Source organism: Drosophila bipectinata, chromosome 2L (assembly GCF_030179905.1).
Source record: "Drosophila bipectinata strain 14024-0381.07 chromosome 2L, DbipHiC1v2, whole genome shotgun sequence".
In the NCBI taxonomy this organism is placed as follows: domain Eukaryota; kingdom Metazoa; phylum Arthropoda; class Insecta; order Diptera; family Drosophilidae; genus Drosophila; species Drosophila bipectinata.
The window spans coordinates 18672366-18730829 of record NC_091736.1 but is presented as its reverse complement, the minus strand read 5'-3'; the positions used below and the strand labels follow the sequence as shown (position 1 = coordinate 18730829).

The 58464-nt window shown below is 45.3% G+C and overlaps 5 protein-coding genes and 1 long non-coding RNA gene across 13 annotated transcripts; 3 read left to right on the top strand and 3 right to left on the bottom strand.

Moving 5' to 3' along the window:
- Positions 1-9551: 9551 nt before the first annotated feature.
- Positions 9552-10646, bottom strand: Prosbeta5R2 (Proteasome beta5 subunit-related 2). Its single transcript, XM_017251594.3, has one exon. The coding sequence runs from the start codon at positions 10550-10552 to the stop codon at positions 9620-9622; it is 933 nt and encodes a 310-aa protein (XP_017107083.2). The 5' UTR covers positions 10553-10646; the 3' UTR covers positions 9552-9619.
- Positions 10647-18759: 8113 nt separating this feature from the next.
- LOC108132351 (dynein cytoplasmic heavy chain beethoven) lies at positions 18760-23572 on the top strand. Its single transcript, XM_017251739.3, has 9 exons — positions 18760-18796; positions 18855-19177; positions 19420-19504; positions 19569-19698; positions 19754-20214; positions 20277-20805; positions 20867-21290; positions 21369-23278; positions 23335-23572. The coding sequence occupies exons 1-9, from the start codon at positions 18760-18762 to the stop codon at positions 23570-23572; spliced, it is 4137 nt and encodes a 1378-aa protein (XP_017107228.3).
- LOC138925764 (cytoplasmic dynein 2 heavy chain 1-like) lies at positions 23545-26026 on the top strand. The gene is made up of 4 exons (XM_070277057.1): positions 23545-23861; positions 23917-24603; positions 24801-24983; positions 25130-26026. The coding sequence occupies exons 1-4, from the start codon at positions 23586-23588 to the stop codon at positions 26024-26026; spliced, it is 2043 nt and encodes a 680-aa protein (XP_070133158.1). The 5' UTR covers positions 23545-23585.
- Positions 26027-26042: 16 nt separating this feature from the next.
- Positions 26043-36532, bottom strand: LOC108132352 (putative uncharacterized protein DDB_G0291608). 6 transcript variants are annotated; one of them, XM_017251740.3, is made up of 4 exons: positions 36316-36532; positions 30537-30794; positions 28238-28384; positions 26043-27986 (listed from the first exon to the last, which is right to left on the bottom strand). In XM_017251740.3, the coding sequence occupies exons 1-4, from the start codon at positions 36436-36438 to the stop codon at positions 26811-26813; spliced, it is 1704 nt and encodes a 567-aa protein (XP_017107229.1). In that variant the 5' UTR covers positions 36439-36532; the 3' UTR covers positions 26043-26810. The 6 variants fall into 6 exon arrangements, with proteins under 6 accessions (XP_017107229.1, XP_017107230.1, XP_017107231.1 ...); XM_017251741.3 differs by having other exon boundaries at positions 28253-28384; XM_017251742.3 differs by having other exon boundaries at positions 30648-30794.
- On the top strand, positions 28662-30530 carry LOC138925720 (cytoplasmic dynein 2 heavy chain 1-like). The gene is made up of 6 exons (XM_070276856.1): positions 28662-28666; positions 28722-28859; positions 28916-29852; positions 29933-30049; positions 30145-30258; positions 30316-30530. The coding sequence occupies exons 1-6, from the start codon at positions 28662-28664 to the stop codon at positions 30442-30444; spliced, it is 1440 nt and encodes a 479-aa protein (XP_070132957.1). The 3' UTR covers positions 30445-30530.
- An 8790-nt stretch (positions 36533-45322) lies between the features above and the next one.
- On the bottom strand, positions 45323-46305 carry LOC138925730 (uncharacterized). 3 transcript variants are annotated; one of them, XR_011441942.1, is made up of 3 exons: positions 46199-46305; positions 45646-45993; positions 45323-45456 (listed from the first exon to the last, which is right to left on the bottom strand). It is a non-coding gene; the product is annotated as an uncharacterized lncRNA (long non-coding RNA). The 3 variants fall into 3 exon arrangements; XR_011441941.1 differs by having other exon boundaries at positions 45387-45516; XR_011441940.1 differs by having other exon boundaries at positions 45422-45559.
- Between the last annotated feature and the right edge of the window lie 12159 nt (positions 46306-58464).

Here is a 58464-nt window from a genome sequence, read left to right as displayed (position 1 = left end):
CTGAGAGGGTTGCAAAAAAGGAAGCGTGAAAACTGTGCGTCTGACACTTTGGGGCAACACTTAAACGCCTCCCTTTTATGGGCACTTTTGAGCTGATTAATTACCGGCTTCGACTTAATGCCTAATTAGCGTTTGTTTGTGCAAAGATCACACTCGCACTTTATGATTGGTGGGAAAGTTCACACTTCCGTAATTACCGAGCGAGAGAGAGAGCCACTTAATTAATCCTTGCCGCCCGACAAAGAAGAAGCCCATCGGATGCAGGAGCTGGCCAATAATATTTTATCATTGCACCAGTAAACATCGTTTTTCGCATTCGTAACGGCGGATTAAGCCCGCGCCAGGACTTCCTTAAGCCTCCTTGATCGCGTATACGCCATGTTGCTGCGGCTTATTAAATGACTTCGCTGGACACATTTAATTAACAGACACGAACAACTTATAATTGCCACTCACACGAGGTAATTGTTTCTGTCCGAGACTGAGTGAATGGCTTCGCGTTCTGTGTTGTGTTCCGAGTCCGTGGCGTGCGAGTATAAATATTTTTCAGGCTCGCATATTAATTACCACAACATGCGAATTCTCCCATTGAAAGGACAGAGGCATTAAGAGTTTCTTTCTGCCAGCAAGTGCGGAAAACCCAGCGAGTGCCCTCGAGAGGAAATGCACTTCCAAAGACATGTCGAGGAATAATTAAGTAACCTGAGCAACAGACTTGACCTTTGCAAATCGTCTGTCGTTTCATGTATTCTTTAAAAGTAATTTAAGCTATAGAGGCCCTTCTGCCCCACTAACCAACAAAAGCTATTTATGTGTGCAGATTTTCCAGGTCAAGGGCGAGCTTGCTCCGAGCACAGGCTGCCAAAAACCAAAAAATTGCAACTATGCCTCGAGTGCTGGAAAAGTTTAGCCAGACAATGCCACCCATATCCGTTTTAGAAAATTGCCGAATAAATGTCAGAAGTTTCAGCAAAAGAGTAAACAAAAATAACATATTTATTAAAAAAATGTTTGACTTGCGCTTCAGTGCCCAGCCATTATTATTTATGGCTCAATCCCCCATACGATGGCCTTTGTGGACGACAATTTCGTGGCATATTTTTGAGAGTCTTTGACCGTGGAAACCCCTAGTATTTGCAGTTGAAATTTAATTATATGCAACCCCTCGCCGCAGTGCAATCTCCGTATTTGTTTTAATATTTTAATTAACAAGAAAGGAAAGCTAACTTCGGGCGGAGCCGAAGTTTATATACCCTTGCAGTTAAAACCGGATATATATCGCAAACATCGGATATAGTTGGCCGATCCTTATGAATACATCATAAAAAAAATCTAAAAAAAGTCCCAAGCTTCTATCTTCAAAAATAAGAAAGTTGATATTTCTACCAAGTACCATTTCCGATCGTTCAGTTATATGGCATCTATAGGATATAGTCGGCCGATCCTAATGAACGATCCTAATTTGGTAGGTTGGATAAACTGTTCAAAAATATAATCTGTACCAAGTTTCAGCTTTCTATCTTCAAAAACACGAAAGTTGGGGCATTTCCGATCGTTCAGTTATATGGCAGCTATAAGATATAGTCGGCCGATCCTTATGAAATTTGGCATGTCGTAATGGTTTGCTTAAAATAGCTCTCGTGTCACATTTGAACTCTGTAACTCTAAAAACACCGCAGTTATACCATTTCCGATCAATCAGTTATATGGCAGCTATAGGATATAGTCGGCCGATCCGGGCCGTTCCGACTTATATACTGCGTGCAAAGGAAAGAAGGGTGTGTGCAAAGTTTCAAGACGATAGCTTCAAAACTGAGAGACTAGTTCGCGTAGAAACGGACAGACAGACAGACGGACAGACGGACAGACGGACATGCTCATATCAACTCAGGAGGTGATCCTGATCAAGAATATATATACTTTATAGGGTCGGAGATGTCTCCTTCACTGCGTTGCACACTTTTGACCAAAATTATAATACCCTCTGCAAGGGTATAAAAAGAGAGCTCGTCTGCAAATAGGTGGGCAGATCAAAAGGACCGCAATCAAATGGCCAAGTGGCCGATTCGCGGCTCATTGCCATGCAAAGCAGCCTGTCCACCGGCTGATTGGAGACTGGCGGAATCAAAATCGAATCTAATTACGCCCGCCCCTCAAACCCTGCAAAATATACATGTGGAAAGGTGTGTTCGGGACTGGCCGGAAAGCTAATGAAGCGTTCCCGTTGATTATAAAAAGGGAACTTTGTTTGCCGAGCACCAAAGTAGAAAACACACACGCAGTTTAGGTCAAATGCAAGTATTTAATTAAAGGCTTCAGCTAATTAGCATGCGGTTAAGTTACTAATTAAGTGGCAAATGTATTCAACTCATCAAGAGACTAAAGCATGGTTTTCGATTAAAATAAAAAGAAAAAGAGAGTCCCACATAAAAATGTGAAGACTTCAATATGAGATTAAAGTTATGATTCCATAGGTCGCTTAAAAACTGAAAGAAACCTCAAAGAATTAAGGTCCAAATCCATGTCCTTAAGGTTCATGGAGAATAATCAAGGGAGCTCAAAAATGCAGCTTTAATGCAGACTGGCAGAAATCGATTCACAATAAGATCAAGGAACTCCGCTTAAGGATTCGACACGAATTGGCAGAGATAAAGCCCTCTCTGTGGGCTTTGACAACATTTAGGATGAAAGGTTTTAATAAAGAATAATGGAGAATTGATGTACAATTCGTTTATGGTATTCAAAGGATCGAGTATAAATTGGCTCAGATATATATTTCGCTGCGGGCTTCAAGGGAGTTGAAATAAAAAATTGAAAAAAAGTCAGAAAAACTTTTGTTTTCCCATTCAATTGTAATAGGATAAATAGTTTCTGGCCACTCATTTCATTTGTGAACTACCAAAACACTTTTCGATGTTAATACTTTAATTTTTATTCACGCCTATAATTCAATAACAAAAATTGTGCCGTGGAACTGACCTATGTTTGGTCCATATTCGGGCCAGTCCAGACCAGACCAGGCCAAGCCCAGACCAGACCAGGCCCATGTCAATGCCAATTTCCCTTTCATGCACAACTTGGCAGAGCTTATTGCTTTTCACTCTTCATTGCGCATAAATTCAGCATGTACCATACCCAGGGGTCCGAGGACTTATGGTTCCCCTCCCAGTTCCCAGATCCTGATCCCCATACAGATTCTGTATTTTTTTGCGATTCTTCATGCCATTTTTTGCTCTCATTAGAGACCTCAAACTCCGGCCCCAAGTGCAGGTAATCTGCATACAAAGCGCCAGCTCAGCTGCATTGCATACTTTCTGGCGCAGAACACGTTTCGTCGTGGAAGATATGACCGTAATAGAGACAGAGAGGAAAAATAAGGGAAAATGAATGGAAGTGGGGTGTGGGTTGTTGGAGGAAACTGTAACAGCGTTTAAGGCAAACTAAATGAGCGCCACGTAGCAGCAGTGAGCATGAAATTATGCATATGTGCGGGGCTTTCGTCCTCTCCCTACCCCCGGAGCACTCCTTTCCCAATTTTCCAACGCTTTTCAGCTCTTCCTCTACGGGAAGGCAGAACATTGCAAACGGAAATAATTCAAGTGCAATGCAAATCATGGCCCAGCCACGCTCAGGTAATTGTGTGTTTACCAAATGAGGAACAGGAAGAAGTCAGTGGCAATGCCAATGCCAGGAGAACAGCAATCCACTCGGGAAATGCCAACAGGACGAAGGACTCCGGCAGGAGAAAGTGTTTAACCGAAAAGAGCAAACACATTTCCGGCCACACGTAAGTGGTTAAAAGAGTGAGCCAGTTCCTGATTTGTTCGCCTGCAACTCATTAATTAAGTCGCAATTTTCATTAATTACAAGACTTTAATTTCAATTATGCAGTTTCTCCATCAAAGTATTTTATACACACTCCACAGGCTTATTGATTTTCAACCAAAAGATACATCCTTTTGTGAAGCATAAAACATTAAACTGGCTGCGTTCACTCCATTGGCTTCTTATAAAATATGGTGGAAAAAACTGAATGCGTCGCTCAAATATTGGGGCAATATATAGCAGTATATGCAATAGCAGTATATGCAATCCCCTTTGGCACACAGTCTGCCTCCTCCGGGCGCCCAGCCTTATCTCAGCGCTGCAGTCGAGGGCAAGCAAACTTTGTTCAATTTAATTCAATTCAATCCTTGAAGAGTTCGACGAGAGCGGGTCGGGCAAAGGAGCGGGGAAAACGATGAAGGAGCCGTCCGTAGCCTGAGCATTTATTTGAAAATAAATAAATAGACACGGAGCGGAGATAGTGATGTATAAACAAACCGACAGTCGGACAAACAAACTTTGCCAAGCGCATGAAAATGCTCCCAAGGAAATTCGAAATGCGTCACATGTGCCCACCCGGAACATCTATCAAATTTGGCGTTTATTTTCACCCAGGATGGGAAGTGAGGAGTGGGTCTTCAACGAGATAAAACTATTGCGAGCATGAAAAATGTTTTGGGAATATTTAAGGTGTAGTGGAAATCTTATTACCATGTCCGGGTATCCTTTGGCTACCATTGTTAAGTGGATTTCAAAGGAAATCTGGCCATCCTCAGTCTGACCTTTGGATGCTAGAATTTGATTTCCCCGAAAATGTCATAGGTGGGCAGTAATAAAAGCTCAGCCGTCCGAATAAGTTGACTTTTTTGCATATCATTTCAACGACTTCCTCCGCCGAGTCCCCATTTCATTCCAAATAATTTCCTACCCGGGCCCATCATTTACAATAATGTCTACGTAAAATTAACATAAATTTGCGATTTTCCCCGCAGCTTAGACGAGGAGTTCGCAACAAAAACAAGAGTCAAAGAAAAACAAATAAAACGAGGAAAAGCTGCTGGAAAAGCTAGGAAAAAGCAAAAAAAAGCGTGAATCGCGCCTTGAAATATGCTAAAGTTGACAGCTTAAGGCCTTTTGCGAAAAAATAAGCGGCTACAAACTCAAGCTGTTAGGATTTATGTGCTTAAGGTGAAGTGACCTTAGAGGACTAGATATTGAAATTGAAATCTGGAAACCATGGCTGGAGGGTGTTAATGACAGAAGCAGTTTAAAGCCGTTCTCTAAGAATGGAAGCCAATTTCTTAGCCCTTGACTCCCGTCTCAAAGCCTATTTTCACCTAAAAACACACATTGAATCGAATTCGAATTGAGAATTTGACAAAATTGATGATTTAGCTTGGAAAATGACACATTTGTTTACGCCTAACTTGCTCGAAATGGCTCGAAATTACAAGCCCAATGCTCATATCAAATTGTTTGCCGAAGCCTAACTTTAAGTGCTTTGCAGCAAGCTCAATAAATTTCGCAACTTACACCACAAAGAAGTTTTCCCAAGAACTCGAAACTTGTTTTTCCTGTGGCCGGAGTCGGACTCGGAGCCGGAGCCGAAGCGAAGGGAAAATAATTTCAAGTGAGCCAGAGAACGGAATTACCAAATTTGCTTTTCCGACAAACAAACGAAAAACGTGAGGATCCCTGGCAATCTCTCTATAGATACGAATACCCAAACCCATGTATCCATATGTGTAACTACAATGTAACTACTTCTGCTACTGGAAATCCCCCTACGTACCATAATCTTCATGTCTGTTTGCAACTGTTTGCACTGACAGCTCGGGTGGGTTGTATTTTTTATGCTTTTTGTCTGGTTTCGGGACTGTGTCAGAGCTAGGTTAGCCATCCCCAGGCCCCCACTTCACTTGCAGTGTGAAAATTACAGAAGATTGCATGTGCTGCCGCTCGGAAAATATTTATATATTTTATAATATTTTTTTTTTTTTGTAGCTGTCATTGGGTCGTGTTTTTTGGGTTTCATTTTTGGGGGTAACACAAATTACGGTTTGCGAATGGCTGTTGAGTGGCGGCATCGCCTGCGGTTGGCACTGGCTAATAAATCAAAATAATATAAAATTCCCTGTGAAGCCTATCAAGAGAAAACTAGGGCAGTGGGTGGATAGTTCTAATTGGGGTTGGCCAAAAACCGCACAATCATGCAGCGATACTCCGCCTTAAAACACGTTTTTAGATGTGCCTTTAAAAAGGTAGCTTATATCTTTAAAGGAAGGACCTTTTCAATCTTCTATTAACAGAGAATTCAATACCAATAACCGTTCAATCATCGCGGCTAATCAAGTGTTTCAAACGGGGAGCGAATGTGTCCGCCAATGGCAAATGGAAATGGCGGTGCCCCCCGCTTCTGTAAGCCAGCCTTTGACTTCCAGCTCTAGCCTTTATGCATAAGGTCCCATAAATCACTTGCAAATTACCAGAAACAGCGGGAGTGTGGCGGGGGCCATTCCACGGGCCTATAATAAGCAAGCCGAATGCGAATGTGGCTATGACTGTGACTGCGAATGCACAATTATGGCCGGTTCGTTGCTCGTAAAACAAGGAAGGACCCGTTGTCCTCTGCCGCCTGCTGCCTCCCGCCACTGGCCACCCACTGATGACTTTGTCATGGTTTCCTCGGGCTCGAAAGCCAAGGCAGCGGTAGCGACATCAATAAAATAAACACTGACAGCGGTTCGCGGGGCGCGGGGGAGTTGGTAATTCATGGGCGGCAAAAGGGGGTGCTGGAAGCCAGGAAAGAGGAGGCTGGGCCTGCACAATTGAACACGCGACATTTGGCCAATGTTTGCTGTTTGTTATCCACGGAGTTGTCTTCGCTGTCTGTCGTCTCCACTTTGACTTTTATCTATTGACATAATATTTTTTTATGCCCTTCTAGCCAAAGGCGCTTCCTTTCAGTGGGCGTGTCAGTACCACACTGAAGAAAAACCTATGTAACCTAGATTATTTCTTAGAAAGAGTCTTGGGAAAGATGATTTTAAAGCATTATTTTTCACATCTTCATAAAATATTTACCTTGAAAGTTTTCCAAAAGTTTTTACCCAACATTATAACTCTCCCTACAAATAAATAAATAAATGCTTTTACTCCAGAAGTCAGAGGTACTTTTAAACATCTTACTTCTCCATTTTTCCTTGTGTCTGGCTTTGGCTTTCCACTCCAGCCAGAGAGTCCCTCAACGACTCTTTCTATCCAATGGCTTAGTGTTGACGGCTTTCTCAGATTTAAGGGATCCATTTGCAGCTCTGCAGACGAGAAGATTCAATGTCATTAGGACTGGGAACAAAATAGATTGAAACGGAACAGAATAAAGGGAATCGAAATTGAAAATCAGTTGAGTACAATTTTAGCATGAAGAACTTCTAAAAACGCTCCTGAAAACACACTCGCCCTGCTCTCGAGTTTAACAATATTTTTATACCCTTGCAGAGGGTATTATAATTTTGTCCAAAAGTGTGCAACGCAGTGAAGGAGACATCTCCGACCCTATAAAGTATATATATTCTTGATCAGGATCACCTCCTGAGTTGATATGAGCATGTCCGTCTGTCCGTCTGTCCGTCTGTCTGTCTGTCTGTCCGTTTCTACGCGAACTAGTCTCTCAGTTTTAAAGCTATCGACTTGAAACTTTGCACACACCCTTCTTTCCTTTGCACGCAGTATATAAGTCGGAACGACCGGGATCGGTCGACTATATCCTATAGCTGCCATATAACTGATTGATCGGAAATGGTATAACTTTGGTGTTTTTAGAGTTAGAAAGTTCTAATTTAACATGAGAGCTATTTTTGGCAAAACAATACGACGTGCCAAATTTCATAAGGATCGGCCGACTATATCCTATAGCTGTCATATAACTGAACGATCGGAAATGACCCAACTTTCGTGTTTTTGAAGATAGAATGCTGGAATTCCATACAGATTCTATTTTTGGTCAGTTGATCCAACCTACCAAATTTCATAAGGATCGGCCGACTATATCTTATAGCTGCCATATAACTGAACGATCAGAAATGGTATTTGGTGTTTAGTAAAAATAACAACTTTGTTTTTTTTGACGATAGAAGCTTGGGACTTTTTTTTAGATTTTGTAATTTAATTAATTGGTTTTATTATAATGTAATCATAAGGATCGGCCAACTAAATCCGATGTTTGCGATATATATCCGGTTTTAACTGCAAGGGTATATCAACTTCGGCTCCGCCCGAAGTTAGCTTTCCTTTCTTGTTTTTTTTTGCTTCAGCTATCTCCAACGGCTATTCGTTTTTAGCATCCCACAAATTTCTATTGTTCCAACCTTTTTTAAGACTTGAGTGCCGGTTCCTGGACCCGTTTTGATTGCCTTCCATAGAAATAACGAGGTGTGCACGTGTTCCCATTCGCCCGTGCCCTCGCCATTCATTCATCTGCGAGGATGCTGCACTTTTTATGTCCCCGCCACACAAGCCCGCGGAGTGAAAGGATGTATCCGGCCATGTCAGTTTATGCAAGTGTTAAATAAAGTATCCGCTGGCCATTGTAGTTTATGCCCAGTTCAGCCGAGGCGCTGACATTTATTGCCTGCTTCAAAACGGCTTAGAAAAGGACCAAAACAACCAAATGGCCCGGCAATGGGAACATTTATTACGGCTAGGACACATATAACAAGAGCGGCGGACTAATAGTTGTTGGCCATACAAATGGAAGGTGAAAACATGTACTACTAACAGCCCAGTCCTTCAACAACCTTGACTAATATTTCCATACAACCATAACTATGATTCCAATTAAAATACCTAAACTAAAACTTTAAAAGCTCACCTATAAGTTATTTAAATTTTGTTGTTATTTTTTTAGTCTTTCATGCACAGAACTTTCGCAAATAAAGCATTTTATTGTGCCCGTGGGATTGGTAATCCACACAAGCGTTATAAGTACTCCCACACCTTTTGCGATCCCAGGCCCAATCCCTGGGAAATCACTTAAAAAAGGAGCTCCTACGGGGTTTCAGAGGGGGAAGGGAAGGAGGATCCAAAAAGAATAAAGAGTTTCAGGTACTTTTGGTCCAGTCCTCGCAGCATTTCAAATTAAAAGCATTCGCCGCGTTTTATTGCTGTGCCTGCATTTTTCCCTTATACTTTTCCGCAGCCGACTACTTCCTCTTGTAGGACATACAAATTTTTATGTCCATTTGGCTTTATTTCACACTTTCTTGTTTATTATTGCCGTTGTGCTCCTGGGCCAGGACGGGCCGGAAAAAACTCAAGTATTTGACCTTTTTCGCTCATGCCCTTCCACTTCTATGCCCAAAATAATGCTGTTGCCATTGATTTATGCAGAACGAGACTTTCGTGCTAACCCTTTTGCCACTCTGTCTTCTCCGTTGTCTGGCGTTGTCCTTTATTCGACTTAAATGCTAACTTAATTGTTGTGCCAGTGTCCAGAAAAGAGGCAATTTACTTATTTTATGTGTCCTCCTGAGCCAGCGAATCCCGACCCTCCCAGGCAGCATTAAAAAAGTGTGGCAAATCAGGACCTTCCATTAGAACACTTAATTTAGCGCAAAATGATTAGCGACTAGCCATTTTCGAGAAAAGCCGCGAAGCGTGCCCTGATTGAGTGAAAACGTAAGTAAACAGAGTCCGCACTAATCAAAAACATGTAAGCAAATTAGATAATAAACGAAACAATTTACTGAGCATTATGATGCGCTTTCAAAATTAGAAAATTTGTAAACAAGTTACTTCAATCAGTCCGCCTCCTTTTCGGCCTAGGAGATACCTGCTCGTCATCATCCATGCCCGCATAGCGTTTACCAAAATTATAAATAGTATCAGTAGTATCAGTACCAGTATTTGAAGGACTGCCCAAGGCTTCGCGTAGCTCCTCGCTGTCTTTCGAGGCCACAAGCTTCCATTTTTTCTTATTCAAGTGGTAGCAGTTTACCACGCCGCCGGTGTACGAGTCCCGCGACGAGGAGTGATAGATCGCGCGAAAGGCCAGATCGTAGGCTTCCTCGTCGCTCATCTCGTATCTATGCTCGGAGTCCAGGAGCCCCAGAGCACACTTGCTGCCACTGCCCGCGGCGAAGAGCTTCCCTACTACGCTCAGCCCATTGGAGTCCACGTAAGCCAGGCTGGGGCCATCATCCGTCCAACCTGCCAAAATAATGTTCATAGAAAGGCCCATTCCCCGGTACTGGTAGCCGATGTTCCCCAAAAATCTTGCGGCCGACCTCACTGACATCCGCTGCTTGTGCCGCAGCTCGTAGAGGCGGACCTCGCGGGTGAGGACACGATCCCAGTAGGTGCAGTCCGCTGCTCCCCCGGCTATGGTGCTCAGCATGTAGTCACTTATCGGCACCACCTTCTTCATGCCATGTGATCCAATGTAGCCCCCGGCCGTGGCCCGTGAGTCCACGCACATCACGATGCCGCCTTGGTAGATGAATGCTAGAGTGGTGGTGCCATGATGGAAGTCCATGTCCACCTTGCCGATGGCCGCCAAATGCTTGAGTGTCTCCTCGGGTCTGTCGAAAGGTGGAGCCATCAGGGTGAGGGGGTTTGCCATGTTGCACGAAGCTCTTTTGATCTCATCGCGAGCCTTTTCCAGGACTAGGGCTCCGCGGCTCTTCATAAACGGCCACTTGTTCATGCCACTAATTTGCTCCAAAGCCATATTTAAAACTATTTTGAATTTTTATGTGTTGATATTTTTAAGCAATACTGTTGATTGCTTGAGGTGTGTTTTTATACTGAGTCGGTAGAACATGTTCCAAAGCAAATACTTTTCTAATCCTTTGAAATAAAAGGCATAGCTACATGTCCTTAATTTTCATTTCTTCTGTTATTTCAAATAAATGTACGCAGAAATAGCTTTAGTTATTTATGTGATGGCATTTTAAAAATGTGACAAAGTGTGCATCCCCAAATCCGCCTAAGCGGAACTCAATAAAATGTATGCAATTTTGTATTTACAAAATTCTTGTAAAACATCCATGGAGCCGGCTCTCAGGCTTTCGTGCTCCGCCATGTTATTCATTTTTGGCAGCACTTCCCCATGTGCAGATTAAAATATGTTTGCGTTGGGTTTTATGAGTTTTTCCGTATTTTATGAGGTGCCCAGGACTTGGGCCCAAAACGAGAGCCGAAAATTGAATATTAAATAACCTCAAGCAGTAAACAGAATTACAATGTCGGAGTGTTTGTGGGAGGGCTGGGTAGTTGGTTGTGTAAATTGTTTATGATATTAATATCCGTTTGTTTGTGCAATCATTTAAAAAGGATTACACGATTAGCATCGTACGACGACAATTGAGAAAAGCCTAAGGCGAGGCGGAAATTGTCATTTGTATTAATTTTCTCCACAACTGTCACTTCTTGTTTGGTTCGAAATACGCTTCAATGAAAAGCCATCAAATTTACGGGATCTCCGCTTTTTGTGCCGAATTGAATACTCAAACTCCCCAGTTTGAACATGAACCTCCTTATTTCACAAATTAGGCCCAACATCCTTTGCCATTAACAATCTATTAGCCAAATTGCTGGGGTAATCAGTTTTAATGTTAGAATCGAAGGTTGGCTCGGAAATTGGTAACATTCGAAATGCTAACTGCCTGTCAAAGGTTAAAGCGTTGTTATATTGCCAAATTTGCTCTTGACCAACGACGAAGGCGACAAAAGTGGGCGGCTCCGAGCAGGACCACATTGTCAATCAGGAAATTCCTTGAACACAGCTATGGTTTGCCCTCTGCCCTGTTTCCCTTGTCCAGTTCCCTGGGCTATTTGCCAAAGTCGAAAACGGCAAACACTTGGCCGGGCCTACGATTTGGGTTTTGGATTTGTGTTTGGGTTTGCCACCTGACCTAAGCCTGCTGCTGCTGCTTCCAAATTTATGCATTGCAGTTGACTTATTAGGGTCCTGCCCACCGCTTGTATCCTTTCGACCCCCTGCCTCGTCACTCCAGCCCATTGTGCTGTTGATTCGCTTTGATTTGCCCGGGATGCCCCTGAGCTGGCCAACTGTGTATGTCAGACTGGCGCTTTGCAGTCGGTTCTGGCCCTCAAGGGTAGAGCTCTGGTTAATAGTTGCTAATTATGTTTAATTATTCAAGAGGGTAGCATAGGGACTTTACTGTCTAACAAGATGGTGAATACCATTCACCAGGAAAACGAAAAGAATAACAAATAGAAACAAGTTTTATTTAACATCCAATTTTAACAATTTTCAATTAACAATTTTTTAACAGTTGACGCTCCAAATCAAAAGTTTAAGTACAATTTAACAGCTAATATGAACATTTTTTAATAGAGAAATAGTTTGCATGATATCGGTATCCTCTCTAGAATCTGTGTCTTGGCATTCTTTGGCATCATAGTAGACTGTCTCATTTCCAGTCGTATTGAGAGTTTCATTAATAGTCTCATTAATTGTCTCATTAAGTGTTTCATTTAGTGTCTCATTAAGTGTTTCATGAAGTGTCTCACGGTAAACATTAACATTAATAACTTTCGAATTTAAAAAGCCTTCTTGTTTGCCATTGTGATCACTGTTTTCAGCTTTTACAGAGTTTGGGAACGTTCTTCCACCCGTTTTCTTTTCACACGAATTATTCTCTTCTAGGTTTTCTTGGGGTGCACTATATTCAGTTTTTTTTAAGCTAGGAAACTTAGCTAAAAGATCTTTTATTTCCGTTCGAAGATCATTGATCTTACTGTAGTTGACTGTTTTATTCTCAATGACATAACCATACCCCAATTTCGGTTTATCTTCACACGGATTGTATACTCCTTGATTGCCCTTGGATTCGGGTTCACGATCCTGCAATATAGGTTCATCTTCAAACGGATTCTTATCTACTCCTTGGTTTCCTTTGACATAACAATATTCAGTTGTTCTATGGAATTTAAGAAAAATGTCCCTTATATCCCTTCGAAGATCATTCATGCTGTTGATTTCATTCATTTTAATGATATTCCAATAATCAGCATTATCTGCACACGGATTCTCAACTCCTTGATTGCCCTTGGATTCGGGTTCACGATCCTGCAGTATAGGTTCATCTTCAAACGGATTCTTATCTACTCCTTGGTCTTCTTTGAATTCACAATATTCAGTTGGTTTATAGTTGGGAAAGTCATGAAAAATGTTCCTTATTTCCCTTCGAAGATTATTGTACCTGATGTTGTTGATTTCATTCATTTTAATGATATGCTCTAGTTTAGGATTATTTCGACGCCGATTCTCAATTCCTTGATTGCCCTTGGATTCGGGTTCACGATCCTGCCATATCGATTCATCTTCACTCAGATTCATTTTCAATTCTTGATGAGCGTAGGGCTCCCTATTTTCAGTTTTATTCGAGTTAGGCAATTCAACTAAAAGCTTAATTTTTTCGTCTTGAAAATTGGAATTGGAATTATGATCCCGCAAAATTGCATTATCTTCACACGGGTACTTATCGACTGTTTGAGTTTTTTTTGGTTCACGATCGTGCAACATAGGTTCATCTTTACATGGGTTTTCTTTGGGTTTACGATACTCATTTATTATCTTAAAAGAATCTTCCCTTACTTGCTTTGATATATCAGTGATATCATTGTAAGTTTCACTGCTATCACGATACACCACTTCAGGTTTATCTTCATACGGATTCTCAACTGATTGATTGCCTTTGGGTTCATGATCCCGCAAAATCGATTCATCTTCACACAAATTCTTCTCCACTCCTTGATTTCCTGTTGGCTCTCTATTTTCAAATTTATTTGAGTTAGGGAAAAGTTTAATTTTTTCCTCTTGAAAATTATTGTTCTCACTATTGTTGATGACTTTCTCTTCAATGTAATTATGATCCCGCAAAATTGCATTATCTTCACACGGGTACTTCTCGACTGTTTGAGTTTCTTCAGGTTCACGATCCTGCAACATAGGTAAACCTTTACACAGATTCATCTCCAATTCTTGATTTTCTTTTGGATCTCTATTTTCAGTTTTATTTGAGTTAGGGAACTCAACTAAAAGCTCAATGGTTTCCTTTTGAAGAACATTGACCTCACTGTTGTTAATGACTTTCTCTTCCATTGAATTATGATCTTGCAAAATCGCTTCATCTTCACACTTATCGACTGTTTGAGTTTCTTTAGGTTCACAATCCTGCAATATCGGTTCATCTTCACACGGATACTTATCTACTCCTTGATTGCCTCGGGATTCACTATTTTCTGTTTGATTTTCGTTAGGAAACTTAACTAAAAGATAATTTATTTCCTCCGGAAGATCAATAATCTCCCTGTCTTTGCCATAGGACTTCATGCTGGAATCCTGATGTGATATAGTAGACTTAATTTTTGTTATGTGTTTTGTGTCATCTTCTAAGTTCTCAATTATCTTATATTCGCTGTTATCTAACTTCTGCTCTATGGGTTCAGGCTTTTTGTCTAATTGTCTAATTGTTTTCAACTTTTCCTCCATGCATTTCTCCAACATGAAGATATGTGCTTTTTGCTCTTCAATGTATTCCCGATCTTGCTCCATCGTTTTTAGCGAGTTGTTTATTGCAACGATTTTCTTTTCGATCCAGACCTTTGCTTTTGGCAGGGGGACGTTTTCAAGTCCCTCTTTTAGATCCACATTTACAAATAGAGTGTCCTTCAGTTCTCGGGTCAACTTAATGTACATTTCGCAACCGCCATCGGAGATTTCTACCTTCAGCTTATTTTCCTCCAACATGGTGTCAATCATTGCCAGGGCCCTTTCCCAGACATCCAATTCAGCATTCAGCTTATTCCTTATTCCCCCTAAAATTGCCAACCAGTGGTCGTAATCGGTTCGCATATTGTTTATTCCTTGGCGAATCTGGTTACATTCGCTTATTTTGAAAACTTTGGTTTTGATCTGCAGCTTAAAAGCTTTTAAGTCTTTGAAAATGGCCTCCACCAGTGGAAGACATTTTTCGAATTCCATTTTAAATTTTTTTTGACGATTTTCTTTTTACTGCCTTATACTGACTCAGAATGCTCTTTACAATTCTAATGATGAACAATTGCTTTCACAAAACACACGAGCTACTTGGATCTCTCAAGGCACATTCAATTCTCACAGAAATATTTCCGCTCAGTCAAAAGCGTTCATTAAAGTTAAGGGAGCAGTTTTATATAAGAGGGCACTCTCCGGGCAGACTAAACTTGAAACACGGCCCACCTTAAAGGACGACAGTTGCTCCCAAGGAGCCCCAAAGTATCCTGCAACAATTCATCGCTGGGACAAGGCTTTTAATCAAGCCAAGGACTGCTTCACCCACACACTTGCAGACATTATAAGTGCGCCCGTGCACTTGTATGTGTTTATATACGTGGGTGCATAATAATGTAAGTTATGCACATGTGTGAACGCCCAGGCATTCCCCGGTGGCACAGACAACATAATCACATGCGTTGCTGCAATTTCCGTTGCCTATTTACTGGCGCTGTCTCCTTGGACCGCCCGATGATATATCGCTGCGATTCGCAGGCTGTAAATTCAGACGTTCAATGCGAGTAGAAGCCGGGAATTTGACATTTACTAATTGCCAGATTATGCAACACACACTGAGCAGTTGCAGATTCTGAGACCAGATACAGTATCTGCTGCCATTCGATGAGCTGAGCCAAAAAAAATGCTCTTCTTATGCATGTAGCCTGCTTTGCAAACATTTGAAATTGGAACGGGTTAAGCTGCTCTTAACTTTCGAGGAGCCGGAGACTTTTTCCGCTCCCAGGAGGAGGACTCCTGCAGTTGTCATCCGCCTATCGACGGCATTAATTAATCAAAGTTGAGCTCTTCAATCGAGGAGAATTCCATTCGAAGGGCTTCCTATCTTTCAGCAGTTGATTTTTTGCTTCTGCCAGCTGGAATATCACTTTGGCAAATTGAAGTTGCATTGCTGTCTGCCGGTCTGTTGTCTAGTTGTGGCATATACGACATGCTCATGGCAAGTCATGCATATTCATTGTTTACAATCACAGAAACACCCACCCACAATCCATTGGAACAACTTTACCTACTTTTTCTGAGATTCCCATCTCCCCCACCTGTTTTCAAAATCAATGATGCTTCATAGATAGTTGTCATGGTATTGTGCTTCCTTTTCCTAGTTTTCCGCAGAAGCCGCCTGAAGTTATTTGTTTTTGGCAAATTACTCGTTTATGTTTTTAAGCAATTAGTTTGTATGTACACTCTGTAAAACAAAAATTTCATGAATACCACAATCTAAACTTTTTACAATAAAGAACAAAATGTATAAACTTGTTAAGTCTTTCTCGCCATTCTTGAAACATACAGTCCCAGTCCCGAACATCTGTCTATTCATGGCCCTTGAGTATCTCGAGGATTACACACATTTATTGGCAATTACCAGATACAAGGATATTTGCATATCCGTCTGAAACACAACCTGTGACTGCTGCTCTGTTTTCAATTTATATTTATCTATTGGCCTGGACATCAATAAATTCCTTGTCGTAGAACCCATAACAATCATAATCTTCGATATAATTTCCACTTTATGGTCTCTCTGCTCGAGGGCGATAAAAATTTACACATTGATGTATTTTTATGGATAAAAACAGAAAGGGAGAGTAAACAAATAAACAATGAGCAGGACATCAAAGAGCAATTTGAATGCAAAATGCCCAGGCTCACATGCTAACCATTTTTGGCATTTTCTCGTTTGTAATGCAAACGCCTTGAATGTGTTGACAATTCATTGTCCCCCCTGGCCCACAAAGACAAAAGATTGTCCCCGAAAACACAGAAGACGCAAAAGCTACAGAAAAGATACAAGAATAACATGTAATTTGACAAAATCCATAAACCATAAATTGTTGGCCTAGCCAGCACTAAAAATACCCTCCCATTGTCTTGCCTCTGGATCTGTTTCCCCCGAGAAAACTGTCTCGTAATCGAAGGCAATAAAAAGAAAACCAGAAGCGCATAAAATATTATCGATGCCAGTGCGAGTAGTTGACAACTCCGGCAGCCGCATAAAAATCGCATGAGCCCATAAATCGCCATCAGCCGCCGGCAATCAGGACTATTATGTTAAATCAACCCAAAAGGACACCAGCCAAATCAGTGTTTAATATGTTAGTATCTACTTTTAGGCATTTGTCATGAAATATACGAGGATCTGTTTTCCTAAATGGCCAATTAGTGATCCCAGAAGCAAACTTCTAGAACTAAAAGCGCAAATGAGCTGCAAATCATAAATTCCAGCGGAATATATCACAATTACTTTAGGCCAAAGGGGGGTTTTACTGAACACACTGGAAACCCCTTAACCCAAAAAGGACACCCTTTCTCAGCCTTTGTTACTAGGACTGCAGATGAAAAGAAAGCAGGAGACAGGAAGAAAGCAATGCTGCAGAATTTAATTACACAGTTAATTTGCTTAAATGGTTGACGGCTGGCACAGCAATTCGAGTGTTGACAGTTCCCGGAGTTGAAGCACTCACTCCGGCATACTCCTCCGAAAAAAGGATGAAAAGGAAAACACCGCACTTTTTTAGGGGGCTAAGGGAATCCCTAGTTTTTGCCGGGAAACTTTGTTTGATTCCAAACACTAGGCAAGGGGAAAGGCAAACATTTCGGTTTTGGCTGCATCAAACACATGCAGACAGCTTGGGCGTTGGGCTCCGGCTTTGGCTTTTCTCGAAGCCACCCACTGAAACCACTCAAGCACCCGGCCTGCACCGGTTATTAAATTCTGTGAGCAGCTCCCTCGTGTCCTTTATGGGGATATGCGGTAGCCTAGCTCATAGTTTACCGACTAACTTGGCCTAACTAAATTTCGGAGAAACTTGGGGCGCAACTTGAATCCCAGGGCTCAACGAAAATGCGATTAGAAGTCACTGAAGTTCTGGCAAAGTCAGGGAGGGATATGTAAAATGAATGGTTAACAATTGAATAGGCAATGCAAATATCAAGGTAGCTAGAATACCTTTTGTTTAAAGAAGAAGCTATGATATATCCAACGCTTTAAAGCCTTTTTGGCTTTAAAGGAATCTCTTCAGACCCATTTAACCCCCAAGAAGTGTTTTAAAAACTGAATCTAATCCCAACGAGCACGTCAGAGTAGCAGCTGCCCCTCCAATATTGAGTTGTTACAGCTTTGGCAAAGTCATAAACCTGAATCCTGTCACTCCGTGTCGTGTCCTGTCTTCCGTGTGCTAAGTTTTCGGTTCCCGGTGTGTCCTTTGAGTCATCCCTCGTGTTCGTCGCACCTGTCCGGCAAAAGACACTATTTGTGCACGCCAGCACAATTCAATTAATGGACATTCAAATGATATAAACCTGCTGAGGCATTTTTAGTGCAGTCTCCCAGTCGAGTGCTCCGTTTCATTAGCACGAGCTGAGAGTGAACTGATGTAGTGCCAGGGGATGCATGAAAACTGGACAAAAGCAAACACAAGCCCCCTACAATCATACCCCACCCATTGCCACGTACAAGCCATGGCAACTGGAACACGTGTCAGTGGCCGAAAGGCAAACAACAGGTGCAAGGAAAAAAATAACACCCAACACAACAACCGACTTAGTAACAGAAACTAACTCACACCTAGAGAATAAAAGGGGTTGCTTTATTTTTAGATTTTAGTTATGGAAACAAAGTAATATTATTTGTAGAATCAGAGAAATCAGTTCCTAACTAAGAGTACTTATTTCACCCTAAACTAACCAACTATCCTTTTGCTGTGTAGAAATCCACCCCTGTAGGGCAACCTTGTACTTTGGTTGTCCCTGGCAACCTAAAAGGACAACAAATAGTTTGCTTCTCGAAAAAGTGAAAGAGTTTGCTTAAAACTGAAAGTTTACCAGAAGTGAAGTGGCTTGAAAAAACCTGAAACAAGATGACCCAGCGTACAAAATTCATAATAAATACCTCGGGTAAGGATTAAACTTCCTATCAAGTCCTAATGTATCAAGAACTTCACTATCCTATTAGTGGAATACTTCTCGGCCCGTTTGCCGGGCGCCGAGCTGGACGAACAGACGGCCATGATTTTGGAGTTCCTGGAACAGGAGGAACACACCGTCATATCGGCGGTGCACAGCAAATCGGATGGCAAAATCCGATTCCACCACCGCATACCCAATGAGGAGCTCTCCCTGCTTTTCTACAAGGTGCCTCAGGTGGGGCATCACAATCGGGAGGACGGAATGGCCTCGGAGCCCCTGCTTGGCATTTTAACCCTGGAAGGCGGAATGGTCAAGTCGATTTACAATTCCGTTTCCCGGGTATTCTCGCCCTCTGCAAATTCTGCCCGGGTAAGTTTGAAGCTGCATGTGTGAAGTCCAGTACCTGCGTAATTCCCTTACCCGCCTTAAAGTCCTTACGGGCTTCTCGCCGTTACACTGAGTGCAGTTTTAATCGCATTTGCGCATAATTCAATCCAGTCTGCAATTTCATTTTGTCAATTACACTTTCCCTCGCAAATTGGATGGTTTTTTTCAATATATTCATGTTGCTACCTAGGAATTTTTCTAACTACTTCTAACTCCACTTATAGAGAAACGAATATGGACCGGAGCTGAGTATGATTCTGGATAACCTGCATCAGAACTTGGGTTCCAGCTTGGGCTTGCCTCAGAGCGGTGGGTTTTCAGCTCATGTTTTCTTAATTAAATAGTATCCTACAAATCACTTTTTATTTTTAAGGAATCACAAGTCTGCGGGATGAAATAAAGTACTGGAAGCAGAAACTTGGCCAAAAGTCGAGCTCCCGTTTGGACCGCGAGGCGGCACAGGTATTCATTGGAGTCCTGGAGAACATCGAGAAGCAGATTAGGTAAGGAAACCATTCCTGTGTTTAACAATGGCCATATACTTACGATTTTCGACAGCACCATTGACGGAGCCAGTCCGAGCGGCACCATTGAGGAGTTCCTCGACCACGCCCACAGCAACCTGGACGAGCTTTGGCGGCTGCCCTACAACTATCCACAGCAAAGGATGACAGACCTCCTGGATATAATTGGAAAGACGCTTCTCGAAGTCTGCCTCGCGCAGTTGCTGGCCGAGGACATTTGGAGCCTGAACTCTAGCCACGTAAACAACCTGATGAGCCAGAGTATCGACACTGTGGATGCCTGGGTCCAGCTTTGCGACTCCTTGACACGGCTGTTCTGGCCGAACTACCTAAAGCATCCTTGGCTGGGAGATCCACACATCCCCAAGCGAGGCCAGCTGTTCAAGGAGCGTCTCAGTGAGATTCGTGGTATTAAGCAGTTGTATAAGCAGATAGCTACTCTGCTGGACGATGACGAGCTGCAGGAGATGTTTCAGGAACAGGCTCCGTTTACGGGTAACTGTCTATTCTGAAAATTTAAAGACATCATCAACCTTTTACCTTGCTTTCTTTTATAGACTTTAACATTTTCGACACATCCTCATTGGGTCAGTCCAAATGGCACAAGGCTCTGCAGCACTTTGAGCAGGTCCTGCAGCCAATTGACGAAAGAATCGCCGCCGCTCTCAAGGCCCAGTTGCACCATCACCTGAGCAACCCACGGCAGGTTATCTACATCTTCTCCAAGTACGAAACCCTCATCCAACGCCCGGCTGTTCTGGAGCTGCTCACCATCGAGCGAGAGCAGTTTCTTCAGTCGCTGCACATCCTGCTGCAGGACTTGCGCCAGGCCATGGTGGACTCCAATATGGAGCCGGATACAGGCCATCTCTCGGTTATTTGCAATGAGTGTCGCTGGCTGAAGGTTGTGCAGCACCAGATCCAGGAGATAGAGAAGGTGAGTCACCTGATCAGTGGCCGGGAAGGATTCGACAAGATCAACAAGGCGGTGCAGGAGATCAAGGAGGAGACAGAGTCGCTGCTGCGAACTAACTTTGAGATCTGGTCGGGTCAATGTCTGACGGCTGTGAAAAGTGGAGAACTAAGGTAAGAAGAAGCCTCTAAATATTACTTATACGTATAATAATTTACCCAACTTACATGACAGACTTCGCGACGACCAGGCGGTAGTAAAATTCGAAAAAGAAGGCCGCCAGCTAATGCGCGTGACCTTCAATCCAAAGCTTGTGACCTTTTGCCAGGATGTGCGAGAGTTTGAGAATTTGGGATATAACGTTCCTCTGGAACTGCGTTCCGCTGCCACCCATGCGGCCAAGTACATGTGCTACGCACGACGACTACAACAAATCGCGACATTTCACAACACCATAGGAGACAGGATGATTCCCTGCCAGCGTCCGATCATGCTGAAAAACGCCCTGGAACTGCAGCGACTAGTACAGAGCGAGACTGTGGCCTGGCAGGACGAGACCTCCGTCCAGCGCTACGTCGACATCCTGCAGGCGGCAGTCTCCAAGCTATCGGCGGACAACACACTTTTGGGCGGATATCACGAGCAGGCCAAGAGAACGGTGAGAAAACAATAGCTACAATTACACTTTTTAGAGTAACAGTTTTCATATAAATATATCCTCTTTTTTATCTTCCAGGTGGTTAAGCTTATGTCCACCGATCTGTTCACACAAAACCAGATCTGGAAGGACGAACTGCGGCATTTGCGCGAACTAGTGGCTACCCTGGAGCGCCAGGGATACACCCACCTGGATGCCTTTAAGCTCCACTGGGATCACCAGCTTTACAAGGTCCTGGAGTACCAGTATATACTGGGCCTCCTCGACATGAACAATAAGCTGCCGGACATACATGTAAAACTAATACTGCGACAACGCGAACTCGTCTACAGTCCTCCCGTAGAGGAGATCCGGGATCTGTACTTCAGCCAGCTGAGGAGGTTCATAGAGAGGCCCTGCAACTTCCACGGGCTCTCAGAACACAGCCAGGACCTGTTCAAGTCGATGGTCACCCTGAATAGCCATCACTTTGGGCCACTCTACAGAAGAGCCACGGAGTTGTTCGACAAGCTGGAGGACTTCAAAAGCATATGGCTGCCCTGGATCGCTCTGGGCTGCGTGGACGTGGAGCAGCTGTGTGGCATCCATCTGAACGAGGCTGGCGACTGGGACCGGAACTTCAAGGGCTGCAAGCACTTTAGTCAGCAACTCGCCAAGATCCAGCAGGCCGAGGAGTCCATCGACTGCATTGTAATCAACGTTCTGCCGCTGCGATCCGAGATAGAGATGATCAGCCGCCGTTACTGGGAGGCGCTGGCCAGCAGCTTGCGATCCTCAATCCTGGCGGACGTCAGTCTGATCCAGGAGTTCTTGCAGAGCGCTCTGCAGTTCCTACAAAACGTTCCCATGGATGAGGGCAGTATCAGTCAGTCGGGGATGAAGTACGAAAAGATAATGACCGAACTGCCGCAGATCGCCAATAACCTGGACGCTGTGCGAGGAAAGGACGCCTGCCTGGCTGGATGGTGCAAGGAAAGAGTCACCGCTCTCTCGGCGATCCTGCAGCAGTGGGAGCAGCTTCAGCCCCTGCTCGAAAACCACGCTGTTATCCTCCAGCGGCAGGTGGACATGATCAAGAACCAGGCAGAGACCCAGCTCCAGAACCTTAAGAACGAGGCGGAAAAGTTTCTGCTCCGCTGGGAGTCGACTATAGCTGAACTGGAGGCCAATGAGAATGCCGGCCTGGAGGTGTTCAAGGAGCGGCGTCTCCACTGGCAGCAGCTGCAGGAGAAGAAGAAGCAGCTTCTGGAGGAGTGCTCCAAGTTCAACATGGAGTTTCCGTCGGAGATGCTGCTGCCTTTCACGGAAATCGAGGATCAAATGGAGCGTCAGTCGAAGCAGTGGCAGGTCTACGACAGTTTCCTCACCGAGCTGCAGCCCATCCTCAAGGAGGAGTGGGCCATTTATCGCCGCCGCCCCTATGTCCTGAACGAGTTCATAGCCAAGTGGGAGGGCTCCGTCCACGCCTCCATTGACCTGCCCTCTAAGAGGATCCGTCAGCAGGTGGAGCAGCTGCAATCCTCTCTGCCGCTTCTCCAACAGCTCCAGTCGGATGCCTTGAGTGAGCGCCACTGGGCCAGGATCTTCCAGCTGCTGAACCACCAGCAGTCCAAGCCTCTGCACTCAATTCTCCTGCAGGACATTCTGCAGGACATGGAAGCACTGCAATCAGCAGCCTCAGAGATTGGGAACATCGTGCGCCAGGCTGCCAGCGAGCAGATTGTGAGGCAGGCTCTGATCGAACTGGACCAGTGGTCGGTGACTGCTCAGCTTAAGCTGATCACTCGAACGGATGCCTCCGGGCAGAGTGTGTCCCTCATCAAGGACTACCAGGAGGTGCTCAACAAGATCGGGGACAACCAGTCGTTGCTGCAGTCCGCCAAGAACTCGGCAGCCTTCGACAGCTTTTCGGATCAGGCGGAACTCTGGGAGAGCCGTCTGAATACTCTGGACGCTCTTCTCAGCAGCTTGAACCACTCCCAGAGGCGGTAGGATTTGCAGGATATGCATTATCCAATAACGAAATATCTAATCTTCTTTGCAGTTGGGTATACCTGGAGCCTGTTTTCGGGTCTGGAACACTGCAGCAGGAGCAGGCCTTGTTCAAGCGCATTGACAAAGACTTTCGGTTCGTGATGCGCGAAATAGAGCAGGACCCGCGAGTGACCTCGCTGACCAAGATCAACAACATAGCCACCATCGTGAACTCGCTGGAGACGCAGCTGGCCAGGTGCCAACAGAACCTGCTGAGCTACATAACTGTGAGTGCATTTTCGAATTAAAAATCCCTAATCCATGAATCTATTTCCGCAGGACAAGCGCAACTCGTTCCCACGCTTCTACTTCCTGGGCGACGACGATCTGCTCGAGCTGCTGGGCCAGGCAAGTAGGGACGCGGATGTCATCCAGCGGCACATCCGCAAGCTCTTCCCCGGCTGCCACAGTCTCAGCATCCGGCAGACGGGGGATAATCCTTCGGAAGGCCAAATTTACAGCATCATGGCGGTTCACAGTGCCGAGGGCGATGAGCTGAAACTGGGGCAGCCGGTGGAGATGAAAGGCGACATAGAGGTGAGTTGTTATCCTGATTAGTTTCTAGTCTCTAATAACTCCTCCTTACAATCAGCACTGGCTCAATCAACTGGTGACCGTCGTACAAGACACTCTTCGGGACCAAATCCATGAGTGCTATACTAGCACAACAGGAGGAAGCGACAACCTCACCGAGAAAATCCTGCAAAACTATGCCAGCCAGGTCCTGGCCACGGCCAGAGCACTTCACTTCACCCGCCAGACGGAGCAGGCCATAGGGGGCATGTCCCTGCCCAAGCTGCGACAACAATTAAAGGACGAAATCAACCACCTGGCCGCCATGAAACAGAGATCCCAGAGCGGCAGCCTCATCAGCATCAAGTTGAGGGCCCTCCTGCTCGACTTGGTGCACTACTCCGGCGTGGTGGAGCAGCTGCAGCAGAATAATGTGGTGCACACAACCGACTGGCACTGGCTGTGTCAACTCAGATACTACTTCGGCAGGGGGGACAGGACGTCCGGGGCGGCGGCTAATGCCAATCGACAAGTTTGCGTTCGCATGGTATACGCCGAATTTGAATACGCCTACGAGTTCCTGGGCCAGGCCAGCAAGCTGGTGCACACTAGGTTGACCCACAGGTGCTATCTCATCCTCACACAGGCCATGCACATGGGCCTCGGAGGTAATCCCTTTGGGCCCGCCGGCACCGGCAAGACGGAGTGCGTCAAAGCCCTGGGTGCCATGCTGGGTCGCCTGGTGTTGGTTTTCAATTGTGACGAGGTAAAAAATACTCCAAAAAATCGTCTTAAATTAAATACATACATGCTCTTTTCCTTAGTTTAAATAATAATATTTTTTGGTATATTATAATAACATTTGATTAGTTTTAGATTTAGTCCTTTAAAGCACTTCCATTCTTTCTCTGAGTGCATAGTAATCCCCCTGCTATTTGTCATTATGCAATGAATTGTTTGCAGAATGTAGACACCGAATCGATGAGCCTCATCCTCACCGGGTTGGCCCGTTGCGGAGCCTGGGGCTGCTTCGACGAGTTCAACCGGCTGCAGGAGGCCACCCTCTCATCCATCTCCATGCTAATCCAGCCCATCCAGAGTGCCCTCAAGGAGCGGTCAGGCAGTGTCCAGATTGGCGAGCGACAGGTGAGCAGGATGAGTTATGTTCTGGGAGGCAGGTGGAAATTGGGCAATCCCGGAATCATAAATTGCCTTCATTGGCAATTGAAGTGAAGGGCACTTTAATAGAAACCTTCTTTCTTAAATAAAGACACTAATCTCCTTCTCTCCAGGTGCAACTAAACCAACACTGTGGCATATTCGTGACCCTGAATCCGGCGGGAGCGGAGTACGGTGGCCGCCAAAAGCTGCCTGGAAATATTCAGGCCCTTTTCCGGCCCATCGTGATGCAGCAACCGGAGCCGGGGGAAATCGCCCGGGTTATGCTGTTCGTCGAGGGATTCGCTGCAGCGTCTGCCATTGCTTCCCGCATCGTGGAACTCTTCGATTTGTGCGGAAAGATGCTCTCCGCCCAGCGGCACTACGACTGGGGACTGCGGGAGCTAAAGACAGTGCTCCTGGTGTGCGGAGAGGGGCTTAGAGGGCGGCTGGCGGGCGAGGAGGCATCTGATTCCGATGCCAGTGCCGAGATGTCGGTGGTAGTCCAATGTCTGCGTGCCTCCACCATGTCCAAGTTAGCCCCCCAGGACGTCTTGCGATTTGAGATGCTGCTCCGGAATGTCTTCCCCGAGATTGGCAGTGCGTCCGCCCCAGAAACGGCTCTCCATCAGTCTCTGTCCGCCGCCTTCGGGCAGCTGGGACTCTGTCGGAGCGAGAGGCAAATGGAAAAGGCCCTCCAACTGCACGAGCAGCTACAGAAGCGGATGGGCGTGGTGGTGGTGGGCCCGCCGGGGTGCGGCAAGTCCACCGTCATGGCCCTCCTCCGACAGGCACTCAGCGGCCACCAGCAGCTCAGGGTGCACACGATTAGCCCGAAGTCCATGAGCCGCGTGCAGCTGCTGGGCCGCCTGGACGCGGACACGCGGCAGTGGCAGGACGGAGTACTCACCCACACGGCAGTGGTCGTCAACCAGGAGCCTCCGCACATGCATTCGTGGATCGTCTGCGACGGCAGCATCGACCCGGAGTGGATAGAGGCCCTTAACTCTGTTCTGGATGACAACAAGTGAGTAGAGATAGCACTAATTCACATTTTAGCAAGTTCTTGCTACTTATATTTCGCTCATGTTTGCGCATAAATTCGTATTAATTATTTGCGACTGCCTTACGTTATCATATCATATAGGTAGGTATACAGTTATCGCTATTTCGTAGTGTATATCGTGTCCTAAAACTGCAAGTATTGTATCTCTATCACTTAGCGACTAAACAAAATACGTACAGACCTAAAAAACAGAGAAATGCTGAAAACAACGGCGACGCTTAAAAAAAACATATAAACACATGACCGGGAAGCCCACTAAACTAACGTAATACGTGTGTACGGCATTTTACAAATGGCGCCTACTTAACAAATACATTTAAATACAGACACATACGCTCTGTATGTGTGAATGGATGAGTGTGTTGGGTGCGAAGGTGCGAGTGTGTGCGTATGAGAGGCTGGCACACATCCTTGGGAGTTGTGGGCTACAAAGAACTAGACTCAAGTCCTGAAAGTCCTGCCATTGCAATTGTTTCCTTTTTATCACAATAATATTAAATTTCAAAAATCCTTCAATTGCAAAGCGCCTTTCTCTAAAAAAATATCTGATACTCATTAATCTCAGTGAGTTCTAAACTCGATTGCATAAAATTAAAAAAAATACTTGAAGTTAAAATTAGAAAAGAAATCAAGGACTTAACGTTATTGTAGCTCAAGCGGTCACAACTCCCGGCATGTGTGCCCCAAACTATAGATGCAATTAGCTGGCTAGAGAGTTGAGCTTAGGACTAAAGGCGAGAGGTGCCCCCTCACTGCGGCGCATGTTGGAGCTGTGGCGGCGGCGCTGCTTGAGGTTGCTGCTGCTGGTGCGAGGCAGGTGGCGGGGGCGGCAGGGGTGGCAGCCCGACCGAGGGCGGCGGCGGCAGGACTGTGGATCGCATGTGCTGCATGTGCGCCTGCGGCGCCATGTGCTGGAACATGTTGCAGTGCTGCTGCTGTTGCAGGTGGTGCTGCTGCTGCTGTTGCTGCTGATGTTGGTGGGCACTGAAGTGATGCTGGGGCTGCTGCTGGGCGGGACTGACATCGGGCGCAGTTTGGAGAATGATTTCGGGCTCGAGGTTCAGAGCCAGATCGGCGTCCTCCTGCGATGGTTGCTGCTGTGGATTTCTCAGGGAGGCCAGAGCTGCCGCCTGCGCCGCCGCCATGGCCGAGGCGGACACTTCCTGGCCGTACTCCTGCTTGATTCCGTTGGGAGGTGGTCCTCCGTAGAGGGTGGCACTGAGGTTCTGGTGGAGGATCGGGTGGCACAGCTGCGGCATCAGCGTCACCCCCGTAATGGGCAGCGCGGGATGACCGAAGCTTCTGGGCGGATACAGCTGCTGCAGCTTGTTGAGCTGCTGCAGGTGCGACGCGTGGGCGGGTGGCGAGGCCAGCTGAGAGAGCGTACTGGAAGTCATCACCCGGTTCCGTTGGTGGGCCAGTTGATGACTCAGCTGCTGCTCGTGCAGATGCGTAGGCGGTGGTCGTTGTTGTTGCTGCTGAGGCTGATGCTGCTGCTGTTGTTGTTGTTGCTGCTGCTGTTGTTGCTGCAGCAACTGTTGCTGCTGCTGTTGCAACTGTTGCACTTGCTGCTGCAACTGCTGCACCTGCTGCTGCTGCTGTTGCGTGGGCTGTGGCAGTGGTTGCGTGGGCGGCACTCCCACCTCGGGCTTCACCATAGGCACTGGCGGTATCATCGCCGCAAACTCCGGCGGCAGCTGTCCCGGGTCCGTCACGAGAAGTCCCTTCTTGCGGTCCTTCCTGATCTTGTCCCGCAGCTTCTCCAGCTGCCTGAAGGCTTCGTTGGCCCTCCGGGCCTTCTTCCTGTCTCTGTCGCGCTCCTGCTCGAGCCTCCGGTACTCGGGATTCAGACGCTTCACCCGCTTCCTCTCTCGGTCCCGCTCCCGCTGGAGCATCTTCAGCCTCAGCTCCTCCTCGGGGGTCAGCTGCAATCGAAGAGGGGAAAACATATTAAAGCACATCGTTCCCAGCCACATCTACTGTGGGAGTTTGTCTAGTTTGGAGGGTTCGGAAAGTGTCAACAGTCCGGGGATAAGCTCAGCCCCTGCCCCCTAAGAACTCAAGGACCAGACCGGAAAGGGTGTGCTGGGGTGTGGGCGTGTCGGTGTGTCGTGTGTTTCGTGTTAGGGTGTGTGCATGTTCATAGTAATAATATAAAATATTGGAAAAATGCTACGTTAGCACGTCGTGCCTTCTTGCGGAATCGATCGCGCTCTCGCTCCATGCGCCGGTACTCGGGATTGAGGCGCTTTATCCTCTTCCGCTCGCGATCTCGCTCCCGCATGATGAACTTGTGGCGCGCCTCCTCCTCGGGGGACATCAGCTGAAATAACAGAGAGAGCGGTTGGTTGGCAATCGCAAATCGCAAACGGCAGTCGGCGGAATGGGTCGTGTCTGGATCGGGAAATAGGTGTCTGGATCTGGCATGGTCTTATGTAGCTTAGTGTGTCACCCTCTCATCTTGTCTTGAAACTTTCAGGCTCTTGACTCTACCATCTGGCTGGAGGATCCAATTCGGGAACAATGTAAACTTCATCTTTGAAACGGACGACGTGAGGCACGCCTCTCCGGCAACAATTTCCCGCATGGGAATCGTGAACATGAGGTTGGCAAATACTCATTCATTTTTTAAATAATACTATACCTCACACTTTTTAAAGTTACGACTGTTATCCTGACAAGGAGATACTTAAGCACGAGCTCTCGAAGGAGCCGTATTACGGGGACCTGCTCCAAAACTACGTGGACGGCAACTTTCAATATGCAGTTAACTGGTTGGAGAGTCAAGGACTATTGAGGTAATCCTCCCAGAAATGAAGCATACTAAATGTGTAACTACTCTACTGATTCACAGCCACCTTCCCGGGATCAACCGCATTCACTTCCTCCACTCCCTGCTTCTGCAAGTGCACGGCTCGAAATCCTTGGAGGAGTACGGAGCTGCCACCCTGAGGGCCCTCTTTGGGTACATGCCAAATGATCGCCAGAGGGAGTTCGCCCAACTATTCCTGAAGCACGCCAATCTCTACATCCCGAATCCCAACCACGCGGAACTGACCCACTACGACAGTCGGAGAAACGCCCTGGAGCAGTATCCCCTGGACGTACTGGAGACTCCCGAAAAGGGCTCTCAGTTGGTGGTGACAGCCTACGTGAAATCGTACTTGGAGATTTTGGAAACCCTGCTAAGTGCTCAGAGGAATCGCCTGCCACCCTTCATGCTCATTGGCCCGAGTGGCGCTGGGAAGACTCTGCTCCTGCAGAGGGCGGTGATGGAAAACTCCGGCTACCAACTGGTCACCATCAATTGTTCCACCCAACTGACGCCCAGCTATATCTTGCACGCCCTGAGGACGCACTGCGTCACCGTGAGCGGACTCAAGGGCCGGGAGTACCGTCCAAAGCAGGCCAGATTGGTCCTCTTCATGAAAAATTTGGACCTCTGTCAGCTGGACTCCTGGGGTGCGTGCGAGGTGGTGGAACTCCTGCTCCAATTGGTCCAAAGGGCGGGATTTTATGCCGAGAACCTCGAGTGGATTGGCGTAAATGGACTCCAAATCTGTGCGTCCATTAGCGGGAATCCGATGAAAATAGCACCGCGGTACTTTGCCATCAATCAGTTCGTGAGGGTGTCGCGGCCGACCAGCCAGGACATGCTCGAAATTGTCCAGCGCAGGCTGGAACCGCTCCTGGGCGAGCACTTCAGGGTGGTGGGCGGCAGGGGATCTGCGGGTGGCGGCGGAGTCAATTTGCAGCATGCCAGCGAGAGCCTGATGGAGTGCTTCGAGAAGGTTCGTACCACCAATTATGGCCCATTTTCGGGAATTTTCAGCATCCGAGGAGCTGCTAATTGACTTTGCCCCTATTCCAGCTGCAGGCCACTTTCACGGCCACTGGAGGGAGGCAGGCCCACTACCAGTTTAGCCCGAAGTGCATCATGAAGCTGCTGCACGACCTCGTTTTCTACCCCTCCTCCGATTTCAACGAGGTGTGTATTTTTCGCAAAAAACTTAGCTTGTTGAAAGCGCAAGGGCTTCCGGATATTATCTAGCACATATCCTCTCTAAACTATTTTCCTGACAGGCTCTTCACTGCGAGTTGTTGGGAATGTTCAAGGATCGGCTGATAAGTGAGGAGCACGTCCAGCAATTCGAGGCGATTCTCAAGCAGACAATGCGTAAATATTACGGAAAAGAGGTGACCTTTGATTAAAGTATTATAGCTGGGACATGGGTAATAAATTCAATTTTTTAGAAAGTATTTTTCGTGCCAAAGTCGCCAAAATCTCGGGGTCAACTGCGGTGTCTGAGCCACGACGAGTGGCTGGAGGAAGTTCAACGACAGGTTACAATATGCAGTGAGTATATTCGAAAGAATCAATGAAAACAGGATCTACTATCTTATTTTTGGAGACTGGAAAGCCATTATTCTACCACTTCTAAGGACAGACTTCCCGCTCTTTTTGAATGCCTCACCCCGAATGCTCCAGAGCTTAGGTTTAACTTGCCCTCCGGGATTTCCGTAGGTTCAAGACAAGAGGAAGGTCGGAGATGACAGTCGGGGGCAATCGGATTTTGGATAACTACACTGGGCCGGGGCGTCTGCTTTCGGAACCGATCCCGTTCCCGCTCCATCTGCCGGAACTCTGGATTCAGTCGCTTGATTCGCTTTCTTTCGCGGTCGCGCTCCCGCATGATGAACTTTTGTCGCGCCTCCTCCTCCGGGGTCATCCACTGAAAGTAGTTAGAAATGAAGGAAATTTAGTTAGAGAGTAGGCAGATTAACGAGATCCTTATTATCCTTATTGGGGAATAGATAATCCAACATTATCCTTTAACAGACACCGAGAGCTACAGCATCACAGCACCCATCACTGAAGAGCTACTGAATCACATTGCCAAAATAACTCGAGTCCTGTCCCGCAACGATGCCCACATGCTCTTCTTGGACGAGTCTGGAGGACGTCACCTGGATGCCATTTACGCAGCGGCCACCATGCAAGAGGCCAAGGTGATAACCCTTCAGGGAGGACCTTCCTACGACCTGTCCGAGTTCTACAACGACCTCAAGCTAGCCATGCAGACAGCTGCTCTGGAGCAGCAGACGAGCTACCTGGTCATCGAACACTGTTGGATAGGCTATGTCCCGGATATCTTGAAGCCCATTGAGGCCCTTCTGGAAGGAAGCGAAATTCTGGAACTGTTTGGCGATGATCTGGAGGCGGTGGCCAGTACTCTGAAGCAGGCAGCTCAGCTGGAGGGATACCAGGAGTCCTTGGGAGCATATTTCATGAAACGTAAGTCCCAGAATACTCCTTGATCTTTATTTAACGTTTACCACTCTGCAGGAGCACGTGAGAACCTGCACTTCGTCTTGGTTCTGGACCCTAGTAGCTTCAAAGTACAGGACTACTTCGAAACCTATCCTGCCCTGCACCGTCAGATGGATCTCTTGTACGTGAGAAGGGAGTCTCGGGAAACCCTCGCCATGCTTCCCAAGCAGTTCATCGAGCTGCTCAATGAGACACTATCCGGTGGTGGAAGTGGTCGCGGCAAGGTGCCCGTTTGCAGCCACTTTGCCGACATGTCGGAGGAACTGCCTCCGGATCAGCCCTCCCAGAGGTACTACCAGCTGATTCAAACCTACTTCCACATGTACAGCAATGCGGCCACTGAAATCGACCAACGACTGGGCAAGCTCCAGCTGGGCGTAGACAAGTTGGCCGCGGCCCATGCCCTGGTGGACACCCTGAAGTCCAATGCCGCCGCCCAGGAGCAGGCTCTGGGCGAGAAGCGGCAGCTGGCCAACGACGCCCTCGAAATGATTTCGGCGACCATGAGAAACGCCAACGATCAGAAGACCAGTATGCTGGAGCTGAAGCAGCAGACCCAGAGCAGCAGCGAGCAGCTGAAGCTGCGCCAGAAGGAAATCCAACAGGAGCTGGCGGAGGTGGAACCGATTCTGGCGGAAGCTAGCAACGCCGTGGGCCAGATCAAATCGGAGGCTCTGTCCGAAATCCGATCCCTCAGAGCTCCGCCCGAGGCGGTGAGGGACATTTTGGAAGGAGTCCTGCGCCTGATGGGCATTCGGGACACGTCCTGGAACAGCATGAAGACTTTCCTGGCCAAGAGGGGAGTCAAGGAGGACATACGGTCCCTGGATCCCGCCCGCATCAGTCCAGAAAACTGCGAGGCCGTGGAGAGGTTGCTTCAAGCCAAAGGAGACTCCTACGAGTCGAAGAACGCCAAGAGGGCTTCGGCGGCCGCTGCTCCCCTTGCAGCTTGGGTGAAGGCCAGTGTGCGGTACTCCCGGGTGATCCAGAGCATAAAGCCGCTGGAGCGGGAGCAGAATGAACTGCAGCGGAATCTCAATGCTGCCGAGGACGAGATGCAGCAGCTCGCCAGTGGCCTGGACGACGTGGACAAGCGAGTGAAGCAGTTGTCCGCCAAACTGCAGACCTACACCCAAGAGGCGGCGGTTTTGGAGCTCAAGCTCCAAGAAGCCAGCGGCAATCTGCAGGCCGCCGAGCTGTTGGTGGGAAAGCTGAGTGCGGAATACGCCACCTGGAGCGATCAGCTGGCGGAGCTGAAGAAGGCCCACAAAACCCTGGATGCAAAGACTCTGCTAATTGCCCTTGCAGTGAACTACTACGCCGGGTTGGGACTGGAACAAAGAAGGTGAGTTAAAGTTAAAGGATCTTTCATTGGATTTCTTACAAACTCTTTTTTTCGGCAGCTCCTCCCTCAAGCGTCTAGCGTCGGACTTTCACCTTCCATCCGACTTCGAGCTCCGGGGTGCCCTGCTTACGGAGCAGCAGCAGATCATATGGGAAAGCCAGGGACTGGCTCGCGATGCCCAGATCATTGAGAGCGCCGCTCTTCTCAGGGAGATGCTCACTCTGCCGTACGGATCTTGCCCCATCCCGTTGCTTCTGGATCCCACCCAGACAGCAGGCGAGTGGCTGATGGCATACTTGAAAGGAAGCGGCAGACCCTGCGAGCTCACCACCCACGGAAACGAGAGGCTGTCCTACCAACTGGAGCTGGCGGTACGTTTCGGCAAGACCCTTCTGGTCGCCGACTGCGAACAGTTGCGTCCGCCCATCCTGCAGCTCCTGCAGGGTCACATCTACGTGAGGTTCAACAAGAGGCAGTTGGCCATCGGCTCCAAGCTGGTGGATCTGCACGAGAGTTTCCAACTGGTCCTGATAAGCAAATCTCACCGCCTGGATCTGCCCGAAGAGCAACGAAGTCGCTTGAGCCTGCTGAGATTTACGGTGACAGCCGCTGGGCTGGCCGACCAGCTGATGTCCAAGTCTATAGTCTTGAAAAACGCAGAGCTGGAGCAGCAAAGAATTCAGCTTCTCCAGAAGGAGGGAGATCTGCTGAAGCAGCGGACGGATATGCAGGACAAGCTCCTGGAGCAACTGTCCAGGTCAGAGGGAGACATCCTCCGCAACGACCAACTTCTGGCCAGCCTGAATGAGGTCAAGCAAAGCAGCGCCCAGATAGAGGAGGCTCTCAAGCAGAGCGGGGAAATCAAGGCCACTTTGCTTTCCCAATTCGGATCCTTGAAGGAGCTGTGCACCAAAGCGTCTGGATTTTACGCCGGGCTCACCAAAGGATACGACTTGTCGGCTCTGGTTTACATAGAACTATTCCTGGGAGCTCTGTCGAAGAACCAGCGCGAGGAATCCAAGGTATATGAGCTCCTGGTGAGGAGTGTTTACCTCAATCTGGCCAGAGCCACGTCCAGGGAGAGCCAACTGTCCCTTTCCCTTTGGGTCTGCCATCAGGCGTATCCGGAGAAGCTGAACGCCAGGGAGTGGGACCTGTTCGTGAACAATTTCATGGGCAGCTCAGATGGCAGCATGCTCTTGAACCAAATGGGAAAGCTGCCCGACTGTATGACCAAGGACGCCCAGTTGAAGCTGGCCATGTTGCTGCAGTTCTTCCCGGACCTCCGAGGAAAACTCCAGCTGGACAAGGATTACATCTGGCGGGGATTCATCGAGGCCCAAGCGGATGATGTGCTGCGTAAGTTGGACAACAAATTATTCAGAAATTCTTGTTTTTACCGATTACTCTTCCACACTTACAGCTCCTTTGGGTCCCAGCTTCCAGCGAGTGCTCATTGCCCAGATTTTCAGGCCCGACCTGATGCTGCAGCAACTGCGAAAAGTGACCAGCGATCTTCTGGGCGTTTCCCCCGAGGCCTCCACCCAGCCTTCGGTGGAGCAGTTGCTGCAGCAAAGCAGCTGCGACCGCCCCATTCTCATGATTAGTCAGGCGGAGACCGATCCCACCACGGAACTCAGGAAGTGGGCCAATCAGAAGTACAGGGAAATGGCCATCGGCAAGGGCTCGGAAAAGAGAGTGCTCACCGAGATGCGGCAGGCAGCCTTGGATGGCCACTGGCTGTGCGTAAAGAACGTCCACCTGGTGCCAGAGTTCCTAACTCAGATGATGAGGGAGCTGTCTGAGATGCAAAAGTCGAAGGAGTTCCGTTTGTGGTTGTTGTGCGAGACCACGCAAGGATTCTCCGAGTCTGCGGTCTTTAAGTGCCTCAAGGTGCGCTACGAGCAGCCCAAGGGCCTCAAGCAGATTGTCCTCCGGCTCTTGCAGAACTACGCCGCCGAACAGGATCAAAACGTGAAGAACCAACCGAAGAACCTAAAGATGCGGCTGGTATACTTCATTCTCACGGCGGTTCTGCAGCAGAGGCGGCAGTTCATACCCCAGGGGTGGTCCAAGTACTACGAGTTCGGGGAGGCGGACCTCAAGGCTGCCCTGGGCATCCTCAAATGGATGGATCAGCAGCTGAACTCCAGCAAATGCGACTGGCTGCTCTTGCAGCGTCTGAGCGAAGCCCTAGCCTACGGAGGAAGGATCAACAACCACAGAGACCTGGAGATTCTGGGCTGCTACCTGAATCAGTTTTGCTCCCCTGATGTCTTGAGCAGCAGGTGGTCCCCGCTGGGATTACCCCTCTCTATACCCACGAGCCACCAAATACAGGACTACTACGCGGCCCTGGAGAAGCTTCCCGATCTGGACGAGCCCAGCATGTACGGCCTGGCCAGCCAAGCGCAGCAGCAGCGGGAGATCGAGCAGGCCAAGCGGGTGATCAAGGAGCTGAGGAGCCTGCACTACGGCAGGGGCTCCGATCTGTCTCCTGGAGTGGCCAAAGAAGGTGCCGCCGACAACCTCAAGGATCGCCAGAAACTTGAACACCAAATCAAGCCTCTGCTGAATCTCTGGCGGAAACTGGCGGGATCCTGCACGATCCTGCAGACCCTCAAAGAGGCCACGTCGGATCCTGGCGAGTCCCCCTGGGCCCTGTTTGTATTGGCGGAACTAAAATTGGGGGGCGACTTGTACCACACTGTCCACCAGACCCTCTCCCAGATGCACGCCTGGCTGAAGGACGCCCAAGATGTGGACGCTGCCACGCTCAGAGCTTTGGCGGAGCAGCAGGTGAGAATGGGAGAGATCCCTGTGTGAAACACAAAACTCATCTCGAAGCATTTCAGATTCCTGCCAGCTGGCTGAAACTTTGGTGCGGTCCTGGCAGCTCCAGTGCGGTGGACTTTCTGAGAGCTCTGATAGTCCGTGCCCAGGCTGCCGAGCAGAGATATCGGGAGCAAGTGCATCTGGAGTTCGGCGAGGAGGTTAATCTCTCCCAGGTCTTCAATTGCGAGAATCTGCTTGCCTGCCTGAAGTTGTTGCAATCTCGAAAGCTCAGTGTTTCCTCCGAACGTCTGGAGCTAAGAACTTTGCAGAATAGACAGGAGGATGGATCAGTGATCCTTAAACTGGCACCACTAAAGGTGAGTTCTGAGATTCAAAAAGGACAGGAAACCCCTATTCTGGATGCTAGATTTTTATTTTTACAAAAATTAATGTAGATTTCTTTATGGTTAGTCCGTATAATTTAGGACCCTAGTGGTACTTTCTTTGGATTATTATTCTTCCATGTTTATTCTTCACTATATAGTCTCCACTCACTATATAATATCAGACAAACTAAACAGTATCTCATAGGAATACAAAAATAGTCACGAATCCTTCAACTTGCACAGCTATGAGAACGAGGAACCTCCAATCAATTGCCAATTGTACATTGGCTGTCTGATCCTTGGGGCTATCTATTTCCTGCTGTTTTTGTGGGGTCCCCAGTGAGTCCTCCTGCCACCACCCCCCTTCTCCACCTCTTTCACGGTGGCTTCTGGGCGTCTGTCTTTGTGTCTCTTACCTTCCCCATTTTGGCCATAAAGTGCGTCTCCATGCCCGGCCGTCTGTCGCTCACTGCTATCGGCTGTCCTATGCTGTCGGCCTCCATTTTCAGGCTCCCGTTCACCGCATCGATATTCAACATTTATTCGGCAGGCCGTTCTTCTTGGTTTTTTTCACGCTTGTCTTTTTTGTTTTCATTTGATTGACATTCCGGCACAGCAGAGTTGCCAGATTGATGTTGAGAACATATCGATATCGAATGATAACATTCTGTTAAGAGCTGCAGTGCTGTTAGGCGCGGGGTGCTTGGTATTTTCTGACCAACCACTTAACAGTCATACTAAATGTTAAGAAGATTTCAAACTCCGCTAGATGGCGCTGTTCTTAACCCATGATTGAAAATATTTTTAAATTTTTTTTGAAAACCTTAATATATTGCTCATGCGCACTGTTTCTCGACATTAAACCTTTCATTCCAGATTGATGGCGCTAAGAGTGGACAGGAAAAGTCGAACCCATTCTACATTACGTACAAAACCAAGGAGGAAAATAGCCAGGCTGCTCCTAGTTCCTCGAAATTTGGAAAAAACTCGTTGTATCCTTCAGAGAAGAGCGAATCGAATCCGAAACTGCCTTTGTATTCCCGAAGCAGCAGGGACAAGCTAATATGCCATCTTAATGTGGATAATGTTTCGGGGACATCGGAACAAATCCTGCTAGCCGGCACAGCTTTAATCGTCGAGGATTACTAATATCAAGTCCAATGAATATTGTATTACATAAATATTTTGAAACTAATAAACATTTTAAGGCTAACTTAACAATGCTTTAGGAAATTACCAGTTGCCAGCCACAATTCAAAAGCCAACGGATCATTAAACATTCAAGCCCAGGACTCGTAAGTGCTAATTGTTTCTGGTTTCTGTCCTTAGCCCTGGCTTGTTTATTTGGGGATGCCCCTCAAATTAATTTCCCACAACCGAAAAGGATTTTGTGCTTCGTCCTGCAGTAGCGTCCCTCATAATCTGCTCATATTAAACTAATTGCCGTAAATTTCAACAACAAACTGCCATAAATGTTGGCCATACTTTTAGTTGCCAAGACGCCACGCCCCCTGCTCATACCCAGCACCCCCTTGCTGCTTTGCCTTCTGGGCCTAAACCATTTTACCGTCAAAAACTTGTCTTAACTTTAATTAAGTGGCATTATGTTCAATTAGGCAAAAGTTTCCAATATGCAAATTAACACAATTTGAGTGTAAAGTGCCCCCGGAGCGGGAGGCAGGGGCGTGGCACTCAGCTCCTGTGGCAGATAAATTACCACGAACACACAAATCAAAGAGTCTGGAATAAGAGGGCGTGGCTCTGAGGCAGACACATTCTGTCCATATCCTGATTTGTTCACTGTTGAGTCTCTAAAATAGTAATTCGATAATGTTCATTTAAAGATTAAAGATTCAAATTCCAAGTAAAGTTAGTAGCTACTAAACGTGGATGGCTTAGATACGAAACAATCAATAAATCCTAAAACTAAAACTAAACCTATTATTAAAACCGCAAAGTAGGATTACCTACTTGGAGCCAAAATGGTTCATTATATTAAAGTTCAAAGCCCGTAACCACAGGATATTAGGGATGCGGATGCGGATGTTGAGACGGATAATCCCCAGCCGGTTGTAGCTTAATTATCGTCAACCTTCTGATGGCCTGGAACCCGAATTGACGATTAAATTTCCAACTGTCTTATTTGTAGTTGATGGCCGGCCAATTCCGCAATTCACACTCACATCCACATATTCATATCCTTGAATGCATCGGTGTCTGTGTGGGTGGGGAGGCTACAGATATGTTTGACAAATGTTAGGGGCCAAATGGCCATATCCTTGTAATCCCTGCCAGCCGACAGCCGACAAGCCCTGGCCATCGAGCATCGGCATTGGGCTCTAATTGCAGTCGCCTCCAATGAGCTCGGATTAGAAATTAATTAAAGTATAAGGATAATGTGGCATATGCAGGTCCTGCCGTTTCCCCAGGCTCCGTATCTGCCATAATTGTAAGCCCTTCGAATGTGATTAATCAGATTTCTCTAATGCCGGACTTTTGAGTCCTTTGGCTTTGACTTCCCCCCAGATGTAGAAACTCAATGACCCGACAACCCATTTGAATGACGGCTTGTGCCAAAAGGTTGTACCACTCAACCGATTACATTTTAATTGCTCTTCAGTTTTAGTTTAGAGGGGATTATGGGTTAATATATAAACTAGAAATTTAAATTGTCAGTTGAGGTTAGTTTGGATTCAAAAGGACATGATCTGCCTCCATATTAGCCAAGATGTGCCCTCAATATTATTCGATTTTTGATGCACACTTCGTACCGAAGCATCTGAAGCCTTTCTGGCATTATGCAACATTCTCGTTCGTTTCTTAGTGTAATCCCGACTTATCTCACCTTCCCCCCAAGGTTCAGAAGGCAGCAAAAAACAGCGCAACATAGAGAATATTTCATGCATAATGCCGAGGAAGGAGAATCAACAAAATGCAGATAACGCGACGGCAGCTGTGCCCCTTTTTTGTTTTTTTTTAGTCCTTCATGGGGATGTCAGCGGCGTTTCCGGTTTCCGTTTTGCCGCTCAGTGACTAGCGCCACCTGGCGGACGCTGATGTCGCCAGTCCTGCACTCCAGGCACGTGATAAGGTCCTTTTTTTTTGCAGCCATTTTCTATTTTTATTTTGCGTTGGAGTGGCGAATAAATAGCATTTTTGTTTCGGCAGCCGCATTTCATATTTGTGTTTCCAGCCATCGCTCCTTCTGCCGCTTCTTTGGCCTTTTTGCTGCAAACTTTCCTCTTCCTGTTCAGATCCTTAACCCATGGAGCCGCGAATTGTTGCAGCGGCTGCTCTTTCCCAGTTTTGTATTTATTTGCGTGTTAACTCAGTCACGTTCCGGGGTTCGGGGGGGGTCGGTGCAATCAGCGTTTTATGCATTCCACGGAAGCGAGTGTAGAGGGCGCTGGGGGAGTGGCAAACTCCCATTCAAAGGCCGCTCATTTTGGCGGGTTTTTCTTCTGTCTGCACAAAGGTGCATAATTTTAGTTAAATTTTTGGCATTTCATGCACGAAAACGTTTCTGGGTTAATTTACGCGTGGAATTCAATATTCGCGCCACTGCCTCCTGCCTGGCCCCACCCCCTCCTGCGACGCATTCAAATAAAATTGAATTAAGCGCTAAATGAAACGGAATTTATGCCCCACGTGTGCAGAAATATTTTCCATTCTGACCAACATAATTTGAAACGGCGTTGTCCTGGCAACAGGTGCACTCGCACTCATCCATTCCCTGAAATTGTCACTCTTTCACTGCAATCCAAGGCCCATAGAATATGTTATTAACCCACAACAAAACATGTTTGTAGATACATTTATTAATAACAATTAATAAGGCAAACAAATACCTTAATGAAAGTTTATAATTTCAGTTTCAGGCTCTAGTTTCGAGCAATATCCCTAATAGGAATTTAAACTTTCCTGAAAAGGTGTCAGGTTCCAATTACAACTTTACAATCCATCGGAATAAGTGCAGAAGCTACGGAATGAAATAGCATTTGAATCGCAAACGAATTAAATGGTCAAGTAACTTTTACGGTGGAGAGGTCCCAGAGTTATCTCCGCTCTCGGTTTCGAATAAACGTCACAACAATTAGGCAACAGTTATCTGTCCATTACACCAAGAAGTCGCCGGATAGGGGCACTTGGGCGGAGGCCACCCTTTCCTGTTCGCCCCGGGCTGTCGTCATAAATTTCTGGGGCCCAAGGCTTTAAACAAACTAGCACAAAACTCATTTGGTAAACAGACAGGATATGCAGGATGTGCACAATGGCTGTGGTGGGGGGCGGTGTGTGCCAGCGGGATTATGTCAGTGTGCGTGTTGAAAGTAGAACTGCAGAAGTGTTGCAGTTGCGAATCTTGAAAGTTTTCAACTGGGTTTTTGGCCAAAAACTTTTCGTTACCGCCGCCTGCTGGTCATGTTACCATGGATTTTGTTGTGGAATTCGCCTTTCCAAGCCTTTTCAAAGGGACTTTGCATACACGAAAGCATTAGAGGCAGGGGCAGGGCGGAGCGACCAGAGTGCTTAGCCTTGGCAGCGACTTTGGCCTGTAAAAGTTATGGCCGGAACACATCGAAAGCCATGTTGCCTCCAGGTAGCATGCTGTTTGCCACTTTCTGCGGTCTCTCCAAGAACAGAGCAGAGCTCACCGGGAGAACTGTGAAAATGTGTTAATTAACCGTAGGCGAAGGTGAAAGTCTGCTTGTTTTGGGGAAATTAGCACTTGCGATGTCAAGCGATGATAAGTAATTAGCGCGAATAGAGTAAAGTGGGCAAGTTAATGCAATAATAGGGTCTAGTGGGACTTTAATTTGAATTCTTTATTGAAGTAGAAGTTTTCCTCGTATTTGTATCGGTCTGATTGTGAACCCTCTACAATTAATGATGGCTTCGTTTCTATGCCACTGGCATATCCAGCATTCCACTCATTTGATTTCATTTGTTATCATCATCAACTTGATCTCTGTGGCAGGACGGGGGGCGGGGCAGGGAGGTCCTTGGTCTCAATTTACGTCTGCTTCTGATTTCTCGTCGCATCGCCGGCTAATTTATGCGCTCCGCTGGATAATAAATTTTATATTCACGTTAAACAAAAACAAACGCGAACCAAAGACCCATCGAACTAACCATATGTTGTCTCTCTCAAGCCGTATCTCGCCGTCTCTCTCGCGACTCGTGGGCCCCCGACAATATGTCATTTGTTCTTAAATTCGCCAGAGTCCTTCGCTTTTCTCCGCTCTTCCAGCTCGCCTTCTTTATAAATATATTATACATATCCTTGCATTGTTGTTCTTTCGATTCCGAACCATTTGTTATCGAATTTGTTTGTGCTTATTTTGTATGCCAAACGGCACGAGAGTCCTTTTCAGAGTGGGCGGTGGGTGGTGGAGGTGGGCCGGCACCGCCAGGGGGCGACATGTGTCCTTGTGGGCTCGACACGACCATCGCATCGCATCGCCCAGATATATGCATGTTAATTTGCTCTGATTCAATAGGTTAGCATTGAGTTATGGTGACATTAGGCACGGGAAGTCCTCCAGGGGATGAGCGTTCGTTTTGCAGGATGTTCCGGCCACAGAGAGGGGACTGATTCGTGGTTGGATGAATGCAAGTGAATAATTTATAAAGTCCTGCAGATAAATACAGAATAATTTTTAAATTTCCTAGAACTAATGAATGGCAAAAGTTGGCCATTTTCGGCATTGTGATGGACAACTCTCCCCCAATATCTCAAAACTTTGGCATTATTTAAATTTCAAAACCGTGTCCTGTCCGAAATGAAAATTCATTTACAAGTAACTTCAATTGATTTCACTTGTTACAGTCCCCTTCCGTATCCTTTTTAGCCTGTTATCCTGTTGCTAGCATTTCCCTCGGCATGAAATTATGTTTAACATGTTTTCAAAGGAAATTCTTATAAATGTTTATGCATTTCCGCTGCGCATCCACAAACTGCTTCAATATACCGAAGCTTATTGAAAACTTTTGCAAACTGTTGCCCGATTCCTCAGGGGCATTTTATCTTTATGCCAGCCAAACAACCCGCCGACCCCATAGCCCCTGCCAACGCCAACCACTTTGTCCGGGGTCAGGGGTCGGGTTCAATGTGGGAGGTCGGACTCTAAGTGCTTTCTTGTATATATATGTACACAGTTTTGCAATGGCAGGCTGGGAATTTGCCTTGCCTTTTCCTTTTTCAGCCTTCCGAAGGCGCAATTGATTGGCAAAATATTGTGGCAGCAGTGTCCTGATTCATTGACAAACTTATGCCACATCACGAACAAATCTTGATTAGTTGGGATTATTTTTATCCTTTTAAAGGGACGACAACTAAATGGTAAGCAGTTGAAGTTTGACTTATCTATATGAATACATATACGTATAAGTAATTATCAATAATGTTTTCCTATTGTTCAGTCTTAAGTTTTACAAAAATCTTTAGAGATATTCCTCTTAAGAATCGATTAAAAAGTGGCTAGTATTTGGAAAAGTGCGATGAATTAAAACAGATAAAAACTTTCATAATCAAAATACACAATAAACCTCAAAATTTGTTTAGTCGGAGATTGAAATGAACATCGGCGTGGAATTGATCCACATCCACTTTAAGGATATTCCTTGGAAGAATCTGCGAAAAACTATCAAAGGGAGATCACCATATTGTGATTCCCATGGAGTTTTCAAAATTTTAAAGGAGTTCCATCATAAAAAAAGGCATAAAAAACTTAAATTTGTTGAGTCTAAGATTTAAATGCAGATCTAGGGAATAAATCCACGAATTTTTTAATATATTCCTTCCAAGAATCGCTTTAAAACTTTCATATGGATTTCGGATAGTTGCTACAACTCTGGGGTTATCCTACTTTCCATCATGAAAATACAGAATAAATCGACTATTTTTTCGAGAATTAAATGCAGAATTATGGGGAATTAATCTACAATCATTTAAATATATTCCTTTCATGAATCGGTTAAAAACTGGCAAAGATATGTATATTCCCATATTGCCATATCGTGTCACCCATGGGGTTTTCCTTCTTTCGAATGGTACTTGAGTAAATCTATAGCTAGCAACCTTTTCCTCAGACATTACTCTTTTTAAAACATTTTACTCCCATTTGCATTTACATGCAACATATGCCACACTCAACATACTCGTACATCACATTTTTGCATATTAATTTTGCTTTGTAATTTTATGTTGTTTTGTCCATCGTTGTGGAAGTGTTTTTTGTTTTTATTAATTTCCGTTCCCATCTGAAGGATACATCTCGGTGCCAGGATCTCGGTCCTTCTCGTCGTCCACTGCTCTGCCAGGCAAACTTTAGCTTGGAACAAACAAGCTACGTCACTTGATGGACGGTCAACAACTTCAGAGGAACAGCAGTCGAGTTGACGGTCGGCTTGATATGTAAATCATACAGCCAGATGTGTCCAGCACATATATATTATATTCATGTTGATAAATCAAAATATGTGTCTGGCAAAGGGAGGTAATGTGTAATGTTCAACACAAAAATTTCAAATATATGTACCACTATATCACTAGTGCTGACAGGACAGGGTAAGGATTATTTATAATTTACAATTATTGTTCCAGATCTTAAATGTCTCAAGTCTTGTTGATAATTTCTTGTCGTATTTAACGCTTAATTTCACTCAGCAAAAGTGCCCCAAGTTAGATGCCAACTTTTGCGACTTTCATGAGCTCTTTTTTGACCTCTGACCTCTTTGTCAGCTCAAGAATTACTTTTCAACCCATTCTCTGATTCTGCATGCACAAAAGTGGCGCTTTTCATGCTCTATTTTTTATTCGTGGCGTAGTGTGCTCGGTTTCCTTAAAAATGCACAAAACAGGTTGGTCCATCTGGCGGCGGGGTCCTTCTTCTTCCTTCCGTTTCTCCTAGTCCTTTTTTGCTCCTTACTCCGGGCACAGTCAAAAATGCGAAGCCCGAAGCCCGAAATCCGAGATCCGACGCTTTATGTTCGCGTTAACGTGTGCAAAATCTGATGGTTGGCACTAACTTGCGGATTTAGGTGTTGAAAATTATGTGTAAAATGTGTCACAGTTAAGCTCCGCCATGTTCCAGGCTAAGTTCTGTGGGTGTGGGGTGGTCCGGGCAGAGCTGGGTTGGGCAGGCTACGTGGCTAGTGCTAAATGTCGCCCAAGGCCAGGCCATGCGCCACTCCGCCCCTACCCGACACGTATCCTATTTCTGGCACAGAGGGCAGGTCACATTTTCGAGTCATAGTTTTCATCGCTTCCATCGCTGCATATGCAGATGAGATGGGACACACACACAAAGGCAGGGGGAAATCTGGGAAACCCATGGAGAGGGGGGCGCCGTGGTGGCTGAGCGTGTGCATTATACAAATGAGTTTATGCAATTTTCGACTCAAGCTGAACTTTGAACAATTTTCGGCCAACTTCATCCAGAAACTTTAGTTTCAGATTTAATCGTTTGGCCAAAAATTATCCGAGGAATTTGATTAATTTAAAAAAAAATTTCCTAAACTGCATGGCAGTGCCAAAAAGTTGCACCCAGTGCAGAGAATTTGATTTTCTTAAGAGGTTTCTTAGTGGATTAAAACTTAATTCTCAGATGGCAGAGTACAAGTGTTATTTGAACAATTGATCAAAGTTTCCTTAAAAAATCAAGCCCAATAAAATTTTATGTCTTAAATCCTTTTAAAAGAAAACATGTTTGGCCTGCGTCTGAAGCAGGCTTTCCCGCAAATGACCCAGTCGCTTTTAATTATTCGAACACCCTCCAGGCATTCATTTTCATGTAAAATCTTTTATGCATCAAAGTGTCCTGGAAGGACCCTTGGGATGCGTGAGCTTGTGTGTCATTAGTCCGCACATATTGCCTCTCAATCTCCTTTGGCTCGACCTCAAGAACCTGATCCACAGCCAGGATCCCATGTCCTGTGACCTGCACGGGCCATGCTTCTTCTTAATTAAAATATTTATTAAGCACTTTTGGTGCAGGCAACAAATTAATACCAGAGAGCCCAATAATGTTGCAGCAGCAGCAGCAGTTGCAATAACAATTTATGAAACAAAGTGAAGAGGATACAAGTAACACAGAGGAAAATTTAATTTATTTTTAAAACTCAAGATATTAAACACCGTTTACTTTTTTTTTTACAAGAATTTAAAATGCCAGCCTGGCAACAGAAGTAAGGTAGCCCGCAGCTTGTATTCGTTTTTGGGAGATCCTGCCCCCTCTATTTGGCGGCACCGCAATGCTACTGCAACAGCAGCGCCAACATTCAACATTGCAGCTGCCGGGTGGCAAGTTTGGCCAACTAGGCAGAAGTAACACGGCCAGAGCCCTGCTAACAATCGTGCGCCAGTTTGACGGACAGTAGGCCCTCGAAAAATGCAGCTGCCGCCGTGGCATCCACGCTCCCTTGGACCCCTGCTGGTTCTGTTGCTGCAACAAAGCAACAAAGTCTGGCGTGCAAAATCTAAAATATTTATGCGGCCAGGCTGGCGGCATCCATCGTCCTGGCGTCGCTTCCTGCGAGTTGTTCGTCAAAAAGTTTGCCTGGCCGGGCCCGGGCCGCAGGCGGGGAAAGTCATAAAAATTCAATGAAAAATTGAAAAACTATTAAAATTGTAAATGTCACCAAATTCCAAGTTTTATTTGCCTAGAAATTGCAAATTGAATAAACACAGAGCATTGAACTACCCGAAAGGATACACTTCTTAATTATTTTTGGGACACAAATCTTACCTCGCAGTTGACATTGAAAATGTAATCTCCAAAATTGTAAATATGTTCTCCAGAATGCTGCTGTTTCTGTGTGTTTATTTATACATTGGAGCTGCGTGCCTAGTTTATGCAATCGAGGCTAGCGATTGGGACCGCTGATTTTAGAAAGGTAATGTCTCAAAACGCCGTGAAATTATTACAAAATACTGCCCGCCACATTGACTTTCGAAAAAATCAATTAGAATATTGAAATTGACCGTGCGGCTTTGTCCAGTCCAAACGCAAGTTAAGCGCATTAAAGATAATTGCAATTTGTATTATGTAAATGGCCGGAATGGAAAGTAAAAGTGGCTGTTGGACCACGGGGAGCTGACGAAAAATACAATAAAAACAAACAAATTAAGTCCAGGACCCCGCATAAATATTTGTTTTTTTATAAGCTTTTTCTTTTAAATGTGATAATTGTTTTCCAATCGACAGAGCAGAAATGCAATGCGTGCAATTCAATCAAAAAGTCGGGCAATTTCCTTTTCAATCCTTCTTTGCTCACGGCAAAAAATTAATTTATGCATACTTTTTTTTTGTTACTCCTAGACCTCGTCCTTGCTCTATTGTATACGAGAAAGAAACCAGCGACAAACAATAACAAAAATACAGAAAGCTATGGGGCTTAATAAATAAATTAGCTGTTAGTCGAATTGTTCCATTAAATTGGTGATTATCGGCTTTCGACATGGCGCCGTAATTGGTTTCGGTGATTCCATGAAATTTGAAATTAAATTGAAAATTGAAAAGCGCAAATGTTAATTTTATTTTATGATATTTATTAAATGCGCATAAGCACTTTAAAATCGATAGCGAAATGCTTCGGTCAGGGATATCCGGCTGGGAAATAATATCCGGGATTTAAGATAATAAACAACCATGATTGTTTTTTTTTTTTTTTTTCAATATTTATTGTTTGTTAAAGAAAGGCAAAAACTAATCTTGCAGGAGGTATAAAATATACCAAAATTATAATTTTGGTCAAAAGGCTTCAACGCAGTGAAGGAGACATCTCCGACCCTTTAAAGTATATATATTCGCGATCAGGATCACCTCCTGATGCTTATATAAGCATGACCGTCTGTCTGTCTTTTTGCATACACCCTTCTTACCTTTGCACGAAAAATATAATTTGGAACGGCCGGGATCGCCCGACCTTATCCTATACATCTGCCATATTGAACCGGAAATGCCATAACTTCAGTACTATTACAGTAAGAATGTTCGAATGTTTTTTATGGATTCTATTTTTGGCAAATTATAAAACCCCATTTTCAAGGGATCCAATCACGAAAATGGAAAAAAAATATAAAAAATATTTTGTCTCAGGATTTTGATGCAGAATGGTGGAGAATCGATCTAGAAATCGTTTAAGGTTTAAGAATCGGATGAGAATTGGGGAAGACATAGCCATCACAGTAGACCCTATAGGGGAAAACCCCATTTTCAAGGGATCCCATCAGGAAAATGGACAAAAAATCTAAAAAATATTTTGTCTTAGGATTTTGATGCAGAGCGGTGGAGAATCGATCTAGAAATCGTTTAAGGTACTCTACATGAGGGAAAATATAGCCACTCTCATTGGGGAAAATATAGCCATCATTGTGGGCCATATAGGGGAAACTTCATTGCAAGGGTCTTAAAAATGTACAAAAGTTATAAAAAAATTCTATTATCGCCTTGCGATAAATATCCGATCTGAACCGCAATGGTTCCGCCCGAAGTTAGCTTTCTTTTCGGGTTTGGTTTTAAAACTTTTCAAAATGTAGATCATATCTGGCGCTGGCTCTGGCTCTGGAGAAATTACAAGTTACAGCGTTGCGAGATCCGAAACCGATTGGCAGCTGCAAGGCGGGCTGGGCAATTGAAATGGCTTACCAACCTGGCCCACTCCCTTACACACACACACACACAGCCTGTCACTGGCTCACACAGATACGACAACCACAGGGTCCCTACACGGTAATTATCTAACAAGATTACGCAGAATGTTCCTCCCCAGCGATGGAGAACGGAAACATCGGCAGCCGTTGCAGTTGCACTGGGAAACTGCGAAACTGGGAAAATGGACAGCAGAGAGGGCGGAAAATTTAGTGGGAGGGGGCGAATGAGGAGGGGCTGGAAAAGCGAGGGCGATGCAACAACGGCTGATGACAGTGGGCACAATGCAAAATGTTGTTAAGTCGCTGGCAGAACGCTCCGGTGCACAAGTGGACTGTTGGGTTGGTGGTTATGGTTGCAAGGATGCCAGGATTCCCTTGCCGGGATGCGAGGGTGGAGTGAAATCGGTAGGAGCCAGGTAGGCGTTGGATTACGGCTCTTAATCCTGTGAATTTCTCGCTTTTACAACTGGCTTAAAGTGAAAGTGTGTCAGTCTCAGGTGTCCTTGCAACTGTGCATCCTTGCCGACGAACGCCGCTCCCAGCTCCCAGCTGGATGAGCCAGAGATGCGGAAATCATTCGCTTTCCCTTGATGAGTTGAATGTTTGGCAAGTATTTCCCAGCTGTGGGGAAACGGGTCTCCAGCTAAAGGATATTGAGATGGTGATTCGCTAGAAATTTAAGGCCCTCGGCTTGGCTCGCATTCTCTCTGAAAAATAAATCCTTTAATTGAGGTGGAAATTCCCTTCGCAACTTATAACAATGTTTTTTGTGCGGGACTCTCACCATTAACACTCGAGAAGTGCGTCCTTTTTCATCCTCAGTGAGTCGGTGAAGTTTTTAAAGCTTAAACACGCTTTTCTCTGTGCCAAAGCTACATATTTTTCGGTTGAATGCAATTTTTATGCACTTTGGATGCACACAAAGTCACAATCTCCACCCTATATTTTATTTATTCGGTTATTCGGTTGAGGGTTTTTATTCGGTTTTCCGCACTGCCAAGGTCTGCAGTTTGCCCGGCTGTGTGTGGGCGAGGAGGACGCGCATCAAATGCAAATTTGTCCTGCTCCTTGTTTGTCCTTTATGTTCATTTTGAATCCCTGGATTCTCTGATTGTTTGCCGTGTGTCTGCATCGGGGGATAATCCTCATTGCTGCTGGGAGAAAGTGCACCTGAATACGTACACTCATGTTCATAATGTGCATATTATCTATCAGAAACAAGATCATATACACAAAGTAGGGGACGGAAAAGCAGTCGTAAGTTTCTGGTTTATTTAAAATGGGAAATAATATTAGTTTGCCTCTGGAGTGGATAAGTTTGAAAATGAATATGCCAGCGTGTTTCGACCACTTTGTGGGGCCACAAAACATTCCCAATATTGACACACTTTCCCATGCAATCCCGCATTTGTTTGTGCGGCTTTATTTTAATGTTTGGTGTTTCAAATGATTTTGTGTGTTATATTCCTGCGGCAGCGATTTGCGGTGGACACTCGCAATGTTTTATTATCTAGCGCCGCTTTTAATTGATTTTCCATGTGCGGTTGCTGGATTTGTAATGGCCATAATGAACTTCAATTAGTTTTGCGTCCTGAAGTTGAAAGTGCGTGCTAATGAATTGAATATACGTTATTGGTTGTGCCAGAGCCAGGCTTACCCACGCTAGGTAGGGAAACCCAATCCTCAAAAAAGAAACGGTTAAGAAGCAAGTCAAGGCTAATCCCTGGTATTGGGTGGGGAATGTAAACCACATCAAAATCAAGTCAGAACCTAGACAAACACACTTGTTAGCTTATCATGTTACCCATGTTAAGCGTATTAATGGCAGCGAAGACGACGACAACAATGACAACGATGGGACAACAATAAAAAGGCGTCAGGCAGCCAAACAAGCCGGCAAACAAACAAACAAAATCTAGGCCACAAAACGTGCACCACGGAGTAAAATATTAATAGCCAGCTACTAAAATAGCAGACGCACAAAAACCAAACACAAAGAATCAGCATCGGCGCTACTTTTGAGGTCCTGAGAAACGGGGCCCAAAAGGAGGTGGCCTGCCAAGGGGGCGATGCCTAAGCCACTTCGAAGGTCCTGGCTTAGACGCAACTTGGTATGCAGCCAACCGTGATGCCATCAGCCACATTCCCCCACAGAGAGTGTGTGGGTGCCAGTTTGTGGGTGTGGGTCTTGGGCTTAACCTCAAAACTCTGTCTGTGCGGAAGATGGCTGTTAATGTGTCACCCGACAAAGTCCTGTCTTGGAGTACATTGTGGGGTTCTACATTCCTAGGAACTTCTATTAGGAGTTTCTATTTCCTAACTAACTAACTAAAGCTTGTGTCAGTAATTATTACCTATATTATATGTACATTTAATTAACTATTAATGCAGAATTATATTTCCGGTAATCCTATCAATGCTAATAAATAACGAATTTATTTTTATATATTAGTGGTAGGCTTTCATTTGTAAAATTAATAGTTATTTAATTCAAAAACGATTGCTCAACTCAGTTTTTAATTTAATTCCAATTTTCAATGGTAGTTACTTTGTTTTTATAATTAACTTTAAATTGAACCAATTTTTAAAGGATTGTTTCATTTATGACCTCATCCGACTGACTATTTCTAAACATTTTGCAAAACTTTCCCAACCATGTTGCCATCGCCGGGCCTTTGTTTGGCCGTTTTAAATATGTATGGGCATAAATTGGCTTTCATTGACAACAGAAGCGTTAAGCCAGGGGGCGTGGCCATTTGTCATGTTAAACGTTAAACACAAACCAAACAACAGCCAGACTCCGTATTGACATATTGCCGGGCTTTAGTTTCCTGTTTTTGATACGACGGACTGGCCACCAAGCGACCGCGCCATAAAAATAATCAACATAAATTGTGAAGAGGCTGGATTGGGTGGGTGGGGATCTGGCTGGGTGAGCTGGGTGCATAAATAAAGGGAAGGGGAAACAATAACAATAAAAATAATAAAGCAAAACAATGCCAGAATATTTATGGCCACTACGAGAGGCCGCGCAAAAAAAAAAATGAAACAAAAAGCGTTATTTGTCCAAATGACTGTGAAAAAAAGCACCTACCTCCCGGCCCCGCAGGACCCTGGCTCGTTGTCTAAATATACTTTTGTCTGCGTCTGGCAGAGTAAGCAAATCAACAAACCAGCAGCCCGGGGCCAAATGCCGCACTGGGAATAGGGATCAAAAAGGGGAGGGACATAGACAGCTCCCCGCAGAAGCACTCGATGCATCCTTTACGCTTAGAGCTTCTTAAAGTGGAATAAAATATTTAAGTAATTAAATTAATCAATTGGAACAACCAATCTGGCCGACAAAAGATGGAGAAGTGGCTATCCACAATATTCTCCATCAGGGCCACCTCATATTTATGTTTATTGTTTGATGAAAACTGAAACTCAGCCAAAGTTGCGAGTGTCCTTGTCTGCTAAACATGCAAATTCACTTTGTATGCTTACTTACATGTGCAAACAAATTAAGGCAAAAGCCAAATACACAAAATATGCAAATGTTGCTACTCTTAATGTAAGTTGCCACCTCGACGCCGAAAAAGAGGAATTCCTCCTTGCGGTTTTTATTTTGATTTCAGTTTTGTTTACTTTTTTCTTCATTTTGTTGCTCGCTGGCTGGCAACCTAAAAGTTTCTTTATGTAAATAAGAAATTTATTTTTATGTAAGCGCGAGCCTAAAGTTGTAAAATTGTTTGTTGCCACCGCTCTTCCAGGAGGATGCTGTTTTTTTTCCACCATTTCTCCCCGAATCTTTGCTAGCTTCTTCATCTTTTGTGGGACGTTGCTTTATGGCCGGGTGCCTTAATTTAGTAGTTGGCTCTGAAGACGTAACTGTACATTTGGGAGTTGGCCCACTTCTCGGGAGCTGCAATATCTTATGATTGCTGGGTGGATAATGTTTATATTTCACTGCTCGTTGCCGCCGCTTCCGACTAACCTTTGGAGTTTAATTTGCATTTTTATGCTGCTGATTTGAGTGGCATAAGTGAGTTATGTTTGTAATGAAAGTGTTGGCTAAAAAGCTGACAAATTGCTCACAAACCCAAGAGATTAGAATTCCACCTCATATTAAAGACACCTTTAAGAGCGCCCTTGCATTTCGTGTCTATCCCACATATCCTAGTGCCCATAAAATTTTGTTGCCTACTTTCTGGGGATGGCACGCACGCAAATTTCGGCAGCGAAACAAACAGGAAACATCGAAATAAATAATAATTTACAGGAAATCAATATGGAAGCGGACGAAGAGTACTCGGGCGTGCAATCATGGCACCGACAGAGGCCCAAAAGTGGGAGTTGGGAGGTAGCAATTGGCACTTCATCACTTAAGCACCTGAAAGGCATTTTTCACTTTCAATTTCGGCGCGATGCCCCATAAAATCAAGAAAATGCTGATAACACACACACACTGGCAGTGGAGCAGCTGCTGTGCAATTTACACGCACGCCAACCAAATTGACAACCGACTGACAACAGCAACAAGGACAACAACAAATAAAATAACATCCTGATAACAACAACAAGAGGATTCGGAGACAACCATCGAGAATTGTCAAGCGCTGTACGTGTGCACTTTGGGCGCAATCATAAAAAACAATTGAAATGTAAAATATAACATTTGTTTTTTTCTTATTCTCTATCTGGGAGGGTATACTAGCTGAGATGTGTGACTTGAAGATTTACTGAGGTATTAATATACAACACAAACTATTTTAATTTCGATGAAGTAGTTAAAATAAATCAATGACAAGATTGTTAGAACAAGATCCATGCTCTCTATCAGTCTATTTTCTTTGAAGAGCAATCTTTATTCGAGGCATGATCCCCATATTGATCCCTATCTGGGTATCACCTGGTTTCAAAAGATTCCACGGGCACGACGGCACCTGGTTTCTGTTGTTGCCCCGATGCTTTTAGCAATTGCGCGCTGATTGCGTATACGACGAGTCAGCCAAATGCACACACAGCAATTTCTATTGTAAATTGTTCACATTTCTCACACAGGCAGGCCCGGTCGAGAGGACAGAAAAAGGAGAAAAATGCTAAAATAACAAAAACAGGAGCGATGGAACATATAAAAGTATAAAGGCAGGCCAAAACCGTCTTCGTCATATTTTTAGCCCGAGGCTGGCAAACAAATTTCGGTCATAGCCCTTTTGTCTTTGGCTCCGATTCCCTGTCGCCGGTTCGGGTTCTTTCTTCTCGCTTTTCGCCCGGAGGTTTCGAGTGGGGAGGAAGTTGCGGCGACATGTTGTCAATAAATTGACAGCAATTGAAGGTTTATAAAACACTTTTTTCCCAGCCCCCCCATTTTAAGGGACCCTGGGAAGCGAGGGTGAGTGAGTGTGTGACAAATATTTGAGGAAAAAGTCCAGACCCGAAAGCAATAAATTTTATGGTAAAAATGATTTTGTGCAGCTTGTGACCAGGTCTCCTCTTGGGCGAGTCTGTGTGTGCGTTAATTTGAAATTTATTGAAGTTTTTCTTCAGCGTTTAAAGGGACTTTTTCCGGCCCTTCCTTTCACAGAAAGTTGACTTCCAATTTTCGTTACACTTTAAAATTGAATGGTTTCTGGTTGTGGTCCCCCTGCTGATTCTTTGTCGGCTTCATCTTGATGAATCCAATTTTCCGAGAATTAGCCTCTTGCCCAAAATTAAAGCTCGAAGCCTGGCGGAAATCAAAGAGACGCAGCTCTTCCCCACACCCACTCCATTTCCATTTTCACGGCCTCCCCCTCTAATGCTCAGCACTCAACTTGTAATAAGTTTCCCCCAAATTAACATGTCACCGCCGAGAGACATTTGCGGTGAAAGAATGAATCTGTTACACTGGCTGTGGATCGCAGGAATCCAGGGGTTGGACTCTATCCACCAGAAATTCGAAAGCATCAGCCCCTTCTGCGGAGTAACAGAGCTTCCTCAGTTCGAAAATTTCCCCAGGAAGCTCATGTTGGCAACTATGTAGGGTTTCCAAAGGCAACATGTGGCCCATCAGCTCTTTGATTGACATTATGGTAGTTTCGCAGTCATCACTTGAACTTGTTTAACTTTGTTATATTTGATTTTAATTGAAAACTGTCTCTGCTCTTCACTGTTGACCCACATTAGACATTAAATAATAAATAAAATTCATAAGTCTGCACTTTTTGACATACACCACCAGCTTCCCTCATAAATTTTCTACCTATTCTTCCATCATAAGCTTAAAAACAAAAGTTAATTGCACTTTTCACTTCATTAAACGCATTGAACCTAGAATCTGATAATTGGCAATTAATCTTGCATGTCTGAAAACAATTTCCTGTACCTGTTCTCTGGCGGGGCTGGCTATTATTTTTTCCCCACTCACTAATTGGCAGGCAAACAATTGAAAAATAAAATGGAAAATGATGTCGGAAAAACATTGTATGCTGAATGATGCTGTTGGGGACCAAACTCGATTATTAATTAAACTCATAAATGAGTCGGCAATTTGCCACTCATCTGGCAGGCGGACACTTTTCATTCAAACTCGCAGGACTCAAGAGGACGACGGGCTAATGTTGGGAGGAGTGACTTGTATATAGACATGAAATTTTGATGTGCTGGCTTTTCAAAGAGTTCCATCTACTGCTGAATAAACCATGAGTCCTGCGTGCATCGTTCGAGGTTGTTTTGAGTCTTTTCGGCTAGGAAATTGGATTCGCAACGTAAGTGGTTTCGATGCTCGCTTCCAATCGATTCGAATCAGGGCCACTTCAAATTACACCTGTCCCAGACCCTCGGCTAATCCCACAGGAGGCAAACACACAAGCGCCGAATTATGGCCAAGTAGAACGGCAACAACAGCTTCCCCGGTGTGGACACTAATCTAAGCAATTGTGTTGCGCTATTTGCATGCCACACACACACGCGTTGCATGTTTGTTATATTTGCTAAACGCACACTCCCCACAACATACTAAGGACAACACACAACACACAATATAAGCCCACGCACACAGCACACACTCAGGTGTTCCTTTGTACCTGTATACTTGTGTGGCAATTACAAGTGGCAAGGGCTATAGGGGCCTTAGACCCACAGCCACGGAAAGTCATTTACATGAATATCATTTGGGCGGCCCTGAAGCCGAAAAGGTTATTCAAATTCGTGAAAACAATATCGATGGCACGATACGCGTTCCTTGATTTGTTGGGTTTAATATATATTTCTATTTAGAGATACTCAGAGGTATAGTATACCTTTTACGAATATTTGTAGTATTTTCCAGATATTCAAATTCAAAAAACACTCGCAATTTGCTTTATGCGGAATCGATTGCCAGAACCGCCTCTATTATGGCAAAAGTTGGTCACAGTAATGTGTTGGCCAGTTGGCCAGAAATTGCCGAAAATTTCTACCCTTCTGTGTTTCACACTTTCTCTCTCTATTTTCGGTTTTTTGCGGACCAAAGGGAATATTGCACAGGACAGTGTGGTGTTTTTGGTACTTCCGCTCGCCCGCCCAGTCGCCCAGTGGTTTTGTTTGGTTTGTTGTTTAGTTGTCTCTGGCTGCTCCTGTTTGTCATTTGTTTGCAGATTTCTGTGTAGATTCTGCGGCTTCTTTGCGCTGGCTTAGTTTATTTATTGTTGCCACCCCCGGTGGCTCCTGGTGGCACGGAAATATGTCAAGGTGTGCCACAGGAGAGCTGGAACGAACTTGTTTTCCCACCATTGCCCCACACTCTTCCGGTACAGGACATTAAGCTTGAGTAATGTTTGCTGCGGCCTTGCGGCAGGCGTCGGCTCAATTTTTTGGCGACATTGTAAATAATGAAGACTTTAAGCCGCCCGAAATTAGCGCTATATTGCCGTCCTGTGGTCTCTGTTTGCCTGTCATAATGAACTAAACGCAGTGGCTTAATGACAGCCCCCCGGGCACAGCCACTGTCTGCCCCGTAATGAGAACACAGCGTAGCACATGTGCCGAGCTTGTCGGCCCGACAAAACCCCTTTTGTTTATGGCATATTAATTGAGCCAGTTACTCGTCCTGATTCATGCCGCACAATGGGGAAAGAATCTTCCAGACGGTGAGCTAATTACAATTACACGCTTCTCGGCCTATGAATATTTAGTAGGTGACTGTTGATTCGGCAGGAGAAAGATAAACACAGCTGTGATTTCAAATTGTTTCTTGAATATTTGTAAATAGTTGCCTTTCCCTTCCGATTCAATGGGCTGCGCCCTTTATTATATTTCAGAAATAAGTTTCCTTGTGGGTGAAGTCATTGATGCCTTTATTGCTGTCTGGAAAACGCCTATCCAAGTCCTTTCAAGCAGTTTCTTTCTCCAAATGAAACTCTTTGATTCGTTCTTGATCCTCTATTTCCACTCGTATTGTGTTCAGATTGCAAATGCACTTTGTTTTCCCCTCGAACGAGCATTTTTGCGGCCAGCAATGGCTACATTTTACTTTCCTCTTACGCCTTTTGAAACACACTATCTTTTTATTTTATTTTATTCAACTTGTGTTTATTTTGATTTTGTTTCTTGGCGCTGCGGTTTCACCCTTTTGCTACTCTGTTATATATTTAATTTTGTTTATGCACAACTCGAACACATATTTGAGATTTCTTTGGTTTGGTTTTGTTTGCGGGTGGAGGAGCAGCTCCCCATATCTCGCACTATTCAGATGGCAGCCATGGCTGTTGTCCTGTCATTGTCCTGGCTCCTAGGAGCTTTCGCTTTGCTCTTGCCTGCTGCTGTCGTTGTCGCTTTCCCATGTCGACGTTTATTTATGCAAATTTAATTTCCATACTAAACGTTGTGGGGTACAGAGCGAGTGTGTGTGCGGCTGTGTACTATGGGTGTGTGCACGAAAAATTCACTTTGGCTTGCCCATTTTGGCCTGATTTTACTTACCCCCGACTGTTGTTGCAGCTTCTGTGGGTGGCGCAAGTATTTTTCCGTTATTGCTTTTTATCAGCCTTGATAAGTGAGTGGGATGCCGCTACTTAACCACCCACCACCCACGGTTACTGCCCTGCCCCTTTTATCTATCCGCTCGATGGAGGCAATTTTATTACGCTGCGGCGTTAAAATTGTTTGCTTGCTAATAGAAAATGATATTTTTTTTCGCCCTGCCTCGCTCTTCATTTGCATGCCTCGGGCCAAGGGAGCAATGTCCTTAATTAAGTGGCAACATCCCAACTGCCAGAGCGAGACGAAGAATGACAGAGGAGGTCATAGTAGGGGCAGGAGTAAGCGGTTAAGCTGCTTGTCATATGTGCTTGTTCAGTCGAGTGCCCCTGCCATCATAAAGTTAATTTAAAATTTTCAACATTTCCCTGCCTGGCAAGTTTTCCATTTGCTTTAGTTTTCGGCTCAAGTTTTTTCCTCCTCCGCATCCTTTTTTATTTTATTTTTGATGCGCCAGGACCTTGCCAGAAATCGGTTTTATGTAAATGACGCTCAGCGGCAGATAAAACATTTTAATTTTTTTTGCAACCTGCTCCTTCCCTGGCACTCTGAGTTATTGGCAAGGATACAGAAGAGGCTGGCATTCAAACTCATTCCAGGACAATGTTACCTCACCCACACATGAGCATATATTGGCCGGGGGCAACAGTGTCCTTTTCTCTGTTTTTTCTTCTCTTTCCATTTCCTTTGACTTTTTTGCGGGTCACCGGAATGATTCTATTCGTGTGTGGTTATGAATTCTTTATCCGGAGTGGAACTTACGGCTTAATTGGAAAGAGACTCTCAATTCAAAAATGTCTATAGGTCTCCCTATTCAAGGACACTTGAAGGCACTTTCACATGCAGAATTATGAAAGTTACTCAAGTTGTTTTTGAATATGTTTTTCTTTGTAAAATTGTCTCTCACTTAATGAGTTACTTCTTGCGAGTGGCCCTCGTGTTCAATTTAAAAACATTGAACTTTGCCGTAGTCTTGACCTCCCAGGACACATGTGTGCCCAGGCCAGACGACTGAGACAAGGCCTGTCTCTCTCAGCGTGTGTCCTTTTTACTGCACACAGGGGACACCAATTTTTTGGCAACTGCTGAATGGCTGGCTGAATAGCTTTGACTTTGGCCAAAAAACAAGGATGCTGACTGCGTGTGGCATGCCGAGGATTGGGTAAATAAAAATCGTTAAGACGGCAAGTGTGTCTGACTGTCTAGCTGGCTGGTTGGTGACTCTAAAGCTATCAACGCGCCACTTTTGCTGCTTGAATTAATTTTTGAAGCGGAGCTGCAGAACGGAAGTCCTGCCATAACGAAAAAGCAAACCGGAAGCTCCAGCAGAAGCTCCAGTTTGTCGTGGCTGTTGCCGCTGAAAGGAGCTTAGCTAAAAGGATTCCGCCGCAATTTGTTTGATGTTTGCTACGTGTTTTCAAATATTTTCCTCAGTTTCAGTCTTTCGCCTGTGTTGTTTGTGCCCAGCCATGCGACAGTTGGTGGCCGAGTGCAGCAACAAATGCTGGAAAATATTTCATAGAAAATTCCTCAAATTTTCCTCCTCCGAGCAGCTTCTTTTTGTGAGCTTGTGGTGGCTGTGCAAAGAAATGAGCATCCTATGGCGACTTCACAAACATTTTTATTCCATAGATGGATGTATTTTGGGTGTGTGCGGATGTTTTTCCAATAATAAACTGTCCCAAAAAAAACTTTGAAAATGAGTTTGGAATAAAATAAATGTATATTGCACTCGATTTCCTGTTGGTTCTCTAGAGATGATGAATAAGCGGAAATTTAAATCAATAAGTGGACTAGTAAATAATATTTAATATATCTGATGGTGTTTAGTTTATTTTAGTTCATAGGTTTATGAAGAGTCTATGGACAGAGTACGAAAGTGTTTCGCTTCGCACTTGCGGTGAATAAATGGCCAGAAATTTCCATAAAATAA

Bases quoted from the DNA above. Each gene is read 5' to 3' on its own strand.
- Prosbeta5R2 (XM_017251594.3), bottom strand. From the start codon at position 10,552: ATGGCTTTGGAGCAAATTAGTGGCATGAACAAGTGGCCGTTTATGAAG.
- LOC108132351 (XM_017251739.3), top strand. From the start codon at position 18,760: ATGACCCAGCGTACAAAATTCATAATAAATACCTCGG. The intron at 20,215-20,276 runs GTAACTGTCTAT...TTTCTTTTATAG, and splicing joins GGAACAGGCTCCGTTTACGG to ACTTTAACATTTTCGACACA. The intron at 23,279-23,334 runs GTAGGATTTGCA...TCTTCTTTGCAG, and splicing joins TTGAACCACTCCCAGAGGCG to TTGGGTATACCTGGAGCCTG.
- LOC138925764 (XM_070277057.1), top strand. From the start codon at position 23,586: ATGAATCTATTTCCGCAGGACAAGCGCAACTCGTTCCCACGCTTCTAC. The intron at 23,862-23,916 runs GTGAGTTGTTAT...CCTTACAATCAG, and splicing joins AGATGAAAGGCGACATAGAG to CACTGGCTCAATCAACTGGT. The intron at 24,604-24,800 runs GTAAAAAATACT...AATTGTTTGCAG, and splicing joins TGGTTTTCAATTGTGACGAG to AATGTAGACACCGAATCGAT.
- LOC138925720 (XM_070276856.1), top strand. The intron at 28,860-28,915 runs GTAATCCTCCCA...ACTGATTCACAG, and splicing joins GAGAGTCAAGGACTATTGAG to CCACCTTCCCGGGATCAACC. The intron at 29,853-29,932 runs GTTCGTACCACC...CCCCTATTCCAG, and splicing joins TGATGGAGTGCTTCGAGAAG to CTGCAGGCCACTTTCACGGC.
- LOC108132352 (XM_017251740.3), bottom strand. From the start codon at position 36,438: ATGTTGAATATCGATGCGGTGAACGGGAGCCTGAAAATGGAGGCCGAC. The intron at 28,385-30,536 runs GTGAGGCATTCA...CTGTTATTTCAG, and splicing joins TAAGCTCTGGAGCATTCGGG to CTGATGTCCCCCGAGGAGGA. The intron at 27,987-28,237 runs GTAGCATTTTTC...CTTCGATTGCAG, and splicing joins AGAAGGCACGACGTGCTAAC to CTGACCCCCGAGGAGGAGCT.